Source organism: Clupea harengus, chromosome 22 (assembly GCF_900700415.2).
Source record: "Clupea harengus chromosome 22, Ch_v2.0.2, whole genome shotgun sequence".
In the NCBI taxonomy this organism is placed as follows: Eukaryota; Metazoa; Chordata; class Actinopteri; order Clupeiformes; family Clupeidae; genus Clupea; species Clupea harengus.
The window spans coordinates 7,314,047-7,386,135 of NC_045173.1; the positions used below are offsets into that span (position 1 = coordinate 7,314,047).

Genomic DNA, 72,089 nt, shown 5'->3' on the forward strand with positions numbered 1-72,089 from the left:
TGTCTTTTAAATATTGTGCATAATACAGTAACTAGACACAGTGCACGCAGACACCATTATACATACAACACATACACATTTACACAACATATACACATTTACCCAACTGGTGGACTCTGACCTCAATCTTTTATCCTGTATTAATTCAAATGTAAATATATTTTTTGCATTAGTAAATGCTTTTCACTCTAACACTTTCATTTCCAAATGCATTGACACACTAGAGAGTATTTAGTGGGCTTTAATCAGGAAATGCTGTTCACTCTTTCGTTACATTGAGATTTCATTGTGTGTGTGTGTGTGTGTGTGTGTGTGTGTGTGTGTGTATGTGTGTGTGTGTGTGTGTGTGGTGTGTGTGTGTGCGTGTGTGTATGTGTGTGTATGTGTGTGAGCGTGTGTGTGTGTGCGTGTGTGTGAGTGTGAGTGTGTGTGTGTCTGTGTGTGTGTGTGTGTGTGTGTGTGTGTGTGTGTGTGTGTGTGTGTGCATGGTTGAGTGAACACCTGAGGACAAACACAAAGGGATGAAGAGCTGATACAGCTTGCTCATTCTCTCCCAAATTCTCCCTCCACCTTATTCTCTCTTTCTCTCTCTCTCTGTCTCTGACCTCAATTCTGCCTGTCATATTCACATTTTTTCATCTCGCCAAAGTAGCCAGACAGCTCCTGTTGCACAGCAGGAAGCTGTAGTTTCTCTGGTGAGTTTATGAGGCTCATGGTCTCATGATCTGTTCTGTCGTCTGTGAGTGCATCGTAACCAACTCCTTTTCCCACCATTTTCCTTCTCTGAAGTCCCACAGAATGAGGCACTTAGGGACTACTCTGTTAAACGTCATGTGCCAGACCTCTCATTGAAATGGGAAAGCAAGCAGTCAGCAACCTGCCATTTTGGACACCATGAGTGTCATGTCTTCCTCCCTCTGAGGAAGCCACTGTGTATAAACGGATGGGCTTTTTGCTGTGGTCAGCATGGGAATCTCTCTCCGTGTGTGTTTAATCTCTGCCTCTGAGAAGGGTGGTCATCTCTCACTACTAGCTCGACACTAACCCTCCACCCCTTTAATAAACCTACTGAGAGGTGACTAGGCCCGATCAAGTCCCCCATGAAGCAGATGAAGGTTTCTTTTTCATCTAACTTCAACTATTTTCCTAATGACTGCAGTGTACTTCCCATGTATGTTCTTAAGTGAAGGATTCGTCACATGTACCTACTTTATTATTGTCTTGCATGATTATCATGTAAATCCTTAATTGCTCAAATTACTCAGGAGAACTTGGGGTGCTAAACGATGAGAGGAGACGTGACCAAACAGAAAATAAAAGGCCCATTTATATCAGTGCAGGATGATGTGGGTGTCAGCTGTAATGGTACTGAAGTAGAATTACTTGTGTGTTAGGTCAAAGAGTCAAATGTGATGTCTCAATTCATTCTGTCAAATTCTGTTGTGTGCGAATCACTATGGGCTGATGTTGAGTGTGAATCACTATGGGCTGATGTTGAGTGTGAATCACTATGGGCTGATGTTGAGTTTGAATCACTATGGGCTGATGTTGAGTGTGAATCACTATGGGCTGATGTTGAGTGTGAATCACTATGGGCTGATGTTGAGTGTGAATCACTATGGGCTGATGTTGAGTGTGAATCGCTGTGGGCTGATGTTGAGTGTGAATCACTATGGGCTGATGTTGAGTGTGAATCACTATGGGCTGATGTTGTGTGTGAATCGCTGTGGGCTGATGTTGAGTGACCTACGTGGTGGATAAAGGGGCCCGCGTTGTTTGCAGCGATGGGACGTTTATGACTGATGATTAATGTGAGTCCAAAGATCAGAGTTAAGCACACTATTAATCTACTACAGCTCACCTAAAACCCCACGCTACATGTCTTACAATATTTATTTTCATTTGATCATGCTTTTAATCAAGCTCCAGGATCTGTATTCCCATTCACTCCACATCATGTATGCCTCTGTAAAGCAGCTGTATTGTGCCTGTGCTGCCTACGGTGAGTATCCTTTGTGAGCGGCACATCCTGTCTCCATCTCAGGCCTTGTGGCTAGGTTGGGCTCTACTGGAGTACTGGAGGTAAGTAAGACCTCAGCAGCTAAATCTCTCTCCATTTCAACACATGCCAGAGAGCCAGAGATCAAAGCTCCGATCACACATAGACTCTCCCCCTCTCTTCCTCTCTCCCTCACACATTAACCCACACAGACTCTTTGTCTTTTGCACGTTAACACACAAAGACTCTCTCTCAGAGATATTAATACACACACACTCTTGCAGACACTCTAGTTCACTCACATACCACATCACTCCCACTTATCTCAATCACTCGTACCAACTCCCTCTCTCTCTCTCACACACACACAGACACAGACACACACACACACACACACACACACACACACACACACACACTCACACACATACACAAACACATACAAGAACCATCTCCTACTGTTAGTTTGTCCTTGGGAGGACATTAGTAACCTTATTCACATCAGCCATTCCTCAGAACTGCCCTTGGTACTGTTGCATAATCTCGATTAAAACACTTCAGTGCAGGTTAGCAGTCAGCAGGTCATTTTGTTCTCTCTCTCTCTCTTTCCCTCTCTCTGCCTCTCTCCATCCCCCCTCTCTCTCTGCATGTGTGTTTTATGTGAGTATGTGTGTGTGTGCGTGCGTGTGTGTGTGTGTGTGGACCGGAGGCAGATTACTGATGGCCATTCTTAGCCTGTCAGCTTCACAAAGCTGAATCTCCACCACAGCCTGACATGCACCAAACAAAGCCTCCAGTGCCTGTAATGAACGCACACACACACACACACACACACACACACACACACACACACACACACATACACACACACACACACTTGCTCTTTCCATATCATACAGGAAAGTTTTCTACAGACAAAATATTTACATAGAAAATATGCCTTTTCCAGTCTAGCTAAAGCAGTGATGCACGCTCACGCACACACACACACACACACACACACACAAACTAGGCTAATTAAGATGTTAAAACTTCTATTTCTGTGTGAATCTATGTGATGTGCAGAAGATCAAAGCCTGTGCTGGGCCAAGCAGTTGCTAGGGGATGTTGAGATTCGCATGTCTCATGAATATGTAAGAAAGGTCTTCGGGTTAAATAGCATCTCATTATCCAAGCATATTTTTAGATGTCTCAGCCTAATGTCATCTGAAGTGGCTACCACACTGACTTTGAACACAGATTAACACACATTATAATCCATCATTCACGTCTAGAACTGTATGTTGTGAAATTGCTGTTGATTGCACTGTTCATATGTCATTACACTTGTAATATGAACAGCTCTCTCTCTCTCTCTCTCTCTCTCCTTCATCAACTGAGCCGCTAGCTAATTAGCGCACACATTCACCAATCAGCTTACCTGCCTAGACCTCACGTTGCCCTCTCACAAGGGCAGAAAGTAGTAATCTCTGATGTGTACTTTAAGTATGTGTGTGTGTGTGTGTGTGTGTGTGTGTGTGTGTGTGTGTGTGTGTGTGTGTGTGTGTGTGCGCTAGCTTGTACACGTTTCCTGGCACAGGACATGTAAACACTTTGCAGCAGTAGCTCACTTGGCACAGCCTGGATATATTATTGTCTGTGTGGTGTTACGCCCATGTGATTGCCCCTTACATAAACAGCATCATTAGCTGGCAAAGTTTGCCACACAAAAACAAAGAAAATGTGTGCACCCAAAGGGTCTTGGAAGTGGACCACCCAACACTGTGCTTGCAGTTGCTGTGGGGATACTACAGCCAGCTACAATATCACAACAACTAGAATGATTTACTGAAATATTTCAAGAAAAGAAATGTGAAGTAATTTCCAAAGCCATTACATCAAAATATGGTGATGTAGCCCACTATAAACTCAAAATTATAGAGTAAAATGAATTTGCTTGCTGATTAATTAGTGGATTTGTGGGGGGGGGGGGGGGGTCTAAGTGGTTTTTGTCAATTATGTGTCACTGAAACATGCAGTTACATAGAACTCCTTCTCGCACATGCACACACACAAACACACATGACCTCACGAAAAACATGCTGGCAAATCACATTTCTGCAACCTGTGCTAGTCAACTTATTCAACATTTATGAGTCGCCACATTAAGAAAACATTTCGCTCTCTGTCACATCCCCGTCACGAAGAGCTCTCAGGCCTCCCTGGGAATTTCTCTCACCCGTAACTGCCCCACATTCCTGTCATATAGGTAGACGTTGTATATTACGTAGCCTACCTGGCTTATTTTAGTTGTCCAGTATGCTGTTAGTTCTCGCCGTTATGAACGGGAGAGCTTGATCAGCAGCCTACTGGCCGACATGCACCAACAAAAGCAAAAATAACCTAGTCTACATGGTAGCCCATTACACACATCATTACAACTCGTTAACTACAATGTAAACTGGAATTAGGCCTCAACAGAAGCAGAAAGAGACCTTCAGTATATTCTCTGTCATCACATCCTTGCACCCTTGTCTTCATCACACACACACACACACACACACGCACACTCCCACACACACTAACAGAGTAACAACTGTCGCTAAGAGCTAAACGTAACAGGCAACACATACGTCTCGGAATTTATCCCATCTCCCGCCGAGCCATTTGTCATCCAGAAAATTGCCATTGTCTGGACGTGCAGCCGTTCCGATGACCTGTCCGCATGCGAACGCACACACACACAACAGCACTGCGCTCAGCATCTGCGGAGAGAGGACACACATGAACGCTCAAGACCTAGTCCCGCAGTGTGAGATACACACTCGAGCGATTAAAGCCGAGATGGTGGAAGGAAAACATTGAAAATCATCACCTTGAGAGGAATATCGCCGCTGTGTCGCGTGAAATTGACAGTCCTCTTGCGTCCTTACTGCCACCCGTCTCTCCGCCTCTACTGATACACCACGACTTATCTCCTTCTCTGTTTCTGCACAGGGCGCAAGCTCGTGGTGGTTGGAGTGTGTATCGTGTGCGCGCGCTGCTCCTCCTCTCGACAAAAAACCACTGCGATGCGCCGATCTAGTGGTTGAGGCCTGGGTATCCATAGACATATATAGATGTCTATGTGGGTATCCGGTCATTTCGTTGCTTTATTGTGTTTGCGCACAGCTGGTTGGTTATTCACAATCATGAAATTCTCTGTATGAGTGTGCGCACTGTCTACCTTATTATGTGTCAAGGCTCCGTTTGCACTCTTGATAACGGCCCATTACAGTAGGCTATGTCTTTTTAGATTGTGGTTATGATAGCCTAATTGGGTTAAACAATATCGCTGCTGGTAAACTAAAATGGACCCAAAGGATCACTGTAGTTGTACCCGAATGATTTTACGAGCTGAATGCAGTATGCTTTATAATAGCAAGAGCTGATTGATGATGATTGGACTGAAAACACATATTATAACCATGACCCAATGTCCATCCCAGGTCAAGCAATTAAATGTGGATGTTTAGGTCATCACTTTGTTAGAAAAAGAACTGGCGACCCCTAGCGAGTGATGAAATCTGCAAGAATAGAATTTGCAGCTTACTTTGTAATGTACACGACGAAAGTTACAATTCAATTAACTCAACCTTAATTTGACTTCCAATCTTCGAGACCATTAAAACATGCCCTCATTTGTGAACGGCCTGTCCTTTCAGAGGGCTTTGTAGCAAAGAAAATGTATCGTACAACACATCCATCTGTAAAGACAATAAAATATTAGAATTATTTCTCTACACTGGTAGTCAATGTTTTTTTCCGTGTTTCCGCTGTCATGACAGGAAGATACAAGTTGGCATTACCTGGACTTAAATGATGGTAAAGTTAGATCTGAAGATGGAAGTCTTGAACAAACTTTCTGCAAAAAATTATGGAACAAGTCATATTTCAAAAACATAGTTACACATCATGGCTTCTAGGCAAAGTTGTTTCCAAACTTTCATATTTAAAATGGGTGTCAGGAGTTTGTAGAGTCAGATGACTGAGTGTAAGATCATGACACACTTCCTATTGTATTAGGCTAAATTATTAATGATCTATGATCAAGGATTGAGATGTGCTTATGTAGGTCCATTGGCTAGAACCCACTAACAAACATGATATATACAGGTATATAATGATGTACATATATCAGGTATACATATATCCTCTAATAAATTGTATATATATATCAGATACACATATCCTCTAATAAAGTGTGAAACATTTGTAGACAGCTTTTAAAAGTATAAGCTAGTACTCATACTTGAATGGGAAGTGAATATTCAAACCTTTTATCTTGCTCTATATTTCCAGCTGTTTTTAGTATACCTAATTCTTTGTGGCAGAGTAAAGACAATTTAGAATATTCATGTCATGTGCAAGACCTTTAACCCTAGACTGGGTGTATCATTGCATGACCTTTAACCCTAGTGTGGGGGTATCATTGCATGGTGTGGTTGTATCTGTACAAAGACATGGGAGTTCCATGGTGCATAAGTCCAAGTTTGTGAAACAGTCTTGAGCTTAACACTTCTTACAGGAATGTCTATGTTCTAACGCTGCTTCAAACATGTTACATTTGATTTTTCAAATAATGTCAAAGTAACAAAGTGCATCTTAGAAATGTACATAATGTACAACTAAGGTTAAAGACCCTCTACAAACAAACAAACAAAACATTTTTGTCATACCTACACAAAAATGTTACATAGTAGTTTCTCAGCTAACAAAATTAAGAACCAATCACCTATTGGTACTATAGTTGGTGACAATGCGCTGTGAAATCTCTTTTCTGACATGGGTCACAGGGTTTTTCCGTGGAACATGACCATATACCATCAAAATGAATTCACAGATGGTACCAAAACCAGTTGCCAATAAAAATAATACCTCAAAAAGCGATGCCATTTAGCATTGCACTTTAGATATTGCGAGTGTGCACAGTACCTTGCAGTATGAATCTAAAAATTCTACTAAAAATTCAAAATTTCAACTAATGTGTTGTTGTTCCTATAGTTTATTCAGAAGGGAATCTCAGGCCTATGTTCCAGTCATGAAAGACACCAAGACATGAAAGAGATATTCACACACACACACACACACACACACACACACACACACACATACACACACACACACACACACACACACACACACACACACACAGGGAGGGAGACTAATGGTGGAAATGTGGCTTGAGTAGATTCCATTTCTGAAGGGAAAGATCTTTTGATGTTGATGCTAATGCACATCTTTCCACACCAGTATTGTTATTCTCACACCAGTATTGTTATTCTCACACTTGCATACTCAATCACACACACAGAGACACACACACACACACACAGGATGGCATTACTTCCGTTCTTTGTTTTTTTTCCACGTGTAAATACAACATTGTGCAACTGCATGGCAGTGTAATGGTGAGGGAAGACTGCTTTGTTACTGCTTATAATGCCCCAAAATTCAGACCTTCTCTCTCACACACCACACCACCCCCCCTCCACACACACAAGCAGGACAGTGTGCCCATGAGGCTTTTGCATTATTAAATGAAAAGGATTAAAAATGTAGGCTCAGGTCAGTGGTGGAGCATGAGTTTATTTCCCTCCGAACTCTGGTGAGGTGTGGTGTTTGAGCTCTCATGCAAGCACACACACCCCAACACAGTCATTACTCCTTGGAAACGTCTTTCCTCTATTGTTGCCCCGATGTGAGGAGGAGATGGAAGCATTAGCATTTAGGTCTGATGATATGAGTGTTCTTTGGGCAAAAACATGCAGGACCTTCAAGGCACTGCTGCTTTTTTTAACCATTGTTTACAATCCTTCACCTTTTGGCACATAATTCCAACCTTCAGCTCAGTGAAGGCTTACACAAGAGGCAAATTAAATCAGGTCTGAAAACACAGCTGTGTTCTCTCTCTCTCTCTCTCTCTCTCTCTCTCTCTCTCTCTCTCTCTCTCTCTCTCTTTCCTTCTCTTATTGTAATGCTTCCATTTCTATCTCTTTTGATTAAAGAGCTGTTTCCCTCAGTTCAGTCCCACAACAAAATACTTTTTAAATTTTACAAATATTTCACATTCTCAGTGTTTTTCCATGAGCCCACTGAGGGGACAGTTTGATCACTGAACATGCATGTTTCACAAAAGCAACATGTCATTTGAACTATAAGCATGGTTGACAACACATAGCTAAAACAATGTTATTTATCTCCTAGGATGGTTGTTTCTCTAGGCCAGATAGCTAGTTCCACAACATTCACTGTTTATATAACAATAACAATTGATGGTAATAATTCAGTGTGGTTAGCTTATTGCCTTTATGTTTGTAGAATACATTGGGCTCTGGGGTGCCCTATGAAAGGCTAAAATTACTTTGAAATATGAGCTTGAATGGTGAATGTTTTGATTCAAGTTAATGGAACACAGGGGTACCCTAGGCTCAGGCCCCATACAGTCTCTGCCATGTGTGTTCCCTTGACTACCACAGGATTCCCCATGTGCATTTTGTTGTCTACAGGTTAGTGACCACACAGAGTACCAATTTCATAGTCTCAGAGTGTATCATGAGTTGGTCATTCTGATTATGTTGCCTTTGGAAACACAGTTATAATTTGCTACAGTACTGGATATTTGATCCCCAATATGACAGAACATGTGTGTGACAGAGCAGGAGGGTGAAAAGTTTAAAAGGAAAACAATCCGGTTCATGAAACCTCTATCATGGAGAGAGAGAGAGAGAGAGAGAGAGAGAGAGAGAGAGGGAGGGGGGGGGGGAGAGAAAATGTTGGTGTAAGAGATTTCTGCCATTGGGGTCAACAGAAGGAAGACATAAATGTCTCTGCAGTGACTGAAGCATGAAAAAAGGTTTGCCATTGCATGTCTGAATAGCCACTGCTAGTTTACCACACCTGCTCACAGCCTAACAGAGAGAGTAAGACAGAGACACACACAAGTGTGTGTGTGTGTGTGTGTGTGTGTGTGTGTGTGTGTGTGTGTGTGTGTGTGTGTGTGTGTGTGTGTGTGTGAAAGGGGGCGGCGGGGGGTTGAGATAGAAGGGCTCAGGTTGGATACATCTTTAATTCCATCAGGCTCATCATCCTTCAGTGATTTCTTTCAGGGATGGTTGAGTGTGAGATGAGTTGTGGTCATGCAGAGCCTCCTGCAGGTGATATGACTTAATGTGTGTATTCAGACATTCTTCTTTATCCTCTCTGTACACATGACAAGACTGAAAGTGTTCAGTGTTCTACCACAGATGCATCACAGTCACGAGTTGAGTATGTGTCTGAGGGCTAAACTTACCCAATCCCCGTCTGAGCTGTAGAGGTGGTTACTGGCACTGTTGGCCATCATTAAACACCAGAAAGCTGTCAGTCCTTCCATTCAGTATTTGAGGTTAAAAGAATCACAAGCTCCTTTCAAGACCAGTTATCTTTCACCAAAAGAACTTACAAAAACATCATCATCCTCACTACCACATTCTTTGGACGCACACCACATTAGTGAAATGTTGTCCATAGGGGGCGCGGTGCCCGACACATGTCAATAACCCAAAAAAACGCCTCGCCATAAATTATGACATTTTACCCTAGCTCATTGCGATTAATTTGTGGAGTAGCACCACCCAGTGAATAATGTTAATGTGATGATTCAAATCTACCGCTTCACTGGCCAATATCTTGTGATGTAAAGGTTCAAATTTCACATTTTGTGGATGCATGCCCAATTTTGTGAATTTTGTCCATAGTGGGAACTGCAAATAACAAACTTCAGCATATTACTTCAAACCTACTATTCACTGTGAGGCCATGTGTTGTATCAGTTTTGCCAAGACAGCGGCCACTTTCGGCCTCTTTTGACAGTTGACACTCCATATTGGTATCAGCCTCCTAAAATCTTTTTAAGCAATATTAGTGTAAATGCACCCTCTTCGGTTTACCCAACGGATGGCACTTTTGTTTCACTTAACCCTGTAACACATTTACTTAACCCTGTAACACATTTACTTAACCCTGTAACACACTTACTTTACCCTGTTGTAGTTTTTGAGACGTCATCATGATCAATACTTTCGTGACAAACCTTTTGTATACAGTCTGACACATTTTCTGCCCTCTGGTGGATAATACGTGCACTGTAGGCAGTAGTGGGCCTTGGAATGCTATATCCCAAATTGCTGCCATCTGTAGTTTCAAAGGGAAATCTTTGGCAATTCTGAAAAGGTTACTGTAAGAATATCATTTATATTGATACTAATATTTCAATATAAAAATGTACAGTATTAAGTATTATTGCTGGGGTGGGCCTGGGCAGACCCGGTCACAGTGGAGTCTGGTTGTGGCTGTGTATTATCCATGTATTACACATACAAACATTCCATACATAGAAAGAGACCGGTTGCTATTTCCAAGACACATTGGAAGCCTTTTTGTGTTTTACTTGCACACCATGTACACCATGGACTAGATATAACTGAATAACCTGCATTATGAATGTCAAATCATCCAATTTCATCAAAATACATAGGTCTGTGGTTATAAAGCATGATAACTAAGCAAAGGTTATTTGAAACCTCAAGTAGCTATATTAAACGTAAATGAAAAATGAGTGTAACACCATAAGATAATGTCATTATATACTTGTATTCATTTACAAATTTGGCTTTGAAATGTTTGGTAAGCCTACTATTATCTATATTGATATGCTATTATTGATTTGCCTACATAGGCTGTTTTCAAGCAATGGCATTGCTTGCCTTAGCTAGCCTTCTGATATGAAAAAAAATAGCCTAGTCTTCCTCATGGCCAGAGGATGCATACTTAACATGTTTTACACAATTACCAATAAGGCATAATGATCACTGCTTTGTCTTACCAAAGTGTATGATGCCAGTTCACACACAACAGCTGACAGCTGACAACATGCGTCTGATGATGCAAGGGGCTGGCTCGTGACCGATCTCACAGCTTTACAGGGGACACTAAACAACAAGTCTAAACTGAATTAAACATGCACTTTTCTGTCACATGCACCTAAACTTGTGTCTGGTTGTTTAAAGCAACACTATGCAACAATTGCACACTTTTTGAGGTATGGTTTTATAGGCAACTAGTTTTGGTACCAACCTCAAATTCATTTTGATAGCATATGGTCATGTGAAGGACAGATAAACACCTGTGTCTTTCCCACTAGCCATCCAGGATACGCACTACTATGTAGTTCTGTGTTCCAGGCCGGAACACCCTGCAAAAATGGAAGAAAAGCTTTAACAGCATAACATTGCCAGCTATACTGCCAAAAGACACCAGTTAGTGTATGTGTGTGTCAAGCTTCTGTCAGTGCCAATTGGGCTGTTGATGGTGTCTGCACGGTTTTTGCATGCCTTTTAGGTAGTTAGCTCACTAGTTTTGGAACAGAACTACTCATTGCTGCCTTAAATGACCATGAAATACTTGGTAGAGTGTTAGTTGATGCTAAGTCAGTTTGCGACATTCATCTACAAGGAAACATTTTGGTCCTGGCAATTCATTTGCTCAAGTGTAGCCTTTATATTATTTTGATAAAATCAGAACTCGTTTATGACAATGACAATTGTCAAACTACAACAGGTAGTAGGCCTATTTGGCTTAACATACATCATGGTTCGGATATACTGAGTGCGTTGTATAATGTGGTTGTGAGTTCAGTCCACCTGAAGATACCATTTTACAGTCCATCAACCTGAAGAGAGCAACACAGTTGATTTAAAAACACATCCTGTTCTGTGTTTCTGTAAAGTCTGAGCAGGTGGTTACCAACTCAAAGACTTGATGTAAAACCATAATATAAAGATTAACTTCAAAGTTATATATCACAGCCTATAAAATATAAGATGAAGACTAAATATTAAACATACTGTCTATACTGAGTGACATAATGAGAATAACGATATTTGACCATTGGCTACATATTGTGCGCACTAGTGTTGCCACCTGTCCCGGTTTTACCGGGATTGTTCTTCTTTTTTGTAGCCTGTCCCGGAATATTTCTAAATTCTCCCGGGACACGGAATGTCGCGGTTTTTCATGGGTTTTGTCAACATGAACATTCCTGATCATAAAATATTTTTACTGCGCGTCCATACACTCAAAATATGCGCTGTATCTCATTGTGCTCAATCTCTCTCTCGTGCGCAGAATGCACGGCCACTAGGGGTGTGACGTAGCGTAGCCTATCTCGCAATTCAACGGAGGGCGTGTGAAAGATGAAGTTGAATCGCTTGCTGCAAGTTACTGTAACTAGGTTCTTCTGAATAGAAACAACGTTGACATGGGAGGGGAGACCGAGGACGAGTATGGCACTACTGGGACTGACAGGCCAGTTAAAAAGAAAATGAAACGTAACACTTGTTTTAATAATGACTGGATGAAAAACGAAAATTACTCCAAATAGTTAATACCCACCCCAGGCGATCCACTTTCTGCTACATGTTCCCTATGCTCAGTTAAGATTCTCGTTAAGCATTAAGGGATATCTGCTTTGGATGGCCATGCTAAAACAAAAAAACTCAGAATCGTGTTCAAGTTACCAGACAAACCAGAGACCGCACTACTTTTTAGTTTGTCCAACTCTTGCCATACAAAATTGTTTCCCTACAGGGTCCAGTATTTCAGTGCCTCCAAAGGTGTCAAGTAGCCTATGGCTTGTTATAATTCTATGATGACCCTGACGAATCTAGTGAAGCCATATTTAAACAAATAGTGACTATTCCTGAGAGCAATGGACTTTCAATCAACCAAATCAGTGCATATGGTGCAGATAATGCATCAGTTAATTATGGGTGGCACAACAATGTCTTTCAGAAACTCAGAGCAGCTAACCCACTCATTGTGAAGGGCAATTGCGAGTGTCATATCCTTAACAACACTGTGAGGTCACTGATAGAGGTCACTGATAGTTGCAGCAAAGGGAAACACAAAATATAAATGGAAGACCAGGTAAGAAAATGATTACATCCAGAAGGCCTATCTGACAGATGCATTAAGTAGCCTATAAGAGGCTATGTGATGCCAAAGTATGTTAAAGGCAACTGTAATGTCATCCCTCTACTCATGTGTTTAGCCGAGAGGTAGAGAAGTCAAGCACAAGCAATTCAGGTATCTAAGGAATCAGGGAAGCTGTTTCCTCTCATGAAAATACTTGATGTTTAAAATATTCAGTGCATACAATCTGCACAAAAGACAATTCTGTCGCGTCGGTCGGATGTCTAAGGGACATTTTTGTTCATGCAGGTGGGTCGTGGTATGTCGTGTCATCGATATGTCCAGGTTTTTTGTCAGACACAGGTGGCAACCCTAGTGCGCACATATGACCAACTTTAATACCTACCTATTTTCTTTGAAAGGAGGGATATATCTTGCTTCTACCAAATGTCATGGTCACGTGATTAGAATGTTTTAAGATAACATGACACAAGGCATCTGAAGGTTCTGTTAACGTTACCCCTTGGACAATCATTCAACTGTACAGGATCGCTTGATCAACTCTGAAGTTCAGAAATGGGTAGGTTTTTGCTATGAATAGCCTGTTCTATTCTTAGAATAACCTGAAGTCTTGTGATTTGGAAGAAGAGTATTTTTTTGTCCTCTTGAAAAAGGGTGGGGGGTGGTTGTTTTGTTTGGTAGAAATTAATATTCTCGCGTTGGTGTGTTTTAAACATGGCGCTGACATTAGCTAGCAAGTTAACCTTGCTTAGCTATCGCTAACTAGCTACCTGATAGCTAGTTTACCTTGGAAGGTGGGGGTTGAGTGGGTGCTGCAGTGGGCATAACGTTAGCTTAATTAGCTAAATGATGTGAGCTAGTTGTATTCCGTTACTCAGACATTAGCTAAGGTTAACGATATTTGGTCCATTATCTATCATTTACCATGCCATAACGTGAACATTTATTTGTTTTGCCAGACTGTAATTTATTCACATTATCCCTCAAGGTTTCAAACCTTGTTTGCATCTACTTTGCGTTACTTACTGTTAGCCTATCAACTAACCCAGCTAGGTCAGTAGCTAATTTAATTAGCTTGTTCGGTGTTTTAATCGTACAGTGTCTATGCGATTCTGGCAACGTGCTCTCATTAGCTGTGTTTCCATCCCACTCGTTGGCATGTTCATGAATATTCGATTAAAGAATGTGCGAGTCTGTCCGCGTTTCCGTTTGCTGTGTTATGCGAATTAAAAATAGCACTTTCCCAAAGGAGTTGTGAACAGCTGTGGGGTCAAAAAGTAAATCAGGGCAATTTAACGGTAACACATAATATAGGGTGACCAGATTTCCCAGACCTAAAACCGGGACACTTTGCGCGCGACCATAATGCTCGTGCACGCACACGCTTTTTATCCTGAACATGTGCCCAGGTCAGACATAGACATAGATTTTGCCAACAGCACACGTAGGCCTACTGTTCACAACATAATGGGGTATCTCAGTTATTATTCATGCATTTTCTATATAGCCTACATATCTAAGAAAAAATATTAAAAGACATTGAGTGAGTTTTGTGTGGGACCAACTTTATTTTTCAGAATTAAAGCATTATTTTGGAAAATGTACCCACTGAACTTGTGAAAAAGTTTGTGAAAAGGTATTTTTCATTGCATGGCAATAAACAAACTATTTTGAACTGCTGCCACAGGCTTGAACTAAAGTTATGGTGACACTTTACAGTAAGGGTACATGAATTATGAATTATTATTGTGCTTTACTTCATTCCTTTATATCTTATGAATCATCAGGAATTGACATGAGTTCATAGCCTCTCATTCATGACCTCATGCATGAACAACACATCAACTAAAGCATTAGGTGGGTACATTATTAGGCACAAGTTGTGTTCAAATCAGAATTTGCGCAGTGATGACCACATTGTTTTGCATAAAAAGAAATAATCATGATCATACTTATTAAAGCACAATTCATAATGATGTGCCGTACCTAATGCTTTAGTTGTGTTGTTCATTTATGAGGTCACGAATGACAAATGAACACGTCAATTCCTGATGATTCATGGGATATTAAGGAATGCAGTAATACATAAATCATTAATGACATAATGCATAATATTACATATACTACATCAATGAATTCATGCGTGAATTCATGATAATTGTATCCTGTACCCTTAGCGTAAAGTGTTACCAGTGTTATTCCAACAACACACACACCCTATTGGAAACATTCATTCCGTATATTTGTTAGAGGAGTGAATTTGCTGAAGTATCATTTTATTGGCTAACGTCCCCTCCTCAGCAGCCCGCTTGAGCTCACCACTTCCAGCGCTAACATTGCTAAAATAGGTGGCTATGCTGCTAGCCCCTGCCTCTACCCACCTGGGGTTATGTTTGGCTGTTTTCACATGATCTTTCACATCTGCGCTACCACCATGGCTTACAGAAAATGAGGTTTTGCAGTGTGTGCAGAACGCTGCATAATCATCGCCCTGGACTAGCTATGGATATAGCCTGACCATTAAAACGAGACAGATAGAAGAGGCTTTTGCAACAATGTTTACAAATATACATTGTAACGCTGGCTGCACAGATTATGCAGACACAGACCACTACGATTGACACACACACACATTGTTCAAATCAACTGCTGGACGCTTTATTAGTCCTTCTACATGGGTTTAGTTAATGATCGGGCTATAATAAGTAGGGATGGGTATCGTTTGGGTTTTTTCCAATACCGGTGCTAAACCGATACTTTTAAAACGATACCGGTGCCTGAACTGATACTTTTTTTTTTTTAACCACATTAAAGAAAGGCTTTTTTTATTCCCAAGGCAATTTTTTTTTTCTTCAAATTGAACAATATATTAACTGTTTAAAGTATATTATAAATAAAAAAACATACAAAACACTTGGCTTCAAACTACAGCTTCAAACTTTTTAACTTCAAACTATGAACATTATATTAACTGTAAACAACAGTTTATAGTATACTTAAATAAATATAAATAAATACAAAAAACAGCTTCAAACTTCTTTTGCAAAAATAAGAGCATATTTGCCTTTGGAGTCAAAAATGTATTATTTTGTTTGCATTTATTTCATGAAATTTCACCATTTTATGAGTTGTTTACCTATCTTTTCTATCTTGTTTATAGTTAATCTTGTTACTTGAACACACTGAGTACGAGAAAATGTGTACTGCCCCTTTAAGAGACTACCGTAGGTTAGCTGTCATCTCCGTTTATTTTTCAGTCTTCGGTTGCTGATCTGCCTTTGACTCTTGCCTTCTCTCCCCTCTTTTCACGCAATTGTTTTGTTGCATTTGCTGCACGTCGCGATGTTTGAATCTTTTTGTGCGAAATACAGCCACAGTTTTGACCGTTTACCTTTCGGTATTTTCTCTGTTAAAAGGTTGATGGCTAGTTCTGTTTGTGCTTGCTCTGTGAAATGCTGCCTGCTCTTCACCGTCATAAGACTGTTGCTATGAAAACACCAATGAGCGTGAGCGACACAGGACAAAGTTTACATTGGGAGCTGGGGCAGTTTTACATGTGCCCCACGGAATCTGCATAGCGACCGTGTTCAGGCACCGAAATGAAGCACCGAAATCTGCGTTGCATTTCGGTCCGGGTAGGTACCGGTTGTTTTGGAACCGGTTCCATATTGGTACCGGTTCTTGGTACCCAACCCTAATAATAAGACCACATCGGCTATGTAATCGCTGACAACCGGGACAATTGGTGTAAACCGGGACAGGTTTTTGTCGGGACTCGGGACACGCAACTCAAAATCGGGACTGTCCCGGTCAAACCGGGACGTCTCTGGTCACCCTAACCTAATACAATTGCAAACAAAGACGAGTTTATGCGAATAAATCAACCTTAGTCGCATTCTGCACGAGTGGGGAGTTAATAAATGGATTTCGTATTCGACTAAAATGTTATAAGGATTTCAAGCGTTTCCGCTCAGGATGTCGTATTCAAATGGTCAACATTCGCATTAAAAAGCTGAAAAGACACGCAGCTACTGGCTTCCCGCTCCCGCTGTTTCCAAACTCTGATTCAAGGACTGGTGTTTTAGCTTGGCAGGCTAGCTACGAAAATGAGGCACATTTGTATGGTTGACTGTGTGACGAAATTTTTTGGGGGTCAAATTCAGCGAATTGCTCCTAACGATGATCCAGGTGTCCGTTCTGTGTGTGCACTAAAAACTCCACGAGGCTGAAGTATTTCAATTTTCCGACTGCAATGACTATTGTGCATGTAGGGGGATTCTTTTTTTCACTTCACAGCCGACTACTTCTGAACTTTTGAACTCTTATGTGAACACTTCTAGGTAGAAGCCTGCAGGGATAGAAAAAACTGCGCGCAACTGGAAGCTCACTTCAGCATGATAGAACATAACGTCTGAAAATAATGTAACTTATTTCTGTTTATTTCTAACCATTAAAAGGTATGTGGTGCCTTGTTTATATAGGCCTATGCATTTGTTTAAATTACTTGGCCTTATCAAAGTAAAAGGCCAAGGGCCTAAACATAACAAGATATTTTACAAATATAACTTCTTGATGGTTTCAAATAAATATTGTTCATAGGCTACACACTGGTTTTAGCCAATGCATATATAAGCAAGACACCACATACATTTTTTTGGTTAGAAAGAAATGTATTATTTTTAGACATCATGTTCTATCATGCTGAAGTGAGCCCACAGTTGCCAGTTGCCCACAGTATTTTATCCCTGCAGGCTTCTACCTGGAAGTGTTCACACAAGAGCATTTCAAAACAGAGTGGACAAACTAAAACCAAATTTAGAGAAAACTTTTTTTGTTTGTCTCATTTTCTAATTAAGGGCATACATATTAGTTCTGAAACTGTCCTGATATGTACTTCCCTTAAAGTGATAACAAAAAGTCAACCCAAGCCTGTTAATAACTTACTGCAAATGGAAAACCAAACTAAGTTCTGAACTACCGGTAGTTACACAAGCACAATGCATAGACAGTGAAAAGGCAATCCTCGGTAGAATAATCCCCCTACTGTCATGTAGGAAATGCATTTATGTATTTGTGCTATAATGTAAACTCCTCAACTGTGTATTGCCACTGTGTCTGATGGCTGAAGATGTAAGGTTATGATGAAGACTTCATGACTGACATTGCAGTTGGCTGCGCTGCACTTAAAGTGAAACTTTTTCAACCTGGGCCCCAGTTAGGTTAGATCTTTGTTTTAGATCTCTCAGGTTTTAATAAGGACAATTAATGATCGAAATTGGTATTGAGTATTGAGCACCAGTATTGAATTTAAGCGCAACCACAAAACAACTATGCAATGTAATCCGCTTTAGAGTAAACTGCTTTTTTATGCCACTGACTATAATGTAATTATAAGTGTCTGACTACATGGAAAGGTTCCCTACAGAAATAGACCTGTGTCTGTTTACCTCAATAACTGTAAAGAAACAGACTGAAACTTGCCCCAGCCGTTGCCCCATGGGATTACATTGTATAGCCGCTTTGTGGTCGTCAGTTAAAACATTCTGACTTAATACTGGATCATGAATTGTCCTTAGTAAAAGCTTGGACCGAAAAAGATTTTAAAATAGTGCCCAGTTTGACAAATCCTGAAGTTTCCCTTTAAGGTGGAATGGAAAATTGAATAAGGAACCGCGAATAAGTAGCTAACTTAAGCCTCGTAAAAACTCCAATGTTTTCACACAGCCCTGGCTCTGTAAATGGTAAACTCAATTCGAGATCAAATATCAACAACCTTTAATATGAATATTTTTATGAATTGGTAGTGGTGGTGATTACAGTTCCTGGCAGGCTATAAAATGTAAATTAATTTACAATTTACAAGAAACTTAATTGTTACTCACTATCACTCAAATTCTGAGTACTTGTAACTTGTTACTACTTGTTCTCGATTAACAAAAAGTGGTATTGGTGCACCTCTAAATATAAGTTAGATGAAGAGAATCAACAAGAGGGTTCCAGAAGCAACACTGTGTGGACACACCGTGTTGGACACTTCTGGAATTAGTCTAATATGGTGGATGTGAACAATTATGTTGGTTTTAAAAATTCTCAGCGAAGCCAATCTTTTGTGAAGTGGTGCATACAATTAAGTGTAGAAGTCTGGCTCCATGAGACCACATTCTTTTTAGCTTAGAACAGCTGCATATTTTGGTTATTAAGGTGTTTAAAAAAATTCAAATGAATTTCTTGTATCCAGAGCTGCTTTGTTTCAGTGTAGGCTTCTAGATGGGTGATTCTCATTTCCATTATATGTCAAGCCTTCCTGTCCTAGCCCCACCCTCTACTAAAAATGTGAAGGGAAATGAGGGATGAATCAAGGACAAACATACATGAGAAATGAGATGTGCTTGTTCACTCACGAATAACTTTTAAGAGACGTCTGTTACAGATGACACAGCAGCATCACCACTTGCTAGACTTAATGGACCGTCGTGATATACAGCATATAAGAAATGAAGGACTTTATAAGACCAATCAAAACATTCATTTTACTGTATACAATTGTCATCGGAGAGGCACAGGTCTACATAGTTTCATTATTCATCATCATTATATTCTTTGTCTATAGTCTCAAAAAGGACACGTCACACCTTGTAACCGTATAAGAACTATCTCTAAAATGATTTCCGCATAGGATCCTCCTTCTTCGGTCCGCGTCTCCTCTGGCAGCAGTGGAGAGGAATGAGACATCCTTGATGACGTCACACTTCAAACTATTTCCGGAGCACAAGCTGGAGGAACGAGGATAGAGGAAGTATGCAAATAATGGTATGGGATTTACAGTGCCCTCCACAATTATTGGCACCCTTAGTGAATATGAGCAAAACAGGCTATGAAAAAATATGTCTTTGCTGTTTATCCTCTTGGTCTTTCACTCAAAATATTCACAAAAAGCTTACCTTCTCATTGAATTAAAATTATTGAAAGAGAAAAAAACTGTTGACATTAAATAAATATTTTTCCCCAAAACATGTGTGCCACAATTATTGGCACCCCTTAATTTAATGTTTTGTGCAGCCTCCCTTTGCCAAGATAACAGCTCTGAGGCTTCTCCTATAATGCGTGATGAGGTTGGTGAACACATGGTATGGGATCTGAGACCATTCCTACATACAGTATCTCTCCAGTTCCTTCAGATTCTGAGGTCAACGTTTGTAGACTCGGCTTCAGCTCATCCCACAGATTTCCTATGGGGTTTAGGTCGGGGGACTGTGATGGCCATGGCAAAACCTTTATTCTGCGGTCAGTGAACCATTTTTGTGTTGATTTTGAGGTGTGCTTCAGATCATTGTCCTGCTGGAAGGTCCAACCACGGCCCATTTTAAGCTTACTGGAGGGGGCTGTTAGGTTTTCATTTAATATCTGCTGGTATTTGATGGAGTACAAGATACCATGTATCCTAACAAGATGTCCAGGGCCTTTGGAAGAAAAACAGCCCCATAACATCAAAGATCCGCCACCATACTTTACAGTGGGTATGAGGTGCTTTTCTGTATGGCTATCTTTCTGTCTACGCTAAAACCACCTTTGATGTTTGTTGCCAAAAAGCTTTATTTGGTCTCATCTGACCATATAACTCGGTCCCATTGAAAGTCTGACTTACATTTGGCAAACTGTAGGCGTTTTAGTTTGTTGTTGATTGACGGCAGAGGCTTTTTTCTGGCAACCCTCAAAAACAACTTGTGGTGATGTAGGTCTGATGGTAGTTTTGGAGACTTCTGACCCCAAGACTCAACTAACCTCTGCAATTCTCCAGCTGTGATCCTTGGAGATTCTTTTGCCAGTCGAACTATCCTCCTCACAGTGCATGGGGTCAATTTACAGACAGGTCCTCTTCCAGGCTGATTCCTTACATCTCCTGTCGCTTTAAACTTCTTAATTATTGCCATGATAGTGGAAATGGATATTTTCAACTGTTTAGAGGTTTTCTTATATCCATTTCCTGATTTGTGCAGCTCAACAACTTTTCGTCGCACATTATCACTGTGTCCTTGGGTCTTTCCCATAGTGATGAGTGACTAAGGGAATTTGGCCTGTGTGACACTCATATTTATACCAAAGTGAAACAGGAAGTCATGGTTGACCACTTAAGAGTTCCTAATCAAACAGGTGATCTTAAAAAATGTAAAAAATGATTGGAAATATATTTCAGTTAGATTTTAATTAGAAGATGTTCTAGGGGTGCCAATAATTGTGGCACACATGTTTTGGAGAAAAATATTTATTTAATGTCAACATTTTTTTTTCTTTCAATAATTTTACTTGAATGAAAAGGTAATATTTTTGGGAATATTTAGAGTTAAAGACCAAGAAGATAAACAGCAAAGACATATTTTTTCATAGCCTGTTTTGCTCATATTCACTAAGGGTGCTGTCATGGCAAAAAGTGACCGGATGCCAAAAAGGGCCCGGGTGATGTAATATTGGCTTTCGAACGACTTTTGAGTGACAGTTGCTATACCAACGCTTGCATTACGTAACCCGGACACTACGTAACCCGGGCACTTTTTGGTCAGTCTCAAGAGTCGTTCGAAAGCCATCAGCTACTTGTTAGTCACTTAATATTGTGCCTAAAACTATTAAGTATTCCGTTTTAGCTACACCTGCCGGTATCCTGTACATCAACATTTGCAGTCAATACTACTTTTTTAATCGCTATATATTGTGGCTAAACAAATTTTTACCCGGTAAATAAAGTGTTCCATTTTAGCCGTTTACATCATCATTTGCATTTCAATTGAAATTGTTTAGAGTAGAAATTCGTTTTTATAACAAGGAGAAAATATACTGATATACGGTGCTTGTTTATCTACCGTTTTAGCAAGCCAGCCAGTTAATTTGCTAACATCTTAAATAATATACGGTGCTTGTTCATCTACCTTTTTAGCAGGCCAGCCAGTTAATTTGCTCGTCTTAAGTAATATACGGTACGGTGCTTGTTCATATATCTTTTAAGCAAGCTAGCCAGTTAATTTAATAACATCTTAAATAATATATGGTGCTTGTTCATCTACCTTTTAAGCAAGCCAGCAAGTTCATTTGCTAACATCTTAAATACTATACGGTGCTTGTTCATCTACCTTTTTAGCAAGCCAGCCAGTTCATTTGCTAACATCTTAAATAATTTAAGATCTACCATTATTTGTTGATATAGGCCTATTTAGAAAGACTTGGGAGAGTTCATACTAGCTTGCTAGCTAAACACTAAGCAAAATAATGTGCCCCAGCTAACAGAGTAATCGCTAACGAGATGCTAGCGGCGAAACCGGTTGAAATGTACTTACTTTGACACTATAACAAAGTTGTGAGTCAACAACTTTCCTAACACAGTCAAACATCAAGCACATGGTTGTTTTGCTTGGTTTATTGCAGGTAAAATACAGGCAAGCTGGTCTCAGGTAGCGAAGTATAATGCGAGATGCTCTGGGATAAATTGCGTTATTGAGGTTGTCTGACTTCCAAAAAGAGCCCGGGTGACGTAATGCTAACGTTGGTATAGCAACTGTCACTCAAGAGTCGTTCGAAAGCCAATATTACATCACCCGGGCTCTTTTTGGCACCCGGTCACTTTTTGCCATGACAGTGCCAATAATTGTGGAGGGCACTGTACCTACAGTCTAGAGCAGGGGTTCTCAACCTTTTCTACTCCAAGGCCCACCTATTCGTATTTGTAACAGGGTGGGGCCCAAGACACCCCGCTTATTTTAGCTAATCTATATTCCATTGTAATTAATAAGTGATTGTTATGTGTCACAAAGAGCAACATCAGCACCTGCTACAGGTGGGAGCCTAGAAATTAATACAAGAAAATCTATCTCTAGATATTGCACTATCAAAATTGTATTGTGCACCAGAAAACAACATAAAACCACACAGAGCATTTTCAGTCAAAAGGGATTTATTATCCAAAAGAGTTTTGAAACAAAGGAATTTATTTGCAGTAGGCCTAGGCCTATTTGTGCACAGCAAACAAGCAAGTAAATAGAACCAGAATAGACCCAAAAGCATGCACTCAAAATAAGTGATGAAACATGCAAACAAGACCACTCAGCTAGGCCTAATTAGTAGTAGGCCTAAGGTGTTGCTTCAGACATGCAAACAAATAGGTTAAAATAATGTCCAAATAATGATTTAAATCTGTTGCTTCAATCTATTATCAACATAAATAGCATCAAACACTCATGGGCAGTGGTTCGAGTTGGTAGCTCTCCACAGAAAAGCATGTCCTCTTGTAGAATACCGCTCAAACGATAACGCACACAAATCATCGTTACTGACGTCCGTCGACTCGTCTAACTGTATTGAAAAGAACGGGCTACCTTTCATCCTTTCCAGGACCTGGTTCTGTATGTCCGAGGCCATCTCCGAAATCCAGCGACTTACTGTGTCGTTTAAAAGTGGTACTGTCAACAGTTTTTTCGCAGCATCTTCCACAATCATCTCGCGGCACATATCCACCGCAGCTGGCAGAAACTCTTTCTCCACGCTGGTAAAGGCCTTCTTGGTCTGTGTCACACGTCTAGCTACCAAGTAACTTGCCGTCAAAGCACTGTCCGTTTTCTTTTCTTTTGAAATATTCCACCGGATTTTCAGCGAATGCTGGATGTCGCGTCGCTTCAGATTTGAAGGTTTGAGCGCCTCATTAGCGTTAAAGCGCACTCGACACAATGCGCTCTGGGCTCAACGTCGTCACCTCCATTCACAAAACCAAATCTAATATAATCAAGGTTGTATTTACGCTGAATTTTAGTAGTTTTCGGCAGTTTGACATTACCAGTGCTGTCATTCTTTCACCTTAGAAACTTCTACATTTTTCCGCTAATATCGCTACAGAGTAAAACGTTAGCTTAACTGAGCGCCTCAACTTGATGACACTGTAAAGTTCAAACAATATAGGATATTATTTTCATGATCTGTCTGTTTATTTTGGCCTATTTATACATTTTATATTGTGTTTCAAACATCGAATTTCAATCATAAATTGAATTAATATTGTTCTGAACTAAAAATCAGTTCTTCGTGGAAAATTAGCTTCAACTTGAAACATTGTCGCGGCCCACTAGAAAGCGCTGCGCGGCCCACCAATGAACACTGGTGTAGAGCATCGGTTCCCAAACTGGGGAAGTGGTTCAGGGGGTACGCGGGGAGAAAATGTCCGCGAAAACGGACGGAATTCGCAGAATGTACCCTTTGAAACAGAATTGCAACTTTCAGACGGAAACATCATTTTGTGCATCAAAATCGACGTAGCTGGAGATTAAATGTCTGAAGGGGTACGGGACTGTAAAAAGTTTGGGAACCACTGGTGTAGAGGATTTGCTTTGCAGGAAATCTGTGATAATGATGTGTGTAGTCCAGCAGAGGGGGCCAGATGACTTCTGCAGAGAGAATTTCAAGGCAACCCACAAATGTGTGCTCCGCATACGCAGTGTAGATGATAAAATTCAATTTTGTTGATCCTGCATTGTATGTTTGAAATGCCTTAATGTTACATTTGGGCTGAAATTGTACACTAGCTCTTATGACAATAATACAAACTTAAATATCTTAACTTTTCTAACATATCTTACTGCTATAACATTGCAAAGGCTGAGTGGCTGACTTGAAGATCTATTTGGATAGTCTCTTGTGACGTGTCTGTGAGTGTGGCACCTTGGTTGTTCCCATGGCAGGAGGGGCGTTCCCTGTGTTTATCCAACAACGCTCACAACAGACAAGGGATGATGACCTATGCACTCCTCATCAGAGATAAGAACACAAACACAAACAAATCTCTCAAGTCATGAACATTGAGACAGGGGACAACTCCCTCAGTGGAAGGGTTCAGCAAGTGTGAGGAATGAACATGAAAAATTATGACTTGAGAGTGACTCCATGGACACTGGTCTATATTTGGTGTTGTTGAGTGTGACAGACAGATTTCAGTATGTACTCGTATTGAGTCAGGTTGTAAATATCAGACATTAAATACAGCCTGAAATGTTTGTGTGTGCGTGTGTGTGAGAGAGGGGAGCGAGAGAGTACCAGTGTGATAACTGACTGAAATGGAACCCAGAGTGATTGGCCAGATTAATGATTCAGCAGCTCTTTCAGCCCACATCTCTAAGCCATCTTCAAGCCATGAAATATTCACACACACACACACACACACACACATATATATATGTGTGTGTACACAGAGATACAGCAACTTAATGTGTATACATGACTGTCTTGTTGTTTTCTTTCTTCACTGTTTATTTCATTCTCATTTTTTGGTCTGTGTTATTCTGTACATTTCTTTGTATCCCCCTCTCTTGCATTTGGTATTGTTCATCCCCTTGAGCTGTATAGAGTGTCTGCTAGTGATTAAGAATTGATGTCATGATCAGGTGTCTTTTTTCCTTACATGCAGTACAATTGCATCTCTGTACACACACACACACACACACACACACACACACACACACACACACACGCTGTCTTTACACATACAGACACATAAACACAGAGGTGTATAACACTTCTATAGCATTTGTTCCCTTTGTGTTTGCTTTTTCACTCTTAAAATGTCAATTGTCTTGCTACGTGTGAAATAGGGATTGTGGATGAGAATGCCATAGATTGGGGAGGGAGAGAGAGAAAGGGGGGGTGGGGGGAGGATGGTAATTGGCGATTGGAACAGAAATGGGATGTTCACTTGTGGGTAGGTGGTCAGAACAGGCGACCGCACATCCAATCAGATGGTAGGGATGGTGATGACTCATGGAATAGCTGTCCCCCGCAAGGGTAGATGGGTAACAGAACAGCTAGTGTTTGATGAAATAGCTGTTTGTGATACACACAGAAGCCTGCATGCAGGCACGCACACACACACAGCCTACATATACACAGTCCTTAGTGCCGTTTTGTGTCCCATTGAGGCCCTGGATACACTAACACATTCACAACCGAATCTTTATAATATTCTCTAGCTGGTACAACTAAGAACTGTTGCGACAGTGGCAGTTCTTTATAATGGAAAGATGAAACTGAAATCATTTCCATTTATTCATTTAATATTGTGTTCTGTATCTTGTTACAAAAAAACTGTCTACTCCTTAACCTTGGTGTCATCTCCTCAGTGCTATACTTATGGCCACCAGTAGTGCTAATGAGCTCCAATGCCTTTGCACGGCATTGATGTTAGTTTTTTACAGCATTCTAACTTTAGAAGTTGCAGGTTACAATCCTACTAGAAAGAAAACTGGCTACAGTTAACAAAATCATAACCAGTTCAAGTAACCATTTTATGTAATCAAACTTTTAGATGTTTCACATGAAACCTTCTACCACTATACAAAATACAAAACTTGCTGTAAAATTGTGAATATGTTACACTGTAAATGTTTAATTGTTCCATGAAAAAAATAATAATCATGTTCCATTACTGTTATCTGAGAGATAAGTTAAATCATAATCAGCTGTTCAGTTTGGTCATTACGCTTTATCATTTGCCTTTATAATGAGAAGGCTGTCATTCAATATGTTTGATCTGAGCGTGGTTTGTTTGTAATGGCAAATATTATTCAACGCAGCAAAGCACTGTTTGCCCAGGCTTGTGGTGAATAGCCCTTCTAGCTATGTCGTCATATATCAATGAAGGACGATTCATTGTTGTGCTATGTGCTATGCAAACTAATAGAGAACCCGATGCTCTATATCCCCCACACCCTTCCATACATTTCCCTTTCCTTAGTGTTACAGCCAAACGGTACTGACAGGTACAGCAATCCTTTCACTTCTCCGAGGGCCTGCTGCTCATTGAACACACGTGGTCCTTTGAGAGTTGCTGTTTGCCACAGGCAAAGAAACCATATCTGACAAGATGGACAATCATAAATGATTCAGACACTTTCGTCATGCTTTCTTCACTTTTGGTTGTTCTGATTATATTGTTCTCCCAGCTTTGCCGCACTTCCCTCGTTTCCCCACTCTGTTCTTTTAAAACGGGTTTATCATAATCGCTTTCATGATAAGAAAATCTCAATTTTAAGGCAATGAAGTGTGAGTGTATGAAAGGTGCTGACTTGTAAAAAGAACATAATATCTGCCAGAACATGTTTAATGATCAAGTCTCAAGCTATTGCTCAGCTCAAAGTTACGTTAGAGCAGTTCATAGCATACTACGATTATGGGAAATACCTGAAGTAGTTTAAAGTAAGCCCATTGTAGTAAGGGTGGTATGAGGTATATGTTATGAAGGCTTTAATTGCTAACAACCACTAAACAAGAGGGTGTTGATCGAGTACACGGTACCTGGCGGCTCTCATTTGGGAAACTAAGGTGGGGTTGTCCTGTCTTATTGTTTTCTATTCAAACCGCCATAGCCTTGATGAACTGTGGAACAAGGCCTCTTCGCCACGCCCCCCGGGTGACAGCCTGTGGCGCCTTCCATCGTTGTTCTTTCTCTCTCTCCCCTCTCCGTATTTCTGCTTGAAAACTGCCACTTTTGCGAAGTCATCTTGTTTGGATTTATTTTCCGGACATAAGAAAACTTACACGGGGGACGAGGGGTTTCAGTGCGATTCTCGTGCATACACGTCCAGGGACACCTGAGCAAGGTACGTAGCTGTGCATTGCGCTTCTCTGGGAGTTTGAGGGCAACAGGTGTGTAGCTACCTTTACCCCCAACTTTGCAACAATGCTAGTGCTTAACGAATGCTCCTCGATTGTATTTCTGCGTTTTGACGGTTTTCTGAGTTGTATTGCAATGCCTTTACGGACAAACGAGTTGTAGATAATTATTTTATTCCAATAGTATAGAACGTGATTATGTCCCAGGACACCTGTTTATTACGTTTCTGTGATTTCTTATATTTGACCTAGAGGTACGTGCGCCGGTTGACGGAATCTGTCAAATTAGAGGTTGTAGTTACAAAGTCGCTCGACACGAATGAAATAAGTAAGCAAATTGTTTTCTGTGGTAAGATTGGTCTCCTGCGTCAGTTCATGAGCCCGCACTGGTTCCTCAATATTTTATCAGCTCAACTTGGAGCCTCCGAAACGGATACTTTGGGGACTTGTTACAGGTATAGGCTGTTATACCTTCATAGAGACAAAATGGTTCAATTAGCTTGTGTCTTTGTGTGATATAGTTGGCAATGTGGTGCCGTGAAAGCTTTTTTTTACATTTTCGAATGTTCATTCCTCGAACACAGAACTACATAGTGAATATCCTGGATGGCTAATGGAATCAACAGGTGTGTGTGTGTCTGTCCTTTACATGACCATATATCATCAAAATGAATTTGAAGATAATACCAAAACTAGTTGCTAGTTTATTTGTACAGGATTATACAATGTAATTCCTGTGTTTGTGTATGTGTTATCTACCAATAAGACTTTCGCAAATCATCTCAGGGGAACAGGAAGAAATCTTGCCTGGCAAGTTCTTTTGTCAGGTGCCTAACACCTGTCTCTGTGTGTACCTCTAGGGCGGACCTCTGCTCTGCGTCTGTTCAAGCGATGTGGAATGATAGCATAAGACCTACTAAGTGGCAGCATGAACTGTATGTTTTGTCAACAAGCTGTGTGTGTAGGCAACATATCCTTTTTGTCTTGCTAAAAGTAGAGGAGAAAAGAGAGAAATTGTTGAGGTCAAAGTGAACACTGTGCAGCAAAGTGAGCAAGGAGGCACACAGTGAGCCAAGCTCAACCACAGGCCATTTCCACATGCCTCTGAAAACCAAATGTTGGCGTCGGAATGTTCTGGCTTTTGTGCTGCATTTTGCATAATGGGATGAGACATAAATGACCCCCAATCCAGCCGTTTGTGTGTGTGTGTGTGTGTGTGTGTGTGTGTGTGTGTGTGTGTGTGTGTGTGTGTGTGTGTGTGTGTGTGTGTGTGTGTGTGTGTGTGTGTGTGTATGAAGACCCATATAACAGACTAAAATTGGTGACCATCCATTGCTCATGTCCCTAACCTGACATATGGGGGTAACACTTGTCACCCTCATTGTTGTCCACCTTTGGTCTGTTCTTGTCTTGAGGGCAGTGGCTGAATTAAAGTCTGTCTGGGACCATGATGTGCTAAATGGGTAACCTGACCCTGGAACAGAAGCTAAACACAGCATGCTTTTATTTATTTATTTGTCTCAAGAGGGCCAGGCAAAACTCACCTCAGATGAATTAGCCATTCAGCTGTGGAGCATAAGGGTACAGTATAATCAGTATTGTCCATAGGGACTCGGTGTCCAGAGACCCAGACAGCCTCACACTCATAGCTATTGTTGATGCTGCACAGTTGACATCTGCCATACTGGAATCTGTTGTGTCAAATGAGACGGATGGAAGTGCACCGTTATTTGTTAGGAAGCTCTATCACTGTGCTAGTGGCTAGAAACCAAACACATTTCATCCTGGATAGGGGAAAAACATTCTTATATTTTGTCTGTTTTTATTGTAACATTTCTGTAGAGCCAATTCTATCAATTCTTCGGTGATATCTTAATAAACTTGAGAAGGCTGACTTTGGCAAAATATCAAGTGATACAAGCTCTATAACTCTCAATGTGACGTCTTTTCTTCAGTGTCTTTTTTGCTTGCTCTCTGTCCTCTCCTTCTCTAGCCCACTTCTGACACTCCTTAACTGTCGTCCTATTCTCATTCACTCTACCCCCTCTTTTTATTTATTCTTACATTCTTTATCTTTCCTCTAACCCCCACCCATTCAACCCCTCCCTTTCTGTCTTACATGTTTAGTGCTTTTGGGTGTAGGGTAACCAGACCCCTCCATTAGAAACCCTAGCAGTGACTTATACAAGGAAGCAGGTAGACTCTAGGTGGTTTCCACGGCTACGCTCAACAGCGTAGGAGATAACAAAAAAAAAGAAAACGGTTTACAACATGGCTTATGTCTGTCCTGATGGTGGAACAGCCTGAGGCAGGGATCTGAGGCAGTGGAGTTGTGAGTCGGGTGAATAGCAGATTTGTTAAATAACTCCTGCTCTCCCTACCTGCATCAGAACTGGTCTCTGCCTTCCCCCCACGATTTGTTCAACTCCCAGGGAAGTGCCAGTGGTCGTCTGTATAGATAGATTATCCTGATCACATTAAAGAGAGGAGAATGTGTTTGTTTTCAGGGTGTTGTATGTTATACAGAGGAGAATGGTGTCTTACTGTTTGTTGAGGTGTAATAATCTAGTACTCACACAGCTCAGGGCTTCACTGCTGCTTTGGTTCTCCAAAAAAGAACAAGGAAATATGGAGATGGAGAAAAGAAGTATTTAATAAGTTCTGCTGGAAAGCAAATTACGAACTTAGTATGTTATAACATGGGAATTGTAGATTTGTATACAAACTCAGAATCATAAGCGAGTTCTGTGTATAACAATTATTTAAGACTTGTACAAAGGGCATAAATAATTTTAATGGTATGACTAAGGAGTGACGTACAAGTGTTGAGGACAAAAAGCATTAAACCATTGAACATCTGTCTCAATGAAGCTTCTTTTGGAATCTTCCCAGAAATAAATATTTAGTTTGCACACCGGTATAAAGACATTGAAGTCACGTCTCAAAAAGACACTTTATTGGAGCAGATTCCACAGGACTGTTCTAAACCCATGAAGCCATCCAACAGTCACTCAGGTAGACGGAGAAGGATCCGCCTTGATCTTTGTCCTCCTGGAGTGAGTACACACACTGAGTAAACACAAGCCCTGTGAGGTGTTGTTTGCTGTGAGGGGCTGAATCAGTCACTTATTAGACATAAAGGAATGGACTTCACAAACACCGTTTCATGCCCACTTTTTAGATTTCACCACCAATGTGTTTTGTGTTTGGGATGAAAGATGTGGTCATTTTGATCTAAGTGCTACAGTATGCATGGTGTGTGTGTGTGTGTGTGTGTGATTTTCTGAAATGTAGTTAATTGCTTTTGAAATTGGGTATCTGTTGTAGTCTCTAGTATTGACATGCGCCCTAACCCATCGTGAGTATGGAGGGGGTGGGTCTGGGACGGCAGACACCACTGTTGAGCCCTCTGGAAACACTGACAAAGGAAGGTGCCCACTTGACAACCCCAGTGATGGTTGTAGTCCTTCCTGTTGTGTAATAATACTTGGGTTAGGTTGTTGGTTGAGAACTTGGATGTGACAGTGAGAGGTTTTGGCCGCTGTGGAAAATCCCCAACCCCTGTGTTTTCTTTGAATATTTAAAACATGTCTGTTGCTATACAATAAAGTTTTCAACTGTAATTAAAGTTGAGTCATATCATATTTTAGGCTAACATTCCAGTTAAGAGTTCAAGTGAACCAAGTCCCTCAATGAGGATGTGATGTCAAACTGAAGGCTCCCCTTGATGAGAGAACTGATAGATTGCATTCTCAAATGAATTGACACCAATTGCTGTTTTGCTGTTTTGTTGTTTATGCATTTCCATTTGAATAAAGAGGGCACAAAACCACAGCAATATGAAATGCAAGTGACTGAACATTCAGTTTAATTTGTAATAAAAATTATTCAAACTGAAATGCAGATAGCATTGGCACTTTGCATAGTGCATTACCAATTGCACATTGAATTGCCAATTGCAAAATGCATTGCCATTTAAATACAGAAGCCAAAAAACGTCCATATGTATGTTTTTGTGCAAATTAATCAAATATGTGACCATACTTACCTCACTGTGAATTCCCTAATTTGCTAGAGTTGAAACAACAGTTTGCAATTTGAAGTCTCACAAGATAAAAGAAAAATCTCACATTATTTCTTCCTCTCCACCTTCTGCCCCCCCCCCTCCCCCTCTCTCCTTAGCCATGAAGCCCTTCCCTGCCATTACTACGCTGCTGCTGCTGTCGTTTTTCAACTGGTCCTGGGCTGCCAAAATTGTCGTTGTGCCTCCCATCATGTTTGAGAGCCACCTGTACATTTTTAAAACGCTGGCCACCGCACTGCATGCTGAAGGTCACGACACAGTCTTCCTGGTGTCGGAGGGCCGAGACGTGCCAGAGTCGGAACACTATAGGTTCCAGCGCTACCCCGGCATTTTCAACAGCTCCACGGCCGATGACTTCCTTCAGTCCAAAGTGCGCAACATCTTCTCTGGCCGCCTGACTGCACTGGAGCTCTTCGACATCTTGGACCACTACTCGCAAAACTGTGACGCAGTGGTGGGCAGCGAGGCCGTGATGGCGCAGATGAAGCGGGAGAACTTTGACCTGCTGCTGGTGGACCCCAATGAGATGTGTGGCTTTGTCCTCGCGCACATCTTGGGCGTCCCGTACGCCGTCTTCAGCACCGGACTGTGGTACCCGGCGGAGGTCGGGGCCCCTGCACCCCTCAGCTATGTCCCAGAGTTCAACTCGCTGCTGACAGACCGCATGACATTTCTGCAGCGCGTGACCAACACGGCTGTCTACCTGGTGTCACGCTTCGGAGTGCAGTTCCTGGTGCTGCCTAAGTACGACCGCATCATGAAGAAGCACAACATCCAGCCGGCCGTCAGCATGCACGAGCTGGTGCAGAGCAGTCGCCTGTGGATGCTGTGCACGGACATGGCCCTGGAGTTCCCCAGGCCCACTCTGCCTCATGTGGTCTACGTTGGGGGCATCCTGACCAAACCACCTAGCCCTCTTCCTCAGGTGAGCGCCAGACAGATGAGTGTAGGGTTTGACCTTTGACCTTAGCCCTTATGTTTGACATTGGCTTGGACTTGGTCAGGAATTGGTCATGGTCAAATCTTACTATGGCTATGTTCACACATTTGTGTACTGTACTTCACTTTTGGATTTGAAGACTTAAAATACTTTATATGTGTTACGTGTCTGTCTGTGTATCGGATTTCTCCTGGAACACATCAAGTATCATGTTTTGTGATTTTACCATTGCATGAATTATGAAAATGCACCTATTGAAATTCTTGATCATTGAGTTACTTTCTTCTTTTAAATAGTTTTTAGTTACGGAAAATGATGAGTGGGATAGTGACCAATGAGGGGGTGAGGGGGCTATCCCTAGCATAAGTAGGTGAACAAATGCCGGCCTGTTCAGAAGAAGGAATCGGTTTATTTCATTGCACAATGAGAATGGGAGATATTATCCTTGCAGAGACATTTCACAGCACTATAGTTCTGCAGTATGATTAGCTCAGAGAAGGCAATTTGATAACCACACCCTGTTTTTCTCTTTCAATGAAAATAGTAAGGTGACTATTCCTTCACTTTTTTACACTTCATTTGTGCATTTAAGGGCCCCTGTGTCATCACAGATCACCTTTGTCTTCAGTCCAACATACTATTTGTCTTAATACCATGTTTGTAAAGTTGAGAACTATATTGGCCTTGGCCTACAATGCCAACAAACAATACCAGGAAACTGGAAAAGGATGTCAACTTGGCATGACATTAATGCTGCAACTGGTCATGATTCCTGTCTGTGTAGATAAGTATTATGTTTAAAAAACAAACAAAAACAACATTTAAAAATTGAAAAGCTGCCGTTTGTCATGCCCCGAAGTGCCTCTCCGGATCTGTTGCTGATTGTGATGTAGTGTCTCTTCAATGTAATAACTGCTACAGCAGTTACTAATTACAAAATTCCATTGAGGGGAGAAATAATGTCTTTTATAATCTGATTTTGCCTTTTACGAAGCTGAAGAGGCTGTGCCATGTTTGGAGGCAGACAGGGCAGCTGCCTTTGAATTCCCTCTGCAGAAGAATGTATGTTTAAATGGAAAATAGGCCCCTCTAGCTCTTTGGGAAATCATAATGTAGGCTATTTGTGTGCACTGACCTACAGTAGAGGTCATACACCCTAGTCAGCTTAAGTTTTTGCTGCCTCAGGCTGAGGCTGGTTGAGTGGTTCGACTACTTTTGACTTCCAAATGTGTGAGGTCAGGCATGCTGGGAAGTGAAGATGTGAGCGTGAAAAGGAAGGGCGGGAGAGGGACTCTGCAGGAGGAAACAATGTCTTACGTCAGTATTCTCCCGGCTCCACATTGCTATCCCACACCAGTGACAGAGCAGCTCCTCTCATCATAGGAGTCCAGTTTAGACTGGTGGAGTTTACTGCAGGAGAAGGGTAGGCAGGCCAGTGCCCCATGCCTCTTTTTACCTTGCGTAGGTAGGACTACAGACTCCTTTTGAAATGGGCCATCTACTGTTCTCAAAGCTCCGCATGGAAATGTGCCTCAAATCTGGAACGTAGCATAAGATTGTATCGGTAGCTATTTGAAATATTAAGATACAAGCCTCTCCATTGATTGCTGCTGCATTTAGAATTCAGCATGAGCTTTAGGTCATTTTGCAGTGTGTGTGACCCAACACAAAGCCGGCGTTATCTGCTCTGCGTGTGTGTAAGTGTGCAGATCAATTGGTTGAATGGGAGTGTGGGGGGATTCAGGACCTCGCGATTTTTGGAATACCAGCCTCCCAAAAGGGGCATTGTGCATGCCGAGGGCATTATACGGTGTGTGTGCTGGTGCTGTGTGTGTGTGTGTAAATGTGCCCATTGTTGAGTGTGGACCATGGACACTGGCTTCTGTGTGTCAGGTCACCATTCAGTGCCAGGGGAAAGATGGCAATTGCTCTGCAGCTGGATCCCCTCAAATGCAGCAGAGCTGATACAAATTCTCTCTTAATGCTAACCAGCTAACAAAGCTAAAAGAAAATGTAATAACAGACATGCTAACCTAGTAATAAAGCCATAGAAACCTTTACTTGATTATAATGCTGACCTGCTTGTAGAAATGTGTACAGATTCAATAACTGACTTGCTAATGTACTAACAAAGCCAATAAAAACAGCATCCTAACTTCCTAATGAAGCTGTAATGAAACGCCAGTAACTGTGATAACATGCTCACGATCTAGGGCACCGGGGTTTCAAAATCGCAAAATTGTGAATCAAGGTTTCTTGTCGGCTATCCGAAATTATATGACAGTTAGGATCGGACAATACATTTTTGGATTTCTGATTAGACCAGAGGTAGCCCATGAGTGGGGATATTCTGGCACAGCCCCTCTCAGATCTTCAGTTCTCCGAATTTGATAAACTTTAACCAAAGATTTGATGTAGGCGGAGCACCGTTGAATTGTATGACGTCCACATTCCATTCACTCAAAGCGAGAGAGCAATTTTATAGCATACATTTGTCAGATTTTGAGTGAGGAAAGGGAGTAAATGGACTAGGGGATTGTAAAAATTTGAATGTAACGTGAAGACAGATGAGTCAATGGCTGTGTCAACAGATGAGTCTGACTCAACTTGGCTGCAGAGTGACACTATTCGTTGCTTGGTAATGCTTAACACTGACATTTTTGGGGCGGAGATTGAATACAAAAAATAAAAAACACAACCTGGTGTCTAAAAACTTAATCAGTCTGTAGTTGAACTGTTGTATAAAAGCAATATGACACTTGTGTGCGTGGGGTTGGTAAGGGATATCCCTTTAGCATCTCCACTCTCACTCGTGTCATATTGCTTAATTATCCCCTAAGTGAAATAAAATTCCATCCTTTGTTCGCCTTTTCTGCTTTTGACTTGCTATTTGGGGGGAAAACTTTGACCACCAACCAAGTTGTTGAGCATGGTGGTCATGTTAGCGTGGTTCCACTGGAGCCGCCGACAGTGGTAAAGCAATGCTTGCAGAATGTACTTTGTTTACGGTCTTCTTAACCTCGTCTTTGTATTGAACACTCAATCTGAAGCATTTCCACACAGTGGTGTCAAGCTAGCGTTCGCCATTGTCAGGTTCGAGCTGAGATAATTTAGTTTTTAGTTCCATCTCTTTTCTCCAGCTCCTATTAACATACAGAGCGCTGATGGGCTCCAGAGATGTTCTGTGGATCTGAATGGACGATCGTCGATGTGCATAAATTAAAGGAAAATGACAGACATATCGCAATACTGTGGTTCACGGGTGTGTATTTAACCGTAGGGGATGTATCGAAAGGTTCGACATAATTACGTGTACACAGGGCTCGAAATTAACTTTTTGGCTTACCAGCCAAAATGGCTGGTAGATGAAATAAACTACCAGCCAATCATATTTTTTACCGGTCAAAATGAAACCTGGCATTTCAGACCTACCCTGACATTGTTTGACTTAAACAACCTTTACCTATGGTTTTAATATCATTGTTAATCACTCTCAGAATGGATTAAACAAAATCAACTAATTTTACTTTTTAAAATAATTTATAAATTCAATTCAATTTTATGTATATAGCCCCAGAACAGTACAATTGTCTCAAGGCGCTTTACAGAGCCCAGAGCCTGAAACGAAAAATAAAACAAAAAACTTGTGTTGACAATAATACAACTCAACTCCATGTACTTGATGGCTGGTTTCCCTGTAATGTAACTAAACAGCCTGGTATTGACGTTGTTTCTGCCAAATCATTTGATTTTGCATTGTTGGCTGACGTTTGTAACTCGCTAGTCAATGGCAACTGCCCATGCTAGCTAGCGATAGCTAGCACGCAAAAATCAGTTAGCTTAATTTATCGGGAGACGGGAGGACAGGGGATATCATTGCACAACAATAGTGGAGACAAGCTGGAAATCATATTATCGATAGTTGATTTTCTTGTCAGCCTGACAAGGAAGTATAAAATGTATCTTAATGATGGATCCAGTAGGGTGACAGGCTAGGATAGCTAGCTGCTTAGCTGCTGCTAACATCATTCAGAGACAACGAACTTCTGGATTCTAGCTGACAGCTGACCGGTTAAAGCCCACTGACGTTTACCTTTGCGTGTGGTAAAGTAAGTTAGTCTGTTTCAACTTTTGATTCACGCTCAAAATATTAGAACTTTATAAACTTTGTATTCGCGGGCAAAATTTTAAAACTTTGTATTCGCGTGCAAATTGTTATAGTTGTATAGAAATTCTTAGAACTCTCTCCCGCTGTTTGTGTTGGCGTTGCAAGCTATTTTTAACCATGACGGGCGCGGTAGACGGGAGCGGTAGTGCAATGTCACTCGCCAAGTGGCGGGGCATCGGACACAATTTAGTCGCCAGCCCAAAAATGTACACGCCATTGGCGCTTGGCGGGTGCCAATTTCGAGCCCTGCGTGTACATCCCTAATAGGTTGAAAAGACATCCCTTTTCCCCCCCTGGACAGTCCCCGTTTTCAGCACGATTTTTTGAGCCCCGACTTATTCTGAAAAAAATCATGTTTTGTCCCATTACTCTAAGTATGAGAGTTTGGGAGCAATAACACAAGATTTATGGGAACATAATTTGCTTAACAAAATGTACTGATGATCGAGAAGACCTATAGGTATGTGTCTCCTACTGATGTTGGCAAAAATCTTGACCAATTCTTAGCAAACTTGGAACAGTGCCAAAATATCCACAAGTGGCTAAGAATATATTACATCCATTATATTTCAACAGGTTGTGGGCAAGAGGGTGTTCTGTTTTTAAAACAAAGGAATCTGGTCACCTTATTTCTACTTAAAAAATGTTGCTGGTCTAATTCAACCAAAATGTAAAGAATGCCTGCCCAAAGGGTTACAAGGGATTTAGACATTTTGGGAGCCCTGGGGTACATTCTATCCCATTAACCTCTAACATGAAAACTAAATCCATATGTATGCTAACAGGACCTCTATACTAAAACACCAACATGAACACTAAATCCATATGTATGCTGACAGGACCTCTATACTAAAACACTGTCACGGTCATCTTTTGGCTTCCTCCAATTCTAAATTGCAACAGGCTTGTATTAGCCATTTCTTCCGAGACTGATTTGATGCCGGTGCACTGCTCTGTAGATGCAGGTTTACCCGCAGGAACAGTGTGCTAATACAGGTGTTGAAAAGAACCAGTCACAATAATGTGAGGCGCTGGTATGGCCATACACAGCCTGGCTGCAGTATCACTGTGCTCCTGAAACGTTAGCCAGCCAATTCGTCACTCAAGATAAAGCCATCAGCCATATTACTTTCACATATTTGGTTACCTCAGACAAGACTCTATCCCTATTGTCGCACCCTTGTGGGGCTCCTAGTCTGTGCGGAAGCTTCTGCAATCTACAGCAGACCCATTTCTTTTTTCCGAGGGAGCAGGGCCGCTGTGTGAGCCCTGCAGATGATGTAAAACACGAGTAGTGTGTATGGTCACCTCATCTAAAAGAGGCATCAGTGAGAGAACTCACTTATTTCACCTCAGATATCGACAAACTCTTTTTCTGTAGGGTCTGTGAGAAAAGGAGAGTATATAAACCGAACACCTGATGTAGAATTCCAAAAGGAAATATTCCTTTATGCTGGGCTCCCCTAGGGACATGAGCCGTCGGATTTACGAGCCAGCCGCTGTACTTTAACCCTTCATAAACGCCAACCACGCCCTAGTTTTTCATAATTAGTTTCCACTCCCTACTTTTCACTCTCTGTGAGTGTCGATACTCAATACACACTTGAGTCAGTTCCATTGTACAGTCCACAAAAGTACACTCCACCAACATGTGGAGAAAAGGTAGCTGATTAATCAAAAGAAACTGTTGATCAGGTATGTAGTCAGCCACTCCTTTCCCTCTGCGTATGTAGGGTTTAGCGCCTCTGCAACAATAACACGGCATTGCTGTGGCCTGCTGGGGGTTTGAGTCCTAAGAGTCCTCTCTCTAAAAGCTCTGTTTATTAGTTTATATGGTGTGTGTAAGCAACATTTACCTGATCAAGGGTCCAGGGTTTAAAAAAAGGGGCAGGCCCTTGAAGAGGAGTCCTGGAGTTGAGATAGTGATGTTGACTATACAGAGTTGTGTGAATGATTATTGATGTGTGATAAACTACAAAGATTTGAGATGATTTACGCTGGTTGAATGGGACTGTTGTGTATACTTAAAAGGGAAAAACCTCGCCACTGTAAAATCAGATCATCATAAGAAAGATGTCACCAAGATGGAGGAGTGTGGCTTACCATGTGTATGATGAATCCTGCTGTTGAGGTTACAGTATCCTGTAACTTAACTCATTGAACACCCACCAATATTTATTCCCCCAATCACACATTGACTGACCTTTTAAAAAAAAAAAAAAAACACTTGCATGGATCAAATAACACCAATGAAACATTGTGATTCGTTGAATCGAAAAACTAACCAATTAAAATTGATAAAGAACTGTTCATGTCAACTTGGCTGAGCATATGAATGTGTCATTAATGTGTGTGTGTGTGTGTGTGTGTGTGTGTGTGTGTGTGTGCGTGTGTGTGCCTCCAGGAGTTCGATGACTGGGTGAAGGACACAGATAAGCATGGCTTTGTGGTGGTGTCGTTTGGTGCAGGGGTGAAGTACCTGTCGGAGGACATCGCTCACAAACTGGCTGGAGCTTTGGCACAGCTGCCCCAGAAAGTCATTTGGAGGTAAATAAATACTCTCTCACTCATTCCCTTTCATTCACTCCTCATGCCCCGGCCTCCTCTCTGTTCTCTGCTCCACTGAAACAGCATAGTCCATATACCATATACCTCACTCATTCCGTAGATATACCTATACCTGTTAGTTAGAGAGGGATGTGTTGTGATACTCACCGTTACTGGTGTTACCAAATACTTAATTACAGAACAGAACATTATCACACAATTACTTGTTTCAGTTGAAATGTCATGAATAAACATTACAATATAGTTGTAGGAGCTAACTGCATTGTACTTCTACTTTTGCTAACCATGCTGAGGAGCAGGGACGTGCACAGGAGGGGGCTAAGGTTGCTTGGGCAACTGCCCGTTTGCCCTCCTCGACTGAAGTTGCCTCTCCGAAGGAAATATATATATATATTTTTAAATAGTATTACGGCTTCAGAACTTGATGTATGCCTAGATAAAATAATCGCGTAATAAGCGTCCAGGGGACAGGGGCATGGCAGCGGCGGTTAGTGAGAGTTTAAAATGATATAGGCAAAATATGCGTCCAGGGGACAGGGGCATGGCAGCGGCGGTTAGTGAGAGTTTAAAATGATATAGGCAAAATATGCGTCCAGGGGACGGGGGCGTGGCAGCGGTGGTGACAAAAATGAACGTGTTGCCCCTTTTTTCCAGGGCAGAGCAACTGCCCTTCAAAATTCCTGTGCATTTCCCTGCTGAGGAGTCTCCTTAGCTGTTCAAAATCTCATACATATTAACTGTGCTTATATGTACCACTAAGTGACTTTATATAGTATACATAAATCAGGCATTTAGTATTCAAATACCAACTAATTAGTCAAGCTTAAAGGCAACCCTAAGTTATTGTTGGTTGTTAATTGAAGTCCTTCAGATTACATTCTCATTCTTAGTCCCAATCACAAGGTATGTGGTAGACAAAGCCAAGCTCAGTCACTGTGAGCAGTAAATGTTTACCTGGAGTTAAGAATTTTGACCAGCTCTAAAGCGGAATGACTCAAATGGCTGGAAAAAAAATAATCCCAAGTTTATTTGTTTGTGTGTGGGTGGGTGGTTGTGTGTGTGTGTGTGTGTGTGTGTGTTTGTGTTTATGTAGCTTTCTTTTTTTGGAACAGCGTCCAGAGCTAAGGCTAACAAACACTCAAACATCACACTCATATATAGGCAAAATGCATACACCGTACACACTGCCAATGAAATTAGTACAGAACCACACAGAGTTCATTGTTAGACCTAATGTAAACTAACAGTACCAATTAAGACCGGCTCTTTTCTCTCTTCTCCCTCTCTCCAGACAACAAAAGTACAAATACTCTACCTATATAGACACACTCACACACACACACACACACACACACACACACACACACACACACACACATACACTTCAAGAGAGTAATTGGATATTTCACCTGCTGGCTGCCTTGTGGTTTCTTAGTAACAGTGCTTTGTTTGTGATTAGATTGTGCACACATACCACCCCCCTCACACATAGGCATGCACAAACACATGCACAGACACACACACACACACACACACCCACACACACACACACACACACACACACACACACACACACACACACACATACACACATACAAACACACACACATAAAAAACGCACGCATGCACACACATAACTACTGTCCACAGGAAAGATCCTGAGGGTGTATAACATAGGCCAGTGTGGGAGAACAGTCCAGTAGCGTGCGGTGCATGTCTCTGCCGTGCAGTGAGTGGGTCCAGGAGAAGTCTGCTGTAATGGATAGCTGTACATCTGAGCTAGTGGCATCTGGTCAAAGCACTTGATCTGTTTGAAGCTCCTATCCCAGTCTATATAAGTTCTCACATGCTGAAGAGGTGCATACTGTTACATCCGAACTACAGGCAGGTGTTATTTAGCAACACCTTTCTGGAAGCCAGCTGTCTGCAGCTTCTGACTGAAGTATTTATGAGTAGTTTTACACCAAGTGCCTTTCGGGTAGATGTTTTGATTATTTGGGGTAGTTTTGCAGTTCTAAACTCAATGTAATAATGATTTGTTATTAAAAAAAAACAAGCCCTGTTGCTCTCAGTTTGTCATAAGCACACTGAAGGAAAAGCTTCCCACTGAGAATACTGTTCTCAAAGGCAGGGAAGGAAATCATAACAATTCCCCTTAGTATCATCTCATTTACCTGGAACTTCCATTCTGTTGCACCCAACCTTCCTCTCCCACATGAAGCCTTGCAACCTTGGACCCCTGAAGTTAACTGAGTGTTACGAGATCATGATATATGTGACCAATATATGTTGTGTTATATGTGCTGTGCCACATCCTGCTAGTCATAAATGAGGGACAAAGTCTTTGTTTTCTCATCAAGTCATCAGATACGACATGGTCGGGTGGTGGATGTGTGGATTGCTGTGTAAGTTATTGGGTAAATGAGCTGAATTAAGTTTTATGTGTGTGTGTGTGTGTGTGTTTGTGTGTATCTTTGCATCTTTGCTGCCATTTTAAAGTGAGTGTGTGTGAATGGTTCCTTTGACTTGTTCTGTGTGAATCTGTCCTTTGTCTGAGTGGCCTGATGTGTGTTGGTTGGTTGTGCGTCTCTGCTGCTCGATGGGCAGCAGCAATAGCTAATGAGGACAGACATACACATGTTCTGCTCTCATACTTACTTTTGTTTGGTCTGAAGAGAAGAAACATCGGATAAAAATGCTATTTGAACCTCTTTCCCTCTCTGCCTCTCTCAGGTTCTCTGGAGTACCTCCCAGCAATTTGGGGAATAACACAAAACTCGTGGACTGGATGCCACAGAACGATTTGCTGGGTTAGTGCGCACACACACACACACACACACACACACACACACATAGACTTTAACACTCTCCATACACACACACAAACACACACACACACACACACTTTCACACTCTCCATACACACACACACACACACACACACAGAGACTTTCACACTCTCCATACACACACACAAACACACACACACACACACACACACTTTCACACTCTCCATACACACACACACACACACACACCTATCTCCCAAGGGTGTTGCTAATCAATGCTAATCATAGGCGCTAGCCTGTACAATGTCACTGGATTTTTTTACATACTAAAATAAGGAAGCATGGGATCTTTTTAGACCCTGCCTTTTTCAATAGAGTATGCTGTGCTTTGTCTGGCGTGTGTGTGTGTGTGTGTGTGTGTGTGTGTGTGTGTGTGTGTGTGTGTGTGTGTGACAGAGTGCGAGAGAGAGGCCTTCACATTCTCTGTCTCTTTCTCCCCCTATCCTTACCAACAATGTGAGTGTTGTCTGAGAGAACACAAGGCCTGTCCTCTCTCTGAGTCTCCTGCAGACCGTAGTTCTGTTTCAGAGTGGCTTAAGGTCAACACCATCCACCCCCGCAAACCACCAACCCTTTCACATGCCCTTCCTGTCACACGCGTGTCTCTATCTGATCCTGTCTTTTTACATCCATCTCTGGGATTTCCTTCGGGATTTTCTCTTTTTGCCTGTCCTTTGTCAGGCAACCCTGATTGCTCCTGTGTCTTACACAAGAATTTGTATCAAATCGATTAAGTTAGACTATTACAACATTTTATTGATGACTAAATTAAATTAGCTAAATAGCAGGTAAATTGTCATTCCTCTGTGAATGTTGAAATTGGTATGTGGAGTGATTTAAATGCCATTCCCATTCTTGCCCCAGCAGATTGTCAATAGTCTACAGAACAGAGTTTTCTGAATAAAGCTTTTTTTTTCCGAGATAGTACTACACATATCCCAAACCTAATGACTTTTGTCAGCAGGGTTTTCACACTAAGGGGTACCCCCACTCCTCATAATGCACAGAATCTTACAAATGACAAAGCCCTTATTTGCTAAATGTCTGTATAATTGTTATTGAGTTGTTTCTAACATGGTCACACTAACAAAGGAATGTGACCGTGTGTTGACTCATGGAGAAACGCCAGGCGCTGGACAGATGAATCGCTCCATAGTTGAAAACTAAGTCAGTGAAAACTGCTCCTAAAATTCTGTTGAAATATTGCAAGTTCTATCGTACTAGTGAATTTCTAATTTCACGTTTTTTTTTATTTTCACAAAGCATTGTCATTGCTCTTGACTTCTCCGTTGTCATTTACCTGATGTTACATGTATGTGCATGTATCTATGTATCTGTCATAAAACTGTCAGCTTTTCAAAAAGTGTCAAACTGAAGTGTAAGGGCATTTCACACACCGTATGTATTTACAGATAGGGGTTCTAAAATAAACACATTCCTGTGAAAGTGATGTGCACACACAGAGTGTAGAGATAAAAATGGTATGCCATCAATCACCGATACCGTTGACCTTTTACGTCTGTTGTCTCCATTTGTGTACTTGTTCATCTATCTTTGCATCATTCATTATGACACTAATATAAAAGTATTACCTCATGTAAATGTATTCTGAGTTGTGATGATAGGTCTAATCTGTGTGTTTCTGTGTGTGTGTGTGTGTGTGTGTGTGTGTCTGTGTGTGTGTGGGTGCGTACGTGCTCAGGTCACAAGAATACACGTGCGTTCCTGAGCCATGGGGGGCTGAACAGCATCTATGAAGCCATGTACCACGGCGTGCCAGTGGTGGGGGTGCCTCTGTTTGGGGACCACTACGACACCATGACCCGTGTGCAGGCCAAAGGCATGGGCCTCATGCTGGAGTGGAAACGAATGAGTGAGCAGGATCTGCACACCGCCATGCTCAGTATCATCACAGACAACAGGTACTGTGGGGGCTGGGGGGTGTGATAGGTCACTTACACTGAAAGCTGTTATTCTGATGTTAATATGCCCGTCATGTTCAAGTTCAAGTTCAAGTATTTTATTTGTCACATACAACAAATGTAGTGAAATGTGAAAGGGTCTACGCTCCACACTGTGCAAAAATAAAATAAAATTAGATTAAATTTAAATAAATAAATTAAAAAAAGGTGCTGAATTAAAAATTTGAGATCAAGCGTCTCTTTGCCTGTGGGTAAAAACTCCTCCTTAGTCTCTCAGTCCTTGAATTCAGACTGCGTAGGCGTCTACCTGACGGCAACAGGGTGAAGAGGCTGGCATTGGGGTGTGTGTCATCCCTCATGATGTTTCTTGCCCTCGACTCCACCCTCTTGTGGTAAATATCATTCACGTTAGGTAGGGACACTCTGATAGTCCGCTCGGCTGAGCGCACTACCCTCTGAAGGTTGGCCTGATCTTGGGCGGTACAGCTTCCGTACCAGACGATCAAACACTGATACTTGAATTTGAATTGCTAAGTTATCGCTATATGCTCCTGGTCCCGCTGTCCTGCTTTCGCCGGAAGTCCACCACTATTTCCTTTGTCTTTTTGATATTTAGGGCCAAATTGTTGGACTGACACCACAGTGCCAGGTCTGCCACTTGGTTCTGGTAGGGCTGCTCGTTGTTATCGGAGATTAGACCCAGCACCACAGTGTCGTCGGCAAATTTAATGATGGAGGTTGAGCTTCCGGAGGCTGTGCAGTCATTGGTGTAGATGTTATACAGCAGCGGGCTCAGAACGCACCCCTGGGGGGAACCTATGTTGAGGGTCAGCGGTCCAGAGGTTTCACCACCCTCTACTCTCACCACCTGGGGGCGGTCAGTAAGGAAGCTGAGCACCCAGTTGCACATTTGGGAGGTGATCCCCAGCGACCTCATCTTGACGATCAGGCGGAGGGGGACTATGGTATTGAAAGCTGAACTGTAATCTGTGATTACATGTGAGCCAATGTCTTGAATATGGCAAAGTCGTAGCGCCATTCTGTCCCCTGGTGGCGTAGTAACATTGATGGAGATCTTCAAGTTGGAATGGGTGGGGGGGGGATTCCCCCCCATTCACTACGTTGATATCAGAGTAAGCCCTTGCTCCATTGATGTCCCATTATTTCTCGCAGGATTGTTTAATGTGGAGCCATTTAACATCACTTTGATCACTTAGAGCCCAAGTCCGTCTTTTATTGGTGAGAGGATTTTGAGAAACTATACTTGGTTTTAGGCTTTGCAGTAAATGGTTTGTTTGTTGCCTGGTTGCTAGGGTTGCCTATTGTTGCCTAGTTACTGTTGCTGTGCAGCCTCACTGCTTTGCCCCCATACCAAACATAACTTTAACTTAGCAGCTAATTAGTTCATATTAACACACCCTAGCAACTGCCAACTGCTAAAATGGCTCCCTAAGCTAGAGTTAGATGGCTAGGATAACTGGGTGAACTGGCATGAGACCTTAACTATGTGCCATGAATGAATGCTCTATTTTAGTCACTATACTGGAAGGCTGTGCGGGCAGGCCTGACTGTCTCATCTCGTGAAGGTTCACACTCAGTAGATGCAGTATGCAGTCAGGTGAGAATACAAGGACTCATGCCATCATGGAAGACTAAGTGGGCATTACCGTTCGTTATCTATCACATGTTTTTTTTATGTGGCATTGTTATGGATTTTATATGAGAAAGAGATATCAGAGAGAGAGAGATTGTGTTACTTGTCATGTCACATGTCACATGTCACTTACCCCTAATTTACATAATGGTCACACAGTGCAACCAGGAAGTCTTTCAGCACTTGATTTGTTTTTTACATGCATACTTATATCATACTTACATCATGTTAATGTTATGAGAAGTTAAGCTCATGTCAGATTTGTCCTCCATCTAGACTTTTCTCCTAGGTCACTCGTAGGACTGCTGTCTCTAACCATTTGCCGAACAGTCAAAATAGACGCTTGTATCAACTGATGCTTGTGTTGACTAATTCTTTAAAGTGACATTAAAACATCTGTACCAGTCTCAGATGGAGCCAGCTCATTGGTTGGTTCATTCGTGAGCATGTGTGTGACAACCCAGTGTTTATGTTTTTTTAACTAATGTGTCCCTACAAGTAATCAGTAGTTTCCTGTATGATTATCCCCTGACGTATAAGTAAGCACTACTTTCTCTGTGACTCCCCTGGAACATGGAGATGCACATGTGCTTTGTGAGCGTTCATATTGAAAGTGCACGATAAGGGGAAGATGTACTGTCCTATACTGACAGGGATAGACTCACACATTCATCACTATCCCAAGGAAGGGACGGACCCAAAACCATAACAGTGATTTGTGTCAAACCCCAAGCGAAGAGCTATATCTGGGTTGTAAGTTTTGAGTTATGGCAGTTCTTGGGATCTGGTGCATCTGTACTCTGAAACTCCAGCAACTCCAGCCTGTCAGCAACAAGCTGAGAAGAAAATATTTCTTCCACAGCGGAGGAGCTGGAGCCGAGGACACGTCCCCATTTAGTGTCACACGGTATCCAATTTTCAGACCAGTAGGACTTATATGGCCTTTGCTGAATACAAATGTAGCTTTTGTTTTGTTCATTATGCAAAGTTTTGAACCATGTGTAAACTAACCTACAGGAATCAGGAATACTGGAAATGTAGAAATGTCTGATATGTGTCACACTTGTCTGATAGTAGTCTGGCAATAAGTGTAGGCCACACTGACAACTGTGTCTATGGATCAACAAAACCTCACAAACCTTATAACCTGGTGGTACACGTGCTATATTAATCCCATATGACCTGGTGGTACACGTGCTATATTACTCCAAGGAATATTTGCTGTTACACCAGAACAGTTCTCAACTAGTCAGTTATAGAGAATGTGTTAGTATAAATAAAATGTAGTAAACATACCTGTTTATAAAATCTGAAAAGGTCTACCCCAGTATAGAGTGACAACGTACAGGTGAGTGGAAAGTAGAAACCCTCATGTTCTCTCTTTTGTCTCTCTGTCTGTCTGAAGGTATCGTGACCGAGCACACATGTTGTCCAACATCCATAAGGACCAGCCTGGTCACCCTGTCAGCAGAGCTGTCTACTGGATCAACTACATCCTGCGTCACAACGGGGCCCCACACCTGCAATCATCTGTCTACAGCATCTCCACCTATCAGTACTTTCTATTGGACGTAGTGGCCGTCATGGCTACTGCCATGTTGCTGATTGGTTACTGCCTTTACCGAACAGGCAGGGCAATAAGAGCCAGGTTTTGGAAAGGGGCAGAGTCAGAAATGATGGCCAAGGAGAATGGACATTGCCATAACGGCATTCCAAATGGAAAGCTTAAACGCAATGGACACATCAAGAGCAATGACAAGAAGCTGAAGTAGAGTGCAAACGAGCACAAACATGTAAACACCATCAGGCGAATATCAGCAATGCAGAATGCAGAGAGTATGACATCCAAACTACAACACTACAACATTAAAGCAACACAACACAATAGTGGGGCAGCCAAAGTCTACGTAAGCAACAAAATATAAACACAAACACACACACACTCTCTGCTATGTGGAATTTCAAGAACTTTGAAGGACGTTTGTGTTTGGTGCGCCCTCCCTCTCTCGTTCTTACAGTTTGCACTCGTTCTTTGGATAGGTGTGAATGTTGATGTGCAGTTTCTCAGAATGTCCAATCTATTCTTGAAAAGAGAGAGTCGAAGATTTTAAAAAGCAGTTTTAATTTTAAAGGATTAACGTTTTTAACAAAACCATTGTGCTATCCAGCATCAGGTATCTGTATATATTAAAATGCAAAGTGATTATTTATTTCAGTAACTGTAACTAATGCTGAATAGCAGCAATAGTAATTCTGTCATGAATTAGTTATAACAGGGCAACAAACTGGTTATTTCATAATTTATTTTGAGATATACGAGTGAAACACTCCCTTATGGTCAGTATGAACCCGTGTACACTCTCAACTTTCACCTTTGACCCGTCCAGTGTTTGTGTCTGACCCTGTCTTATGTCTAGACCTAATGCCTCGCTTCAAACTTGACATGAAGGAAAAATGTCATCTTTTGTGAAATGATAAATTGTGTTCATCCGTTCTGTAATCATAAGTCAACAGGTGACTCCGTACACTAACGATCCCTAGGATTCAGTTTTGTATTTATAATTTGACGTGAGGCTGGTGGTTTGTAAGCAGAAGCTAGCTTTGTGAAGGAAGCAATAATCTGGCGTGTGAGTATGCATGCTCCAGTAAGCTATGTGAGAGATATGAAGCGCGTGTGTGTGTGTGTGTGTGTGTGTGTGTGTGTGTGTGTGTGTGTGTGTGTGTGTGTGTGTGTGTGTGTGTGTGTGTGTGTGTGTGTGTGTGTGTGTGTGTGTGTGTGTGTGTGTGTGTGTGTGTGCGCCGGTGAATAATTAAGATGAAACTAGACCCAGTGTTCGATGTTTAAAACTCTTGGACGGGACTCCCTATCTGTTCACTTGGCCCTTTGATCTTATTCTTAAAAAAAAACTTTTAGAACTTTTTCTCTTCTCTCCCCCCACCTGTCTTTGTATTGAGTTTGTGATGCACACGATGTCTTTTGTTTCTTTACATAGTTCTGTTGCAGTTCAGTGATGGAGTTTTGGATTGTCCTTGAATGTTTACGTGTTCTTTGCACTGAGCTCATCTGGGGATGCATTTCTGCTCTATCTGTGTGGTATTAATCAATGTTCAACCATGACTGACTCTCTACCGCACGGTTCTCAATCATCAAACACAAGGGCAGTCTTGTTGTCAGTGAAGCTGTTTCTCTATGAGCCTTAGTACTCTGCCTTGCTGCACTGCAAAACACTGATACTTGAATTTGAATTGCTAAGTTATCGCTATATGCTCCTGGCAGGGCTACTATCAACAAGGTGCTGCACAGCTGCCTGCGGGCAGACGTACCAAAGCTATGACTGGGGAAATAGTGACACACATACACATGCACGCACGCACACACACACACGCACGCTGCAGAACCTGAATGTTGTGATTTCAGTATTAATTCAAGGGAATCCAGCTGTGAGAGAGAGTTGAGAAAGCACTTCCTGTAAGCTCCGCCCCCCCAGACCGTGTCTTCTTCTCTGATCTTGTTCTCTCACTTTGTCTCCGTATGCAGTCTAGCCGGTGAGGTCATGTGTTCCGAGGTCACCTCCCAGGGGCCTGTCCCTGTATGCTCATCTCCGTGTCATAGCTTTACATTCAGTGCCTGTCTATACCCGCTCATTCTCTATTTTTTTTTCTGACTTTCTGTTATTCCTAGTTCCTTCTTTATATAATCTCCATCTCATCTCTCTTGTTGTCTTGATCGTCTCCCCTGTCTCCAACCCTCTTTCAGTCTCCCATCCGTCCTTCCCTTCCACGTTGACAGATTGTTGAGTTTGTAGCTGCTTGTTCCTGCAGTAGGTATTTTTTACATTGATAGAAACATGTTAAGCTGCCTTTCGTGCATGTCCCATGTTGTAATGTAAATATATAACATGTAATAAACAAAGACAAATACTAATGCTCAATAAACATTCCACATTTTATTTGCATATCTCCAGAGATATTCTTTCATAACCAAGGCCAGTTGCACTGTGTGTGTGGGTGTGTCACAAGTAGATCTTACCACATGTAGGACTTGTTTGTTGTGTCTCCCGTACCTTCATAAAGGACAGAGTGATGGCGGGCCTAATTTTTTTTACATCTGTATGTGTGTGTTTAAATTATAATGGGTTCAAACAGACAGAGCTCACATTGCATGGGTAATGGATACCAGTCACACAAACCCACAAATCCACAGATGCACACACACACACGTGGAACGTAAAGTAGCAGTGCTCTATCAGCGGTGCTCTATACCGGTGTGTTTGACCAGCGTTAGTGCATGTTTGTGTACCCACATGTAGGAAAGTTGTGTATTTGCAGTCATAAATCAATCCGCGTGTGTGTCTGTGTGTGTGTGACTGTGTGTTAAGTGACATGGGGTAAGGTTACGCCAGTCCATTTCTCATCCTTTCCTACTGTATCAATTATTCAGGTTCACAGGAGTACAGCGCTTTTCCCTTTACCTCATCCCCTCATCAGTGGATTGACTGGGGCGGTGTGGGGGGGACAGATGGATGGATGAATGAGACTGGTTTCAGTTTATACATCCTGTTTCGAGTATGGAGGCAGAAAAGAAAGTACTCTTGCTCAGGGGGAATCTTCATTTGTGTGTGTGTGTGTGTGTGTGAGAGAGAGAGAGAGAGAGAGAGAGAGAGAGAGAGAAATAAGCCATGTCTCAGTTTGTATCTGCATGTATCAGCAGTACTGTGTAGATTGTAGACTCGTCTGTCCCCAAGTACACACACACACACGAAGATGACTGCACTATGCTGTGACAGGCCAACTTGCTGGAGCTCACTGTAGGACTACTGTAGAAATGCTTGCACTGTATTTTTTTATTGAAAATGCTTTAGCATGTAGAAATGGTAACAGCCATAGCAACACTAATGCATCTTGCGTTAGGGGAATGCAGTTCCAATACAAGTAAATAAGTAATGCATTAGTTAATTGAGGAGAGTTGTTAGAGCCATATGTTGTGGCAGGAGGATGCCAGTTCTCTCCATTTAATACCATCTGTGTCTCGTCTCACCTCAGCCACAGTCTCGTACTGGGTTTTATGGCTTGCCTCTAACAGGCACAAACGTTTGGAAACTTCCAGGTCATCCCTGGGGAATTGAAAGATCTTGCTGAGTTATTCAGAGTGAGATTGACATTGTTTTATGTAAATACATGCCCCAGCAGATTTTTATATATGGTGGTTACACAGACAAAAAGTCAGTTTCAGGGCTGTACTGATTGGCCTTGTTATAGGGCTTGAGAAACCAATCATGTTTTACACCCCCAACTCCACCTTTAAGAAAATGCACCTGCGGCTAGACACCAATCAGTGCAGCACAATGAGTTTTCTTGCCCCCCCCCCCTGCCTGGGCTGAGGAGGAGAGGAGAGTGGTTGATTTTAATGCATTCATTAAAATAGTAAGGCAGCAGCAGGTGCAATGTTGGCAACAGCTGCATTAACGTACTAACATGTCATTAACATGTCATTGTCACTTACAATAAATCCTGAGACATGAGACTAATAAATATGAATTTGTAATTCATTCCTATCAGTCATAAAACCAGTTTCCAGTTAGTGCTTCAGTGCCCGTCCCTGTTGAGTATCGTAGGGTTTTATTCTCCTCTAGTTTCCAATGGTGGCTATCAAAACCTTATTATTCCTTACACAACGACCTTATGAGCAGCAGTCAGTTATTTTGTATGTGTACGTTTTGGGGGAACTGACCTGTTTAGTGTTTATGTTTTTGATGCCTTTCTGATGGGATCTTCCTCAGCATTCTGCCGGAAATGGTGGATGTTGCTTCGTGGTCAAGCAGCCCAGGACCTGAAGTAGTGGGTTGCCACCAACAGAGGGCAGTAGTGCTCCTCCAATCAGCAGCTCCTCTGAGGTCCGTCTGTGGCACTAATAACAACATCCACAAGAGCTGAGGATCTGACCGTGTACATTTTCACTCCGCACCTCAACAGCTTGTTTCAGTGGCTGATGAGTAGAGAGGCAAAATATGGTGGGCCCAACACCACGGCAGCACTGTCTTAGGCCATGATGGACCATATGACACTTGTAATTTGACCACTTTCTCTTATTAGCTCTTTTTCTCTGCCTTGCCGTTTTGGGTGTCAGGAACTCTTTTCTGATGCAAATGTTCAGCAATACTCTCCTTAAGGGAACTAGTTATATTTTTCTACTCCTCAAGTGTGTGAGTAAAAAGAATATGTAAAAAGGTACTTTTCTTTTTGAAATGGAGGCCCAATATGTGTTTAGTCAGAGACATTTTAAAATTCAGCGATCAAGTTATGAAGCTTTGGACATTTATATATGTATCAAATATATTTATATGGATTCAGACGGAATGAAAGGGGGAGCTTATTAGAAAGTGCCTAGCATATTATGTTTGCAGTGTCTTGTCTACTTAAAAAACATTAACTACTGTTATTTTCTGTTACAGGCACTTGGGAAAAGAGTGAAAGAGAAAAATAAATGTGTGTGTGTGTCCCACAGCCATAATCTCAGACATCAGAAAAGCGTTTTCTGTGATGAGGACTAGGCTGTGACATTGCTGTCAGCTCAAATATGATAAGAAACGCCCAGCAGAGATTCAATCAGACCCAACGTATCAATCACCTAAAGCAACATCCAGACACGCACACACACTGAATGCAAGTCTTGGGACCAGTCACCCAGAGATATACCCACACACTGAATCTGTCTCAGCTCTGATCTTCATATCAATCTCCTTCAATCTGCCCATCAGTCATCATGAAAAATTACTTCCTGTTGATTACAACCATTAATATGTTCACACAACAGACAGATGCATGCTCTCATTTATTCACTCACTCACACACACTCACATACAACATGATGGTGGCCACACATACAACATGATGGAAAGACTAACATGAAAGATAAGTGTGGTGGTCCTCTGTCATTAGATGGCTCTGTTAATGATGCACGTGATGGTGGCTGTGTTATGCATTTGTCATGGTCATGTGAAGGTTTACAACAGGAAAACAAGCTGATCAGGATGTATGCGCTCGCTCTCTAAAATTCAAATGAGCTTTTTTGGCAACACAAATAATTACATCTTTTATGCCAAAGCATGTGAGAAACAATGAGTAACCGTTTTGTTTCATGTAATTCAAACAACACAGTAAGATATAATAATCATAAAAAGTATGAATAAAACAAATAACCAGACCAGCGTCTCAGAAAAACAAACAGCTATGCACCTGTTCATGTACAAACACATTTAAATTAAGCAAATTTAAACTAGTGTTTCAAATTTCAGTCTCTCTCCCCCTCCCCCCTCTCTCTCTCACACACACACACACACACACACACACACACACACACACACACATCATCATTTTGGCCTAAGCTGATAGGCCAACTGTTTTGTTGGCAGCATGTGGGCTCAAATCTCTCCTGCTGTGACACTGGTAAACTCTTCCCACAGGCTGGAGCTCGTCTCTGTCCCGTCCCCTCTCCTCTCCTCGCCTTGCCGTCAGCCCTTACCCCAGGCCATGTCCCTGCTCTCCTCTCCTCTCTCCATTTGTTCTAGGGCATGGATGGGAGGGAATTACAAAAGTGAAGAGATAAGAAAAACAGAGGGAGACAGAGAGAGAGAGAGAGACATTCAGACAGAGATGACGAGGCTCTCTCTAATCTCCTCTTACTAGCGTTAACCACAGATACGTCTTAAACTCTGTGGGAAAGGACAGAAGGCGCTGTGGACTTGGCTGGCAGCCTGTGATAGCAGCTCATCATGTGAGAGTCTGGTCCACGTCGAAGGCTGAAGGCGAGGAGGAGACGGGTGGGGAGGAGGGCACTGAGGAGGATTGGGACGGAGGCCCTGTGTGCTGTTGCGGAGGTGGAATGCTAACCATGTCCTCCCCCCCCCCCCTTCTCTCGTCTTCCCTCCCCTGTGCTCCTCTCCTACGCTTGCTGTGAGGATGGGAGGAGGTCAGATCAGATCTCTCTCTCTCATCCCTCGTTTTCACGGTCGCTCAGGGCGCCAAGTTCAGATGTTATCATGTTGAAATGTGTCTGTAATTCTGACCCGCAGCCATCCTTCCTCTTCTTCTTTTCTCTCCCTCTTTTCCTTTCTCCATCTATCCATCCGTCCTCTTATCTTATCCTGCATCTCCCCTGTTTCCCTTCGCTCACCCTGCCAAGGGGACTGTTTTGCCGTGTGAGAAAATGTCTAAACTTTGACCTTATTTTGTACAGAAGAAACTTCTTTAACTTTGAAATGTATGAAATTATTTTGTAGCCAGTACTAACTCAAACTAAGATAATATTTTCCAACATTGGTTTTAAATAGCCATGGCATTCTATGATATATTGGTCTTAATGCCTTTCCTCAACATCAGAAGAAGCTAGAAATTCTAAGTGCTGGAAACATCAGCGATAATTTAATTATAGATGAAATTCTGTGTATGTGAGTGTGAATGTGTATGTGTGTGTGTGTGTGTGTGTGTGTATATGTGTGTGTGTGTGTGTGTGTGTGTGTGTGTGTGTGAGAGAGAGAGAGAGAGACCCAGACAGTGCATACTCGTGCACTGTTACACACAACCCAGTCTACAGAAACCCAATCCCCCCCTCAGTTCTACGGGGTGCCAAGTATATCAGACCTTATTTCGTAGACAGAACACATTCTGTGCTCCCAAATGCATTAATTCATTACAACACCATGTCCACGAAAAACACAAACATGGTAGCATTGTGTCCAAGAAATAGAGAGCACATTCTTTTGTGCGCAGAAATAAAAATTGATTCATGTTGTGTACTGAATTCACTGTTCTATCCACGCAATAGATATCCTAGGCCAACATTTATACTCTTGTGGCAGGAAATTGCTTTCAAGGACAGAACACATTTTGTAACCTGCCGACTCAAGAAATGTATAAGGACCAAAGACCTTTAAAGCACATCATCCTTTCCCTAAAATAGCAGAACTATTATTTGGACAAAATGAACATTCAATGGAACGGAATGATCATAGTGTAGCGCATTGTGTATTTACTGCCAAAATAATGTGCTTTCTCAACTTTCCGTGGATGCGATGCTAACGCGTTTGTGTTTTTCACAGGTTTCTTAAAAAATTAATGCATTTGGTATCACAGAATGCGTTTTGTCTACGAAAAAAAAGGTCTGTTACACTTGGCACCGCGTACAATTTTCTTTCACCCACAGACACAATGTCACCGTGTCTTCTTTCTCTCTCTCTCTCTCATTTTCTCTGTGCCATCATTGTCATTCTGAGTGTTCGGGATCTGTCGTTCACCCATGAAGGCGCTTTAGTTGGGATGTTCCATCACTGTCAGCCCAGCACAGGCACCCCACATTCGCCGCGTGTTTGATGAATGTTCCCTGCTCAACCTTTCCCACTGCTGCGTTTAAGACCCTGTTCTAAAGATGCATCTCCATTCATCTTTGAAGCGGAGCGTCCTTTAGGTCCCTATTAGATTTAAGATGCTCCTGCATTGTCATAATTCATGCACACACATACACGAATGCACTCACACTTGCACACACACACAGCAGAAGACAACCATAGTTTAAGCCTGGTAGCACATAGGCAGCTATTCTGATCTCGAGGTTACTCCATGTCATAACACCTGTTCCTGTATCAACTTCCACCACCGGCCCAAAAGACCCTATGTGTGTAAAGTGACAGCAGATCAGTTGAGTGGTGTGAATTTTTCAGCGCTTTAAAGAAAAGGGTAGATGAAGTATCGTTGACCAGCTCACCTAAACTCCTACATCCCTGTGACCAAGTCTGAAGGCTGTTTCCCTTTGGACTTACCTCACAAAGCCAACCATCATTCCAAATGTTCCCAAATGTTCCCAGCCTACAGCACACATTATTAAGTGTTGGGACTCCTGTGGAGTCCTTCCTGTGATAAACAAAAAAAAAGATATTCACAGGGAACATGGTTCATTATAATATTCACGTCATAACTGTAGTGGGGTGGTCTGTTGGCAGACGGGTGTCTATCCAGATATCATTCAGGTAATTTTCTTTTAATCAAGAAACAATTCATTTTCCTGTTTTGAACGAAGGCTCAAGTTTAATTGGCATTTGAAATATCCTTAAGAACATAACATGAAAAAAATGTAGCTTGAAGATTGCTTAGTTATTTTTGAGTTACATGAAAGTACTTGATTTTCTTCATTGAAGCTCTTAGTCTCAGGGCAGTAAGATAAGGCGTGCTGAGCGGAAAGGCAGCGACTGGAGAAACGACAAGTAGGACAGACTAACATGGAGAATAAGCTCTGGGGAAGAGAGAGGACGCTACTGGTGTAAAAGGAAAGGGGAAAAGACCTCTGTCCTTCTGTCCGTCCACCCTATGTGTTCATAGATGACCGCTGACGTGTGGTATGGTTTAATCTATATCTATATCTTAGCCACTATAACAACCGCCATAAAGAGAAAATGGCACAGAGGTCGGTTCCCTAAAGGACCGTTTGCTATAAAACAATGAGTTTGCTTAAACATTTATGCTAATGAATGTGACTGTATCAGGCCAAACAAGCATTCAGCACTGATTGGCTTGAGAGCTGGGCCAATCAGCAGGTATGTCTGCATCAATTTACCACCTCAATCTATTTTGCATTGGTGAGCAGCGAGAGAGAGAGAGAGAGAGGGAGAGAGAGAGAGAGAGAGAGAGACAGAGACAGAGACAGAGAGACAGAGATCGAGAGAGAAATAACAAGTAAAAACACTGGAGAAAAAAAAATATTATTGAACATTACAAATTCATTTTTAAAATCTATTTGACTGATTCTGCGGCGCTCTCATTTGCATGAGAATGGGACCCGGCCCCTCGCCTGGCGCTCTAATAGAAGAGCCCATTTCCCCAAGATGCCTAGCATGTCCCGTCCACAATTACACCCTGAATTCAGAGCCATGAATATAAATGTCACTGGAGGAATCCAGAAATATAGATGATTAGCATTAAAATCAGACCCTTTGCTTGAATTGTCTTTCTGTGGCAGACCGTTTAACTCTTCAAGCCCCACGGGGCCCCGTGGGGGACTTTTTGGTATTTTGATTAATATATTTAAAAATCTCTGCGAGTTTTTGTCCTAGAAACATAAAACTAACACCCACAGCAACCTCAACCCCTTTTCTCTTAAAATATGTAAAGTTTGAAACTAAAATATAAATAATCACTTTGTAAGGACAATATTACGAATCCCTTGCAAATTTCAGCCTGAGTGAGGTTTCGACCCTCCCATTAGCAAATGACAACTATTCATATGATAAGGAGATGGTAATTCAGTGATCACTATTGGGTCGTGATGTGTCAAGTAAACCTGTAGGAACAAAGACATTCCAGGCCCATTACGTCATGGCCATTGTTCTTGACCGAGGTGTCCCAGAATGTTCACACCTTTCTCATCAATATGCATAGTGGTCTAAGTGAAGGAAAGTGTTACATTGTATATTACTTAAAATGAGTATTGAAACCACACACACTTTCTGAATGATAAACTCACCTATGTGGGGCAAACACCTATGTTTACAGGGCTCAGAGTAAAGAAGAAAACTTCCAAAATATTAACAATGTGTTTTTGTACAAAGTCTGGGCACCTCTAAAACTAGATTTAATTTTAGTGTCTTTAGATTTCATTTTAATAAAAAACGTTTTTTACTACATTCCTTTTACTCTCATTTTATTATTGCTGAGGTGTTCTAGAATATAATCATAAATGCCACTTTTGCCTCATGGTTTTTAGTTAGGTGAAATATACAAAAATATCAGGCATGGCAGACTACCTAACATAGTAAAAAAAAAGCCTTGGGTCTGGAAGTGTTAAGGGGGGTGGAGAATCTCTGCGTAAGACTTGAAATTTGATTGATAGCCATAATCGAGGGGGAGGAGTCACTCAATGAGGTGGTCTGATTTAAATTGGCCCATGCCCTGAGTGTCGGTGCATGTGATTAATGTGATATTCCTATGTGTCTTAAGCACTGCCACGGCTGATGAGGTGTAAGTGTGGCTTTGTTTCTTATGTGTATGTTAAGGTCAGAATCTGCAGTGTGTTTCTGCAATGTGTCGTGTTGTCTGAATGTTGTTGTTTTCTAAATGCTGGTCATGTGTTGTCAAATGGATGAAGATGTTTTTTTTATTTGCTTGTGTTTTGTCTAGTTGCATGTGTTTTCTGCTTTTTTGCTTCTTCCTCTTCAGAACATCCATCTCTTCACTTCTGGGCTTTACTTGGGAAGTCTGTCCGGTTGATCTCTTGAATTCTTCGGTCTTCAGGTTCTTTAGGCCTGGACACAATTTTACAATGCCAAGGTTCCAAAACTTAATGAATGTGCTAAGGTGACTTTCTGAAGGCTTTTTAACTTTCAAGCTAAATACCAATTAGGCTTAGCTGTTACCGATAGCTGGCTTTGGACACTGGCTACTAGGTTACCGGAAAGTATGAATGGGTTTGTTGACAGCACGTTCTCATTCACTGGCAATGGCGGCTACAAGGGGGGTAATTATGGTCATGGGAATGGTAGGAAAATAATTGCTACCAAAACAGAGTACACTGAACCGATATTTTAACGAATTGTACCTACCTTAAAAATAACTGACTTTCTACCATTATTTTCAGTGACAAAAGAACGACAATATCCAGTATGACTAAAAATAACTGCCCATGTAAGTGTATTGGGGAGTGGAAATGTGCCAAGGTATAATTTGAAGGAAAGAAAATTAAATTACCCAATAAAATCTAGTTTCCGGCTAATGTTTTTATGCCTGGAATTGTGAACAGATGTATATAAAGTGAATGAAACAGAGAATCATCATATACAGAAGTATTGAGAAATGTCTACTTCCCCATCATGGGTCTGTAGTCTAGTTTCAAGGACATAGCAGGGTCAAGATTTCAGCTAAAAACAATAGCCAGACATGGTATCATACGCACAAACTGTGTTGCTGTTATCTTCCTAGTCTGCAAAGCAGGTTGTGCTTCAGTGCCTTTGGACTACTCTATGGATAAAAGAAATACAAGTATTATTATTAGGTCACACACACACACAGAGAGAGAGAGAGAGAGAGAGAGAGAGAGAGAGAGAGAGAGAGAGAGAGAGAGAGCGCTCATAGCTCCAGAGTAGGTTATTAGTGGGAATGGTAGGAGGGTTATGTAAGTGTCTGTCTTCAGGTTTACTAGATCAGGTACCCAGAGGTGGACTATCCTCTTGGCCACACGAGATTTGCCAGTCTGTCAGCATAATGCCTTTTTTCTGTCTGAAGAAAATGCTGGAACCATAAATGTTTCATATGTACATGCTGTTCTGAAATATTACGGCTTATTACTGCAATATTAATAACACTCTCTGTTCATTTTTAATGGGCCAGCTATTCACAAGTTAAAATGCAGTTGACCTAGTCCACAGTACAGCCTCCCCTACTCTCTCTCTCTCTCGCTCCCTTACTCTCTCTTTCTCTCCCTCTCTCTCTCTCTGTGTGTGTGTGCAGTGGTGTATAAAGTACCCAAATGCCATACTTGAGTAAAAGTAAAGATACCTTACTGGAAAATGACTCAAGTAAAAGTAAAAGTAACCTTTTAGAACACAGTTTTAACACAATAGGCAATACTAAAGCAGCACATTGTAACATTTTGTGAATGGGCAACCTACTCCTGAGTATCCCAAGGTATGCATAAGGCACAACCTGAGAGCAATAACCTGGCGATCTGATACAAAGCCTTAGCCTTACATCAGGATCATCAGTTTTACAAGCAAGTTATCAGTACAGTGACTGAAATACTTTCAGCAACATGCACACACATCCCTTGAACAATAACGTTACTAGCAGCTATCTTGCTCCACACTGCTACGTTACTGTACTGTACTTTAGATTGTCACCATCCTAGCTAGCTAGCTAGATACCTCGCCAGAATAAAGAATAATAATAATCTTTGTAGGTAGCTAGCTTGAAATATTATATACAGATCTTACCCAGCGGTGAAAGAACATTACTAGTCTACAAGGTCGTGGGGTTTCTAATTTTTTGATTGAGACCTGTATGCTTCTGCTTCGATTATTGTTGTGTCCCCTTCGTTGTTGATCTTAATGTTTTGGATATATCCTTCCACTGCATATTGCAGTCCATTTTGCCTTGATCTGGAGGATATCGCGGAGATATTACTCCAAAAAGAATCACTGACACTGACAGACAGGTGTTGTGCATGAACGAGTTCAAAAGACGTAGCAACAGTAACTAAAGGCCCCGTCACACCATGACGTTCTGGTCAACGTTCTATGATGTTAGAGGAAACGTTGGTAATCGTTCATGGTTGCTGGAATTGCGCCAGAAGAGCTTTGTGTGAAAGCTGGTGAACGCTGTAATCGTCGGTAATCGTCGGTGATCGGAGGAGAATGCTGGTCCAAAAAAAAAAAAAAAAAGTTTTGAACATGCACAAAAGTTCTCATGGAGATCAGCGTTCTTCAACGTTTCATTTAAACGCTGGAGAACTTTCGTGGAACGTTTTATTACCTTTGCACGCGTTTGGCTATCATAGTCAGTCGTTGGGTAGGGTAGACTGAGTACAGTTGATGCACCCGAAATAACTTATGTGCGCAGCAATCCTGAGACGTGATTTTTAGTTTGGACATGCCTACTAACGTCCTCTTTGATCCAGGGAAATTTGAGCACCTAACCCATCTCTCGTAGGAAGATATCGGCGAAAGTTTTTTCACCAAGGGAAGATCTTGATTTTATCATGTCCCTTCTACAATTAATATGTTATTAACCATACGTGATCAACAAACACAACTTACATCATTGCAAACGTTATTCTGTGCACTATACATCTACATATTCAATGCTATCATGTCATGCAAGGTCATTGCATAATCTAGCGAAAAGCGGAGTGGAGGGTATATGCTTGCTTGAGCCAGCATGAAGTAGATGTAGCCTACTGAACTTGAACATAGCTGAGCACTGTTATAGCTGGTGCTGTTCCATGGCAGATGGATATGATATGAAGACTCTTGTGACATGGACAATGTGTGTGGATGTGTTGATGTTTTCTAATAATAAACGTTGAGAAACACAAATTCAGTGTAAAATTTAAATCATTTATTTTAATAACATAAAACCCCAGGAATAACGCCCGTTATTTCGTAAATCACAGTAATAATAACAGTAAATCTTCGTCCGAAGACATTGCTAGTGAAAGAGGCTTTGTATTCTTCTTACTTTCAGCAGCATTTATCATCTTCTTACTTGCAGCAGCGCTAGTAGCAGAAGCCCCCCTCACACCTTTTCGTGGTCTTGGCGGCATGATGTTCACTGTTCAGATCAACTGAATCCACTATGATTTTCCAGCGTTTTATACCCGTTTGACCATAAAACCCACACGCCAGCAAAACGCTTTTCTGTCATTATTCACATGTAAATTACACTCTTAACACGCTCTTCTAAGGTTGACTTATCGTTTGTCGCACTGGAGTGACACGTCAGCACACGTTTGTCGCAGACCAGTGACACGTCACTTGGTCGGTGTTACACACTCCTCATGCGTCAGTCCCACGCTAGTCATGTGTCAGTCCTACGCAATTATTTCGTTAGTAACACGCCAGATGTGTCCACATCGCCCTAGAACGCTAGAAATTGAACGATTAGAAAGTTCAGAGAACGTTGACCAGAACGTCATGGTGTGACGGGGCCTTAAGGGTGCGGGGCTTAACGTGCGCTAGGACCAGTGATTCGCCAAACCTGCTTGCAGTCTGTGTTCTACCACAGTCCCCGTCGTTGGTCTCATCACTCTCATGACAATTTTTCTAAAGATGATTTGAATTTGTAACGAGTAACGAAGGTTTCAGGGGAAATGTATCGGAGTGAAAGTATCAGTTTTCTTTGCAAAATGTAGCGAAGTAAAAGTAAACAGAAATATAAGTAGTAAAGTAAAGTACAGATATCCAAAAAAACGACTTAAGTACAGTAACGAAGTATTTCTACTTAGTTACTATATAACACTGTGTGTGTATGTGTGGGTGTGTGTGAGTGAGAGAGAGAGATTGAGATTAAAGAGTGTCTGAGTGTTTGTGAAAAAGAAGGAAAGGGTTTAACCATGTGCATCTGAGTGTAGGTGTTTGTGTATAGGAATTAATATCAGAGATGGCTGTGAGGAATATATTGTCTATATTGTTGTATTGAAACGCACAGGTCTGTGTGTGTCTGTGTGAGTGTGTGTGTGTGTGTGTGTGTCTGTGTGTGTGTAAGCGTGCTCGTAGGTGTGTTTGTGTGTGTCTATATAAACTCAGATGATAGCGAACATATCACAGTGCACATCTTAAAGCTTAGCAGAAGATAGCTTAAACTGTATACACATTATACACATTCATACACACACACTCGAAACAGTAATACTGATGGTGATCTCATAACGGCATGTTCCTTTGAACACAGAGTGCTGGGCAAAGGAGATGAGAAACACACAGAGAGAGGCTGGCACACAGAGAGATGAGAAACAGAGAGAGAGAGAGAGGCTGGCATACAGAGAGGCCGGGAAAATGAAGGATGGAAGGAAAAATGAGATTTTTTTTCTCCCAGTGAAACAGATAGCTGGAGTGGGATCAGTGTGGAGGCCACAGAGGATAAAGCCCTGAGGGTGAGTGTGTGTGTGTGTGTGTGTGTGTGCGTGTGTGTGTGTGTGTGTGTGTGTGTGTGTGTATCTGGTGTGTGTGTGTGTGTGTGTGTGTGTGTGTGTGTGTGTGTGTGTGTGTGTGTGTGTGTGTGTGTGTGCATGTGTTCTACACAATGAACAAACAATTGTAATAAAGACCTGAATGTGAATGAAAAATGAAATACGAACTTCTGGAAGATTACTATAAATAACTGTGTTCTGAAAAGGCTTGTTCTGTCCTCTACATGTTTATCAGCCTTTTTCAGAGTGCCGCTGGACCACCCCTGGCTCTGGCTGAGCAGATTGGTTGAATTAGAGGCATTCCATGATATTTTGTTTGAATATTTTGACATGTGTATTACTATACTTCATCTTTTGTGAGTTAATGTATTGCTTGTCAATTGGGTATGCTTTTGTTCAGTAAATAACAGTTTAGTCAGTACTTTCATATTATACAACAGTTCAGTAAATACCTTGTTAATACCTTGTCTTAACAAAAGCAGGGTCATAATCAAGGTTGTACTGTTATTAAGAATATCATCACTGCTGTGATTAGCTGTGCTAGGTTCAGTATTCATACACTTCTGTGTGTGATATCACTTAATTGAAGTGGTTGTATTTTTTGTGTGTTTCTTAGAGAATCTGCATGCATGTGTGTAAATATATGTATGTGTTTGTAAATGTTTAAATTACATATATAAAATTGTGCATCTATTAGTACAGTATTAGTATTAGTATTAGTACACACATGCATGCACACTGACGTCTAAGTTAAATGCTAACAGATAAATAAATAACAGTCAGTCTCCCCGCCCTGTTTTAACATTATTGGTGCCCCTAATGCACTCAATTTCATTTAAGATTCTCAGGGATTCAGAGCTGCATCAGGAGTTATATAGATTCAAGACAATTTCTCTCATGTAATCGTTTCAGATTCAGAGGACTCAAAATGTCTAGGAAATGGGTTTGAAGAGTCATTTGTCTTGGTTGGCATTGTATGAGGTACCATGTGCTTTCACAGGTTCACTAACAAATGATCCCTTTGCTTGTTGTTAATGGGCTAAATGGCTTTATCGATGCAAGGGAAGACCATTCTGTTTTTTATAAAGAGTCTGACATCTTGTGCTCCATCTTCTGCAGCAGGCCCTCGAGTCATAACAGCAATCTGTCATTAGTCACAGAGTGAATGTGTTTGTGTGAGTCTGTTAGTAAGTTAATGTGTTTGTTTGTGGTTTAGTGGGAGTGGGTGAGGGAAAATAGAGATAGAGAGAAAGTGTTTTGGGAGTGTGTGTACATTTGACATATGGGGCCCTAATTTGTCGGCCGAATCTCGGGTGAAAACAGGCTATTCCGCCCAGGCGAGTTGCCTTAGACTTGGGCGGTAACTAAAAAATGTAGGCGAGGCGAAGCGTGGATTTATGATGTAGGCATGGCGACATTCTTCTCTGACAGGGAACATTTGCCAGTCACACCACTCACAAACCATCACTGCCCAGGTCTGATTTATCTATCTAGCAAATAGATATCACGATCCCTTTATTGGAAGAGTGGCACATTATGCCTCCCTATTTCTGTATTAGCAAGGAAGGAGAAGCCTGTGTTAAAAGGGTTAATGCAATTCATCTCAGATATCTTCAAAGTTAACACATCCTGGCAGGCTTTAAAAAAAGGAATAAAATGTTTGTTTTAAAAGGTTAACCACTTGAAAGACTGGAGCTTCTGGGAAAAGATAGTCTAATTTGTCCGACTTGAATGAAATGCTCAGTCAAGCAGTAAAAGAGTGAAATCAATGATGTAAATACACAATAATGACTTTTCGTGTTATTTCTATTCACATAGGCTATAGTAGTCTCAATAGACTAAGGACGAAGAAGAAATGCTGTGCCACACCAGTGCACTTTACTCAAAATATCTCTTTTCTTGGCAGCAACGGAATACAGAAAGAAATTACATTCAGTAAGTTTACATGATGGTATCAATTCGAATCTAGCTTTATTCGGACAATGCTGTTTTTTGGGGCAACTGCTATTATCCTAATATGGCAGTGAATAAAGCTAATCATTGGCCGAAAGCATGTCATATCCAAGTACGATTCGTGGCGCTGTTTTCATTACAACTAGTGGTGATACAGCCATTTCCGCTTGACCTCTTCACCACTACCAACAACAACAACATCAACATTTCGAGAAAGATGGCGAACCGAGAGCAAGGTGAAGCTACGTCCCTCTACATTTCGTGCATGATGACAATAGGAGTACTGCGAATGCAAACGACGCTATTAGCGACAACTTATCGTCTCTTTCGACTTCCGGGTCACGACCTTTTACGCATCAAGTTCATTCCCTCTGTCTCCGGGATATCCCATATTGTCAGTATATCTACACATACACACATACCAGTAGCCTCATGCAAATTAATACCTACCGCGGATAGCTGAAACCATGATAAAGTTTAGTTTACTAATTACACACAACAAGACATCAACAACAATAACTAATAATAAAATAAAACAATATACTAAACAATGTACTGAAAGTTATGTGAATCTGGTCTCTCTCTTGGATGAACAGGATTGTGACGTTTTTGCTCAAAAGCCAATGCATAGTTCAGGTGACAAGTGTCGAATGGACAAGTGACAAGTGTCGATCAACAAAAAAAAATTGTGGTCAACAGATGTCGTGGCGCTGTAGGCTTCCATAGTCCTGCGCCAGGGACAAAACGTCGGAATAGAACATCTTCTGTAGTTTCTATGACAACTTCTATGACGACATAGCTAAAATTAGTGTGTAATGTTACATCTTTAATAGCACTAAACACACTGTGACCACGGCAACACACCAGAACATAGAACCTTGAGTTATTATCCATATGACACAAATTTTGTCTCTTTGACATTATTTTTGACAACATTTGTCCCCTCGACTATCAACGGTCGATGGAGCAATACCTTTTTTATTTTTTTTACTTTTCCCCCTCCCTTTGATATGTTCTAGTCCCTCCCTAACCGTGAAAGGAAACGAGAACGGACGCCAGACGCCCCCCCCCAGACACCGGGCCTGTCAGCTTAACAGGCTTCCTCTCACCTGTTTGGTTCTGTCAGGGTTGTAAATGCAACAACTGGACCAAATGGCCCTCAGTTTGTTCTCAGAATAATAAAGTAAATGGGATATCGGTTTGGAGGGATGTGGCTAGGGCACTTTCTGAAAAGCTTCAATTATGTGTCAACAAATTTAATTGTTTTGAACAACAGATGAGGCACTATGGTTTATTCCTTGTAAAAGTGCTCCTGACGAACACTGTCAATATTTATGGCGATATTGCCATCCTCTTACACTGTAATCTCATTGGACGCTCACTGAGTTTAAAGGCACTGTCAGACATCAGACAAAAAAATCTAAATCGGCATTGACAAAAACAAACATTGCCATTGAAATACTGAAAAGATGTTTTAATGGTTCTTTATTTTTTCTGATGTGCTTTTTCAATGACAATCTTTTCTTTGTTTCTTCATGTCAGCCTTTTTCAATGCGTGATTTTCGATGTCAGTACTGTTCCTATGTCAACTTACTGTCTATGTTTTGGCGTGGAAGGGGTGGGGTTTTATGGGAGGGGCAAGAAAGCCAATGTTCTATTTTTTTTATCAATTTAGTTTTTTTCAATGCCAAACTCTGTTTTAGCTCCATACTGAAAAAAAATATTGGTCAGATTTACCCAAACATTTCACTTACCTCGGCCCATTTAGTGCCTTTGACTTCTGAACAATCTCTTTTTTTGTGCAACAGTGCGCATGCATATATGTGTGTGTGTGTGTGTGTGTGTGTGTGTGTGTGTGTGTGTGTGTGTGTGTGTGTGTGTGTGTGTGTGTGTGTGTGTGTGCACATGCTGCCTATTTAACTCTGTTGTCCTCTGGGTTGACATTCATCAGGCGGAGTTCACCCAGTCGTTAATGTGTAAAGAGAAGGACTATAAAGGTAATGGACACAGTGCTTTAGCCTGATCGCAGTTCAATACATCAACGCTTGGACCTGGACAACTCAGCACATCTAATATTTATGCCTGCTGGACACTGCCCACCCTTTCCTGGCAAAGCTGCTCATATGAGCTGGGCCTGACTACTCAGCTCCAGCAGCTTCAACACACTTCGCACACAAGCTGCTTTTACCTCTTCTCTGGCTGAATTAACATGAGGACTGACCAAGCAGGCCCAGTTGACTGTCTTTCAGATTCAATCGGACCGTTACTTCCAAATTGCAAAATGACGTGGTTTCTGCTGGTTGTATCTGATGGAAATGTGGATAAGTGATGTGTGTGGATGGTGCTGCATCACCCGGGCAAATTTAATTGAAATCATATCAATATTTATGAGGAGGAGGAAACACACAGTGCCAGCTCTTCCAAGGTCAAGGGATTAATCCCTCCGGGAGCACATGCTGAAAATCAGATGGATCCTCTCACCACGCTGCTAGTCATTTTACATCAACTCACTGCATAAACGGAACATGTGCATATTGATACCCAGGATTTTCAGGAAAACTGCCAGTGTAGGTCAAATGAGACACTACCAACCATGTATTCTGTTCATGCCACTGTGCATTTTAAAGACATGTACTGCAAGGGCATCAGCACCAAGACCAGCATGTACCAGGGCACAGTGATTCGTTCAGTTTACAGCAGTCCACAGTTTCAAGTCCAACTAAAGAGCTGAACACTTAAGATGACCCAGTGATGACAGATGATCCATAAATTGACAAAAATCCTTCAAAAATGGTCTTCACACACTCAGATTTACAGTAAAGCGTGTCTGCATGTGTGCGTATGTGTGTGGCTGAGTTTATGTTAAGGCAGGGGACGGTTTTTCGGAGCGGTGAGAGATTATTGATCAAGCAGCGGGATTGGCTCTTAAATAAACACTCACTCCACATCGCTCCAGATGAAGGCCCAGCTCCCAGCGCCACGCGTTATTAATCTGTCACCACCAGCAACACCACAGATAGCAGAATTATCGATTTTCAGCAAGGGACCCGAGGAGATATAAATCAAGACTTTGGGCTGGTTCTCTCTCTCCCCCTCTCTCCCTCTAAATCAGGCTTCAGATCGGTCGTGACTTGAACTGCTTCTGCCCTGTCAACTGCTAACAAGGTCCTCTCTCTGCAGTGCTGATAAACACATACAATGTCACAGACCTAACCCTCAACCACACAACAGCTATACACATTAAACAAGTCCATGTTTTTAAACACGATAAATGTATTTTCACCAAATCCCCTTCCTTCAAAGCAAGAACAACAACAAATGGATCATTGACATTGGCTGATTCTTTGTCCGTTTCAATAGCTTACATAATGTGGATGTTTGTGAGGAGGTCTGATCCAGGATTCCAGCGTTGTGCTATTCTTGTGTTGGAGGCCGATGAGGGGGAGTCTGCCAGTGGTGTGCTCTGCTCTCTGTGTGACATGGAAGAACTATAAAAAACAATGGCTTCCATAGGGTTTAAAAGATTTGGGACAGGGTTGGTTGCCTGGATACAGAACCCACTGTTTCCTAATGCAATATGTTTCATTGCTAAGCCATCTCCTCAAAAGGACAAAAATGCCTTGTAGGATAACAGTGCCTCTCAGGAGGACCCAATTAGGGTACACTATACAGTTCAAAAGCACCATTAAAAATAAACATAATTACTGTAATAGTCATTATTTAAGTTGTTTGTAGTTCACATGTTTTGAAATGTCTTTTGTACCACGCTAATTTGTAAAGTAGAGGGGATTCTAGCCTTTTGGCAAATACCTACAAACACAGATAAGCAGGTCAGAAGGAGCTACACTCTACTGGCGGGTACAGCTGATAATGTGAGTCCACACAGACATTACTCCTGCTGGTTGTTTACCTGCTATCACTGAGATGCAGAATATCCTAATCAGTGGAAGAGCACACATTTGTAGAGACTTGTTTTCATTAGCATTTTGGGTCATCGTATTATGAGTGTGTGATTATGGGTATTTATGTTGTGGGTGATGTCCTACCTGAACTGTGTTTACAAAAACTACTTGGGTGTAAATTGTTAGCGTGTCTTAACACACACACACACACACACACACACACACACACACACACACACACATATATATATATATATATATATATATCTGTGTATGTGTGTGAATTTGATCAGATATAAAATTAGTGCTTTATGATTATGGTTGACAAGGAGAAAGTATGTGAAAATGAGTGTGATAGGGACATGTGAGTGAGGTAGGACAGGGGTGGTGTACTTTAAACATTATTTCAGCTTTTTCTCTCGTCTGTCTACACAGATTCAGTCTTCGTGTGGTGATTTTTGGGCAGCTTTCCTTTAATGTGTAGCGCTGCAGCCAGGCTGAAGTGATTCATCCTCTGTGAGGGTAAAGTGTATCAGGAGCAGAGAGGGGAAAGACTGATACCATGACTGCTCTTTCTTTATAAAAACCTACACTTTTTGACATTCTCCTGTGTGTGCTGGATTGGGGAGTTGCAGGGTTGTGTCGGGGGGATTATGGTCACTGCACAGCAAAAGGATTTTCTCTTTACAGGATTACCAAACATCTGCTCCAATATTCCGGCTCACTTCTTGGCTGGCACACACAGGAGCAATCAGAATTAAGACAGGAAAAAAACATTCCAAGTGTGTGGGTGTATACAGTATGTGTGTGTGTGTGTGTGTGTGTGTGTGTGTGTGTGTGTGTTTGTGTGCATATGTGAGTGTGCCGTCTCCACCTCTTTTGTAAAGTCAATTCCGTGTGTAAAGTGTGGGTGTTATGTGCACATGTGTGCATGTGTCTGTGCTACACTATATTTTATACCTCTCGTAAAAGGCCTCCTGGTGTAAGACTGCATAGTCCTGCAGTAAACCTCACTACTGAACTTAAGGATGCGGCTGAGCTTGTGGCCATGACTCTTTGGCTCTGGGAAGATCACTGTACTTGCTGAGACTGGAAGCTGTTCCATACGTCTCCCTCTCTCTCTCTCTCTCTCTCTCTCTCTCTCACTCTCTCTCTCTCTGTGTCTTCACTCCCTCCAAAGGGAAAACGGAAGGATTAGCTCAAATGGAAATTCCCTGTACCACCAAGCTCTTATGCCACTGTCTCTTGTATCTGAGAGCATTATTATAAGGAGCAGATTCTTTCATTAGGGAGGTACAAGTGCCTCTTCTATTCCATTAGAAAGAGCATCTCTCTCTCTCTCGTGTTACAGAATCTCTTTCTCCATTTTCTCTCACTTTCCATCCATCAGTTAGGGTCAAATCTGCATGACAGGAGAACGACTGAAAGCATAACCCTGTTCATAGGGTCTGTTTCTTTCATGTGAGTTTCTTTATCTTTTTGAATCATTCAAACTCCTGTGTCCATCTCACAGATTGTCAGCAGGTTTTTCTAAGGTCTAATGTTAGTCTTTGTCTTGATTAGCACATGCCGATCAAGTCCCTTAGCATCAGGAATGACCTGAATAACTCTTCCCAACACCCACAATGTTACGACTGGTGGGTGTTGTGAAGGACTCAATTGCACGACTCAGCACAGGGGTAGATTCAGAAGAATAAACGTTTTACTAGCAGGGTTCGGTACACAGGTAAGCAGTCCAAAAGTAGGCAAACAAATCCAAACAGGGAATAGGCAGGAGAATAGTTGTAGGGCAGGCAGAGGTCAGAAGCACGAGTAATCACTTGAACAAGGCGATAAGCGCTAAACGCTAGGAACACGAGGATCAGTGGAAAGACAAGGAACATACCATGAAACATACTTTTTACGACGACACAACGAGGAACAAGAAAACAAGGACTATATATACACACACACACAGGCAACAGATAACGAGGGACAGGTGAGAACAATCAAGGCGGGGCAGACAAAGACACAGGTGGACTAAACAAGGGGAATAACAGGACACAGGTGAAACCAATGATACACACAACCCGGGAGATTGGGAACAGGTGAGGGGTGGAGACACGGACAACAACAAGAGGGCACATGGCACAGACAAACAAACACAGGGAAAGCACATGGCGGGAACAAGGAAGCACGAGGACTAGACATGGGAACAAACATGTGACCACACAAGGGAGACAAACACAGAAATTAGACACGGACAGAACACAGACCTTACAGTACCCCCCCTCTAAGGGCCGGATTCCAGACGGCCCTAAACACAAACAGATCAAATCCACCTAGGGTGGGTGGAGGGGGTCCAGAGCAAGGCAGGCGGGCAGACCGGACCAGACAGCCCAAAAACACAAACAGATCAAATCCACCTAGGGTGGGTGGAGGGGGTCCAGAGCAAGGCAGGCGGGCAGACCGGACCAGACAGCCCAAAAACACACAAACAAACAGATCAAATCCACCTAGGGTGGGTGGAGGGGGTCCAGAGCAAGGCAGGCGGGCAGGCCGGGCCAGACAGAAGGCTGGAAAGAAGGGTCTGGTGGCTGACCGGGTGGACGGCCAAGCAAGGGCAGAATGTCTGGTGGCTGGCCGTGTGGGTGGCCAAACAGGGGCAGAGTCTTTGGCGGCCGACCGGGTGGATGGCCAAACAGAGGCAGAGTCCTTGGCGACCAACCGGGTGGATGGCCAAACAGGGGCAGAGTCTTTGGCGACCGGCCAGGTGGGTGGCCAAACAGGGGCAGAGTCTTTGGCGACCGGCCAAACAGACCAACAATAAACACAACAATAACCCTCACAACAAATAGATGCCAGCGATATCGATTGGTGTTTGGGGTTGCAGGGCCAGTGGCTGGGGTAGACGTGGCACCTGGACTCGCTGGTTCATTAGGGCTGGCGGCACCGAACCCTGGGTCTGCTGCAGCTGGGACAGGGAACCCAGGAACACTGGAGACAGGATCCGGAGCGCCTGGGGCCGGCGCATGGACGCCTGGAACCGGCGCAAGGACACCTTGGACAGGAACGCCGGAGACGCTCGGGACCGGGACGCCTGAGGCGCTCGGGACAGGGGAGCCTGGGACGCTCGGGACCGGGGCGCCTGGGACGCTCGGGACAGGGGCGCCTGGGACGCTCGGGACAGGGGCGCCTGGGACGCTCGGGACAGGGGCGCCTGGGACGCTCGGGACAGGGGAGCCTGGGACGCTCGGGACAGGGGAGCCTGGGACGCTCGGGACAGGGGAGCCTGGGACGCTCGGGACAGGGGCGCCTGGGACGCTCGGGACAGGGGCGCCTGGGACGCTCGGGACAGGGGAGCCTGGGACGCTCGGGACAGGGGAGCCTGGGACGCTCGGGACAGGGGAGCCTGGGACGCTCGGGACAGGGGAGCCTGGGACGCTCGGGACAGGGGAGCCTGGGACGCTCGGGACAGGGACGCCTGGAACGCTGGGGACAGGGGCACTCCGACCAGGGGCGCTCGGGACAGGGGCACTCCGGCCAGGGGCGCTCGGGACAGGGGCACTCCGGCCAGGGGCGCTTGGAACAGCAGAGCCCTCAGCAGCGACGCCATCAGAAGGTGCTGCTGGACCGGTCTCGGCAGAGGGTGCTGCTGGGCCTGCATCGGAAACGGATGCTGGAGGATCTTGGTTGGCAGCTGTGGCAGCAGGGTCCGGGTCAGCTGCGGGGTGTGGGTCGGCAGCGGTGGCTGCGGGGTCCGGGTCGGCAGCGGT

General features: G+C 42.2%; 2 protein-coding genes across 3 annotated transcripts in view; one reads left to right on the plus strand and one right to left on the minus strand.

The window, feature by feature from the left end:
- The window catches only part of spock3 (SPARC (osteonectin), cwcv and kazal like domains proteoglycan 3), a 17,262-nt gene extending 12,266 nt beyond the window's left edge, over positions 1–4,996 (minus strand). For both annotated transcript variants that reach the window (XM_012831313.3, XM_031559992.2), the window contains exons 1-2: positions 4,854–4,996; positions 4,612–4,743 (exon numbers count right to left, since the gene is read on the minus strand). In XM_012831313.3, the coding sequence (XP_012686767.1) occupies positions 4,612–4,743 (132 nt within the window). In that variant the 5' untranslated portion in view covers positions 4,854–4,996. The remainder of the gene's footprint in view (positions 1–4,611; positions 4,744–4,853) is intronic.
- Positions 4,997–27,411: 22,415 nt separating this feature from the next.
- On the plus strand, positions 27,412–49,763 carry ugt8 (UDP glycosyltransferase 8). Its single transcript, XM_012831341.3, has 6 exons — positions 27,412–27,615; positions 31,811–32,637; positions 39,225–39,367; positions 42,122–42,198; positions 43,940–44,159; positions 47,219–49,763. The coding sequence occupies exons 2-6, from the start codon at positions 31,813–31,815 to the stop codon at positions 47,583–47,585; spliced, it is 1,632 nt and encodes a 543-aa protein (XP_012686795.1). The 5' UTR covers positions 27,412–27,615; positions 31,811–31,812; the 3' UTR covers positions 47,586–49,763.
- The last annotated feature ends 22,326 nt before the right edge of the window (positions 49,764–72,089 follow it).

Excerpts from the sequence above, each read along its gene's own strand:
- ugt8 (XM_012831341.3), top strand. The coding sequence starts at position 31,813 with ATGAAGCCCTTCCCTGCCATTACTACGCTGCTGCTGCTGTCGTTTTTC. Across the intron at positions 39,368-42,121 it reads CCCCAGAAAGTCATTTGGAG|GTTCTCTGGAGTACCTCCCA; the intron begins GTAAATAAATAC and ends TGCCTCTCTCAG. Across the intron at positions 42,199-43,939 it reads GCCACAGAACGATTTGCTGG|GTCACAAGAATACACGTGCG; the intron begins GTTAGTGCGCAC and ends GTACGTGCTCAG.